The sequence below is a fragment of the Melospiza melodia genome, chromosome 2, assembly GCF_035770615.1.
Source record: "Melospiza melodia melodia isolate bMelMel2 chromosome 2, bMelMel2.pri, whole genome shotgun sequence".
NCBI classification, from domain to species: domain Eukaryota; kingdom Metazoa; phylum Chordata; class Aves; order Passeriformes; family Passerellidae; genus Melospiza; species Melospiza melodia.
In genome coordinates, this window is record NC_086195.1 from 18,057,474 (window position 1) to 18,128,634 (window position 71,161).

At 41.5% G+C, this 71,161-nt stretch overlaps 3 protein-coding genes across 6 annotated transcripts in view; all 3 read left to right on the forward strand.

Annotated features, from left to right (window-relative positions):
• The first annotated feature begins 3,446 nt into the window (after window positions 1-3,446).
• Window positions 3,447-34,228, forward strand: VEGFD (vascular endothelial growth factor D). Its single transcript, XM_063183073.1, has 7 exons — window positions 3,447-4,078; window positions 21,031-21,241; window positions 25,235-25,425; window positions 27,804-27,952; window positions 29,228-29,325; window positions 31,753-31,948; window positions 33,558-34,228. Exons 1-7 carry the CDS (start codon window positions 3,989-3,991, stop codon window positions 33,682-33,684), a joined length of 1,062 nt encoding a protein of 353 aa, XP_063039143.1. The 5' UTR covers window positions 3,447-3,988; the 3' UTR covers window positions 33,685-34,228.
• Window positions 34,229-45,992: 11,764 nt separating this feature from the next.
• PIGA (phosphatidylinositol glycan anchor biosynthesis class A) lies at window positions 45,993-53,574 on the forward strand. 2 transcript variants are annotated; one of them, XM_063183092.1, is made up of 6 exons: window positions 45,993-46,126; window positions 46,214-46,646; window positions 47,200-47,332; window positions 48,283-48,415; window positions 49,575-49,781; window positions 51,398-53,574. In XM_063183092.1, exons 1-6 carry the CDS (start codon window positions 46,001-46,003, stop codon window positions 51,659-51,661), a joined length of 1,296 nt encoding a protein of 431 aa, XP_063039162.1. In that variant the 5' UTR covers window positions 45,993-46,000; the 3' UTR covers window positions 51,662-53,574. The 2 variants fall into 2 exon arrangements, with proteins under 2 accessions (XP_063039162.1, XP_063039154.1); XM_063183084.1 differs by having other exon boundaries at window positions 45,993-46,646.
• Window positions 53,575-58,266: 4,692 nt separating this feature from the next.
• ASB11 (ankyrin repeat and SOCS box containing 11) overlaps window positions 58,267-71,161 on the forward strand; it is an 18,884-nt gene continuing 5,989 nt past the window's right edge. The window contains exons 1-7 of one of the 3 annotated variants that reach the window (XM_063183139.1): window positions 59,607-59,819; window positions 61,438-61,517; window positions 65,123-65,230; window positions 66,777-66,927; window positions 67,143-67,277; window positions 68,174-68,365; window positions 70,066-70,080. In XM_063183139.1, the coding sequence (XP_063039209.1) occupies window positions 59,750-59,819; window positions 61,438-61,517; window positions 65,123-65,230; window positions 66,777-66,927; window positions 67,143-67,277; window positions 68,174-68,365; window positions 70,066-70,080 (751 nt within the window). In that variant the 5' untranslated portion in view covers window positions 59,607-59,749. Of the gene's footprint in view, window positions 58,451-59,606; window positions 59,820-61,437; window positions 61,518-65,122; window positions 65,231-66,776; window positions 66,928-67,142; window positions 67,278-68,173; window positions 68,366-70,065; window positions 70,081-71,161 lie in introns of those variants that run through there. The other 2 variants (XM_063183124.1, XM_063183131.1) reach the window with 2 other exon arrangements.

Below are 71,161 nucleotides of genomic sequence, written 5' to 3' on the forward strand. Positions count from 1 at the left end.
CAACTTTGCAAACTGATCAATTTAATTGGAGTTTATTTAGAGCATATCCTCACAAACCTTCCCTGATCTAAGTAGTCCTATTCATTTATGGCTTACTCTTGTATTAAAAACCCGAAGTATCCTCCTTTGGTGTTTTGTTACATTTTTCCAAATGAAGATTTTTTTTGTTTGTTTGAGGTGTTCCCTTTTAATTTTCTCTGGCTAATAATGACACTAGTATGGGCCTTTCTGCAGGTCTGAGTTTTCACATTAATGCAGGATTTTACTGTCTCACCTGAAAAGATTTCAGCTTGAAGAACATGAGTTGTTCAGCACTGTCAGGAAATTCTTCTGTTCCTTGGATGTGCATGTAAGAAATGCATGAGTTAAATATGGTGCTGATTTTTTAGTTTTAGTCATCTGTACTGGCCTTGTTTCTCTTTATGTGCAGTGAAGTCCAAATGTAGAGCCCCCAGTGCACCATGGTGAGGAATTCCAGTAAATACACTGCACTTGGTCTGCCTATCCTATCATAAAAGTACCAAGAAATTATGATTAATCTATTCATTGACCAGGTTCTGGGTCACTTATATTTTCCCTTCCATCACAAAAACAGAGAATAGCAATCAGTGATTCCAGGTTTCTGTGCAATGTGAGACTATTACTTTGGAAGAAAGACTCATAGTTCAAATGATATTGACAAAATCATACATAATGCCTGTAGATAAATAGTTTTAAAGTTTTAATCTGTATTGTTCATCCATTTCAGACATCAGTGTTGATCAACATTAGAAACAGATTTAACTAAACAAATTTTTAGGCTCTTCTTGTGAAGAGCTGACTCATTGCCACAATATTAATGTATTAGCTGCTTACCCAAAGGTGGAATAAATGTTTGAAATTTCAGCTCATTGTGCAGTATTTAGCATTGCTGATTTTTCAGTTACAAAAGTAATTTAAATAGTCACATAAATTTTATTTAAGCCTCTTTTTAGAGAGTGCTAGATTTCAAAAAAAATATAAACCCCAAATCCTGCACAGAACTGAGCAGCTGGTTCCACAACAGCTAACTGAGATAAAAGAAGAAACTAGAGTGTGTGTATTGTTAACTTATGTTCATAAATTAAATGAAAACAGAGATGTCTGTCCACACAACAAGTCTGTTCACTGCTGTTGCAGGCAGTCTGCAATATAATCTCACCATACTTCTGAGATTTGAGCTCCAGCACAAAAGTATTTAAATTGTTCTCAAACACTGGGCAAAAAATCATAAGAAAGCTGTGTAAGGAGCAGAGCTGAGGTGGTGCTGAAGGGAGAACTGATTCTTATCTGGAATTGAGGAGAGAGACAAGAACCATAGGGAATGGGATGAGCACAGTGATACAGATGGTGAAAAAAGTTTCCCAGAAATTCATTATCTGAGTTTCTGTGCTGTCCTATCAGCTGGTTTCTCTTGCTTTGCCTTTGCTTTCTCTAGCAACTTTGAGCCAGCTTTAAAATTCTCTGCAGCTAACAAGAGGGTTTTTCCCTTTATTTGCCAGTCTTTGTGTCTGAGTCCTAAGGGAGAGACTGGGTACTTTTTGTGTTCTGCCTGCAGCATCTAACTTGCTCTGGTATAAACGAGTTTGGTTCAGTGCCTGAGGGTCAGCTCAGTCTTCCTGCCAAAAAGCCCCCTAAAGCCAGAGGTGGGTGACCTTTTCTGATGAATGGTTTGCTTTGAGAAAGATACAGGCCTGGTCTTTCCAAACATTGTAATTTCTAATTCAGAGCTGAATTTGGTCAGTTACATCGATGAACTACAACATACAGAAAATACTACAGAGGTGTTTCCCTCCAACATTTCCAAACCAAACAGGCTTAATTGTCTAATGCTAGATTGCTTAGAGTCCCTTCAGGGCAGTTTGTGGGCATCTGGCACCAGCCCTACCAGGGAAGAGAGCAGCTCATCCCTGAATGCTGCTGGAGACAGGCTGTGTAAGGATCCCACTCACCTCCTCTGCAGGCACATATTGCTTCTTGACTCTCCTGTGGTTCCAGGTCTGTGCTCCCAATGATCCCATAAATGAGAGGTGAGTATGGCCAGACACTCCCTCCAGTTAACTGCAGGATGATATAAAGTTATTTTCCTGTAGTCCTGAGCCCACAGAGGTTATTTTTGGTTTGATCCCTTACTCGGAAGCTGTGCATCCGAGGCTGAGGCATATCCATTCCTTTTAGCAGGCTTTCAGCTCCTGCAAGGGGATGGATATCAGTATCAAAAGCAAGGCAGAGACATTAAATGAGGTCAACGTGACCTTTCATAAGCATTAGATAACACAATAATTTAAAATGATGAATTAAATATTTTAAAGAATGTTAATTATAACCTACAGTGCAGACACAGGATGGCCCTCGTAGCGTGGGCTGTGCAAAACTGTGCAAAAAAAACTCTGGCAGCTGGGGCAGGGGAGGTATGGGGGAAGCAGCAGGTACACTGACAAAGCAGCTTTTTCACTCTCCTTTCAAAGAGATGAAATTCCTGCTGTCCTTGGACTAACCAGTGTGGGGTGGGTGGGGGAGGAAGAAAAAAGAGAGAAATAGATTACTTTCACAAATCAAATGGGAAAAGACAAAGCTAAAAAATAATAGAGTTACATATATTTTTTTTTAAACCTAATGACATTTAACAGACAACAACTGGAAAGGCTGAATTAAAATAATTTTCTTGCTAAGGTCCATTTGTGGTCAGTACTGAAGAAGAAATTATTCAACCTTATGGTAAGTAGAGAAGTGTAACTTGTATTTAAGACAGCACTTGTTTGGACATCAGAGGTAGAAAACCAGGACTCTGAAGTATTATGTACTTGACTGTTTTATGTTAACAACCGTGGTGTCCGATTCTGCAAATACTAAAACCTGTGAGAGTGGAACTATTCTCCTGAACACATTATACATGAGTACAGCAATATGGATTTAACATATATATTTATTGGAGCCTTTGTCCCCACTATAATTTGAAATGATTGAACTGTGTTTTTAAATCTCTCTTTTAAACTGCAGGAATATACAGAGGAAATACATACCAGAAATGCTGGTTGCAATAAAAAGAGATTTTGTCCTTTTATACTGCAGCTTCATGAGCTTTCTTTTAAAAAAATCAAAATCTTGTTTGTTGTCAGAGCTAGTTCTTAACTTTGCTTTTTAAAATTTTATTCAGAAAGTCCTCTGACACATGAGATAGAACACATGAAAGAAAGTCTTTGTCTTTTTTTTCCTGCCCTCTTTTTTTTTTTTTCTTTCAGAGAAGTAACATAAAATATGTATGTGGTGTAAGAACGTGTGCTAAAGTTTCATGTTTCAGGTAATCTCCTTTAAAATAATGGCAGTCTAGATTGCATCAGTTAGTTTAAAAACTACTATGCTATTGGTAGGAAGAAAATGGGATTTGAGCCAAAATTTGCCTGTGTTACTGCCAAAGTCTGTATCAGATTTAAGACACATGCTTCTGCAAGCTTCCATGAAGGTTGTGAAAAAAGTTTTCATACAGAGTTGGATTACAGCTCTCGGCTCCAAGCACTGGCCATTACACTACCATCTTAACAGCCTGCTGTAACACCGAGCACAGAATCGAGCAGATTTCTTACACTTTCTGGACCACAGATGGATTTTGAATGTCTCCTTGTGTCCTGATGGAAGATATATTACCTTCATTAACTGGAATCCATACCTGATCGCTCGTGAGTGTGTATGTGTACACATACAGATAGATATCTATTTAAAACCTTATCATGATTTTATTTCAAGCGTATCTAAGATCTGCTCTGAGAAATTACTTTCTCTAGAGGAACTTACAATTGTTTTGAGCAGCAAAGAGACAGATATTTACTCTCAGATGTTGGAATCCTTTGTGAGTTTATGAGAGAAATTCTGGAAGCTTTTCTGTGTTGGTGGTAGAGAAATGCCTTTGGAAAGAGACACTTCCAGCTGTACAACAACGACTGCGCAGTAACCTGTGGATTTAAACATCAGAATGTACAAACCGTGGGCAACTGTGAATATTTTCATAATTTCTTTTCTACATCTGCTGCAAGGATCTGACTATGAGAATGCTTCTGTGAGGGTAAGTGAACTTTATTTACTGTGATTCTTATTAATACAAATTTCCAGAATTAGCTGCATTTAATGTGCAAGGTAGTAGGTTTCTTGGTGTTTTGGTAATGGATTGTTAGTTTTTTTGTTTGGTGATGGTTTAGTTGCAGAGATGTTTAGCAGCCATAGAGGAAAATGAATCTACAAAGAATTTAAATCCATATTCTCTGTTTAACATTTTATTACTTTTTTTTACTAGTTATTAAGTACTTGTTGTATACTTTGTTCTTGAGTTAAAATTTTAGTTTCAATCATGGAAAATAAAAGAAAATTCTGAAAAAGCAGCATGAGTCAGAGTATTTAGAATATTTGGTAAATACACTTTTTTATTTCAAGTATTTATAACTGCAGGAATAAGTATGCTGGCATTGAAATTTTCCCTCTAAGAACACGTGTTCATCTGTTGTTCACTTATCTGTTTGGCAGATATCAGAAAAACATTTTTCTTCATTAGAAAAAGTTATATAGGATTTTAAAATAAATAGCAACTAGTAATAATAGAGCATATTGCCTGGAAATTAACTTTTCTTTTGAATATAGTACATGAAAAAAAATTTAAGCTGAACCCTCACCATGAGAGCAGGATTTTTCAGATCTGGCTTTGAGACAATGTGAGAACATCCATGACAATCATTTAGAAAAATCAGAACAAAAACTGGAACAAGTTTCTACACGTGCAGTCTGTCCAAAAATGATTAATTGTGTGTGGTCCAGAGCAAATTCTTTGTTTTTCACTAGCAGAGCAAAACAAGCTAATATTTTTTTTTTTTTTACTTCAGAAAACCTCCTGCTTGCAAGCAATGACCACACACTATTCTGTGAGCCTGCTGCATGCTGACCTGTGCTTTAGGAAAGAAATGCTAAGTTGTGTGCCTAATTGCAGACTGCTGCTGCCAGCCCAGTAAGTCGGCAGTGCTGAGCAGTGTGTGCCTCGGGATGACTGATGCCTGCTGACTGCTCACAAGCTTTTAATTTACAACCTCAGCAATCAATGCTTTGAAGGCATTAGGACCAGAGTAACAAGCCTTGTTTAATACATTAACTGTGTGCACTGCATGACAAATCACTGGTTTTGTACCTGCAGGAATCACTTCATTTAAAGCAGAACGTGCTTCCTAACACAGAACAGTAACCATTTCATAATTGGCAGGGGTGATAATTCTAGCCACATGTGGGATGCAAGTTTGCTCAGCACAATAGTAAAACCACTAGAAAGCCCTTTCATTGTAAACTTTGAATCCATATCCACTTTGCCTAGACTAAATGCAAGAGCTCTTCTTGCTACCTTATACTGGCTTACAGTTCATTGTCTGTGACAAGATTGTCCATCCAACATAGGTGCAATTGTGATTATTTTCACTGAAATTTGGTGACCACTGTCAAGCTGCCTGCTTAGCCACAGACTACTGTTCTTGAAGCAACTCACAGAGAGTTTCCAAGACTATCTTAAAGCAATCTTACAGGTCACACTCAAAAAGGTATCACACTCAAATCCTGTATTTCACTTGCATTGGCTGCTGATTGCCAAAAAGAAAAGACTGCTTGTTCTGGCTCCTTTGGTATAGACAGAGGCTTTTGGCTAAACCATTTGTTTTTCTTTTAATGTTCTACACAGAGTGTTGGCTTTCTGGGCTGTTTTCTCCTGTATGACCTGTGGGCTTCTGTGTGTGGAAATACACCACAAAATGTGCTTCATTTTACAGTGTTGGATGGCACATGGGGTTATGATTATTTTTACCATTTACACCTCAAATTGAATCTGCAGTACACAGAAATGATGTATTGCATTCCCTTACTTACCCTACCTTGTTTTTTCAAAGCTCTTTAAGATAACAGCAACATTGCCTGGATAAAACCCACAAGGTCAGGATGCAGCTAATACACAACTGATGGGACCTAGGAAAGGTTAAGCACCACCAACCTGCCCTGCTCCCTCTTACATGAATCCAAGTTAGGTGAGCTCTGCCCAGGACACCTGACATTTTAAAGCTCTTTATGCTTCAAACCATCAGGGAGTGTCAGTGTGGTATCATGCAAGAGTTTCAGGGGGCTAAGGGTTTAAATGCTTTCTTTTCTCCTTCAAATATCCTGATTAAAGGTATGAATGTTAAAAAGCTTATGTACAAGTTGCTGTGATCCAGCATCTCCATGGCAGTTGGCTTTTCCTAACCCTTCAAAAACTCCATCCTCTTCTGAGCACATGAATTTCTTTTCCCCACCATGTACATGTATTCCTCGCCTGCCAGAGATCTTCCTTCCCCTCTCCATCCCCAACCTGTTCTGCTCCCAGTACTTGGCCTGTGTTCCCTCACCTCCAGGACTCAGGGACTGTTTTCCAATCGGTCTCTTTTTTGTGCTATCCAAGTGTCAACCTCCTTCCCACTTGCTTCCTCCTGGATGGGGACATCTTTCTTCTGCCACAGACCCTCAGGAGTTTTGTCCAAGTTCCTCAGCAACAGCCCTAATGGACACTTTTGTTTTCCAGTCATATCTGACCATGGTTCCCCCTTCCCTTCTCCATCCATAGCTTCCTTCTTTGTCTCTGCGGTTTTAACTGCCCCAGCTTTCCTTTTCCTGACCCATTTCTTGTCCTGATCTCCAAAGATGATCTCAGCCTCCTTGGCCAGGCCTTGCCCTCCTCCATGGGTATTCATTTCCCTCCCTCCCACAGGCAAATCCAGCAGCTCCCTGTCCCTGGATGCCAGATCCCTGTGGCCTGAGGAGGAAGAAGGGAGGTCCTGTGCTCCCAGCCCCATAGGCTGGACCTGCACCCATGGGTGGCCTGCACCCAGGTCCTGCTGTGCTCCTGAATGGAACCAGCACAGGACCCGACTGCTGCAAAGCGCTGGGAGGGCTATGTGGACTTTTTTCAAAGATAGCAGTGTACACATCTAAGCAAAAAAAAGGCTCCTCAGGTGTCAAAAAAAATTCACATCTGTGATTCACAGAAGGGAAACAGAATTTTTTTTTCACAGATAAAGGAGGAGCTTCATCCTCCACTGCGGTCACCATTTTGACAGAGAAAGCAAAAAAATATTAAAATAATTTTGAGGCAGACATCTGGTATGGAAAGTTTCAGCCTGAACATCAAATGTATGCCAGTCAGAAGCACAAGTGGAGCACAGGCTTATGGTGGGAAGCAGTGGGCAGCATCAGACAGGGGCAGCACATCCTAATCCACACAGGTGTCCAACAGGACTTGGCTCCAGAGCTGAACTGATGTCAAGGGTGGCCCTTGCCTTCCAGTGGCTTGGTTCAGGATGCCAACCTAATATATAAAGTCCTCATGGAAGAATTAGATTTCCACGTGGGTTTTCTGAAGACTGAGAATTATTTTTATAAGGTTTTTTTTCATCAGGAAATGCTTTGAAAATTCCTACTGAAGTTCTTGTCCCGCCAGTCTCTTACGTTTTGGAACCTCTCAGCTAGCGAACCGCAAATTTCACTGTCTCTCTTTCTGTCTCTCCCCCCCAAATTTTTCCTCTCCTAGAGCAGAAACAGACATAAAGTACTTTTTCCAAAATTTTAAAATTAGATGTGAAGAGCTATGTCCTATATTCATCAGAGCTGAGGCAAATTTTTTGCCAAGCAAAGCCAAGGATCCATCAGAGCTGCTTCTGCCTTCCAACACTAAAACTGCCTCTCTAATGGGGCAGCAAGTTTTGATCTCAGAGAATTAAAATCTCATTGCTTTCCTCCTCAATTCTGCTGCTTCACATTATATTAATAAAGCATTGGGGGACAGGCAAGAGAAAGGAAGAACTGTTCCAAGTTAAACAGACTCAGAGCCTTTTCCTTTTGCAGAGGTATTCTCTCCATGTTGAACCCTCCTTTGGTTTTGTTAGAGAGAAACCCACAGTAGCCTGAGGACTGTCTCTGAGCTACAAAGCGGCTTTCTGATCAAAAGACCAAGGGTGGGCTTAGCTGGGAGGTAAACACGGCTGCCCTCTGCTACTTGCACTCCTTTTCCACAGCTAAATCTTTTCTACTTCTGCACTAAACATTGTTCAAGCCTCCTGTGGTCGCTCTTGCTCAAACAGATCTTCTTCATCTCCTACTGTCCCTGTGAGCTGCACTCTCCAAACACAGCTGGTGCAGAGTCCTTGTCCACTGGGGAGAGGGAAGCAGCGCTTCCCCACGCTCCTGAGGCCTGGACCACCTCAGTGGAGAATGCCTTGCCCTTGGGAAGGCATGGAAATACTGGAGAGCCATCATACCATGCAGAAGAGATCAGGAAGCTCTTTACATCTCCTTTCCTAGAGCCAGCTGCAGTCTGTCTGTCTGTACAGCTGAAACAGAGCTCTGTGAGGAAACCTGAGCAGCAGAGCTGGCTGTAAGCTTTTGTCTCTGTAATTATAACTGACACTGGTTATCAGACAGATCTTCACAGCTTTCTACAATCTGCTAGCAAATGTTGCTCAGTTTCTAGAACAGTTAGCTTCTAACAATAGTCTGTGTCATGGGATCTCTTCCTCAAAGGCAACTCCTGAAATTCCAGCGAAGTGCTCAACTGCTAGAAAACGGAACTTGAAATGTCATTGGGAACAATTTCTCTGTTTAAACTGGGCTTTTCATCCTCAAATCCAGCTTCCTTTCAAAGTTAGGAAACACTTCTAAACAAATATTATGAGATTGTGGTTTTCAGAAGTATTTAATTCTCCCAGTTTTTTCTGCTGCTTTTGATTCTCTGTGATTATCATCTCTGATAGGCACAATGAGCCAAAAATGTGCGAAAATTTACTTACAGCATTCCTTCAGAAATGATTGTGCTTTTTCTTCAGAAGGGAGAAGCTATCAGGGAAGTTGTGAGGAAAGCCAATTTGTTCTGCCTTATCTGCTACTGTCTTGACAAGGTGCACTGAAGGCAAACAGAACAATCCTGTATTGTTTTCATGCCACAGAGCATCCGTCCTTGGCTCTTATCAATTTGGAAAGGCAACAACTAACACACTGCTACTTTATCAAGAACAGCTCTTGCTCATGAGAAAGAACAAAAAAAATCCCTCCCAGCTGCTGATCCAATCCAGTCCATCTCAGCTAGGATTTTAATGTCTGAGGACAGAGCAGAGCTTGGAAAAGTACACCAGGCTGTGTAGATTATTCAGATGCAGCATTTGAGAGACCAAATTATCCGCTGTTTGAAATTAAGCACTAATTAAACTTTGCCATCAGTTGCAGCTCACATCTTAAAGTCTGTGGGACCAAGGGGAGGCAAGAAGGCAGGTTCAGAGGGCAGTGGGCCATAATTTTGGTAGTTAGTGATCTGAAAGCAACCAAAACAAGCCATCAGCTCAGGCTCAGCAAGTGTTGCTTGTTTCTGTTTCTGCAGTGTACTGGTGCTTTCTCCCCACAGGCATTTTTGTTGTTTATAACCAATGGTGTGGTGGGATCAATGTAGGCTCCCACAGGGGGCAAGCAGAGAAAAGATCTGCCTGAAAACAGGAAAGAAAAACTGGTGCAAACTCTGGCTGGTGAGAGCTCTGCCATGGTGTCTGCAGTTTTCATTCTGATCAACACTGCTGCTATTCCAGACAAGGTTTAATTGGGTCTTATCTCCTGGGGACACCATACTGGCATTTGAGAAAAATAAATGACGTACAGTTTTTGTAGGTGATAACTTCTTTATTCTAATTCCTGCTCAAAAAAAATTATATATTTTATAGTTTTCACACAGTGGGATCTGTGACTCTTTTAGGCTTTTCTCTCAGAGCACCTAAGTCCAGTTCCAAAACTGGCCTTTGCCCTTTCTTGGACTTGGCTTTGAGACCATCCTGCTGAGAGGGGAAAATGACCTGAGCTATGCTGCTGCAGGGAAGTAAATCTGATATGGTAACTTTCCTACAGAAACACTTATTCCTGAGAAATTTCTCATTCCTCTCACTATGTGCCATTCCCTTATCTATTTCTCCACCTGCTTCCTACCTCCCCAGCATGCTTTGCAAATCATCATACATCTTGCTGGGATTTGAGGAATGCAAACAAAATGCTGAGTGCCCCCACTATAGCTGCACAGAACCCCTTTGCCTATGGGAAGACCAAACAGAATTTTTTTTAACGTACTGGTGAAAGAGTGATACACGGGCTTCTGCACCAATGTACAGCAGAAGAACAGCACAGGCTATTTTGGCTTTCTTGCATTAAGAAAAATTCAGCTTCCTTGCTTTGTGAAGGACAGCTGAGTATTTTTGTGTTTTTTGCCCAAATGTGAGTTAAGGTGTGCAAGCACTCAGCTGGTGGTAGGACGCCATCTAGGGTCCCTGTGCTTCCACAAAATCCTACTGAGCACAAACAGCGTGGAGCTGGACTCCTGGGATGTGGCAATGGGTTTGGAAAGGGGTGAGCACCCTGCTCGCCGTCGGGATGGGTTTTCCTGAGCCGTGCTGTCATGGGAATCGGGCTGTGCTGGGTCTGACAGCGCACGGTCACCGGCTGCGCTGGGCAGGGAATTCTATCTGAGTCACCGTGAATTGCAAAAAAGTTGCATCATGTTACTATATCATATGTCACTTTGCACACAGGGAATGTGCCACAAAGACAGGCAAAACTTCTCACTTTAATTAGCAGCATGACTCAGAAACCATGTTAGGATACTTTTCTGAATTGCTAGGGAAATATTACTCAAGAAAAACTACAATTCCAGGAAAATGTGTGCGTGTGATTGGGGTAACATAAGTTCATCCAGTGTTGGCAATGGCTTTGCTTTGTGAATGACATTTTGAAACCCAGCTGTCCAATTGGCTAGCCATACCTCCAAAACATTTATTAAAGTGTCTTGGGGAAAGCCCAAAAAACAATGAAAGCACTAACTGAAGGACCTTTCGTCACATTAAATAATATTTTCAAATATTAAAAGAACACATAGTCATCTATTTCATGCAGGTCTCTGTTACTGAGCCATTCCAAACTCACTCTCCAAACCCCAGTGACTTCCAAAGAATGGGCAAATATCAAGAGACAGTGACTACAGCCGGGACACGCTCTTTGTAAACACATTTAAGATGCTATTTTTGATGTGTGCACCCTGTCATAGTGTTGGGCCAGCACCTAACCTGGTGTACAGTGAAGTGATAATGTTCTAGCTGAGCTCTCTCTTGAGCAGCACATCTGCCTCAACACATTGCAGCAATGCAAGACATCTGAACAAGCTTACAAGCAGAAGCTCAGAAAATGTACTTTTAGACTCCCAAAGCTGTCAGCAGAACTTAGGATATATCAGTGAGTTACCACACTGGACATTTATGACAGATCATCTGTGTTTTTTCAGTTACCAAATGAATGTACTTTGCCTGATCACTGTAGGAAGGACCTGAAGGTAAACTCTCAATGTAGTTGACTAGGCTTGAACAGGAAGAAAATCCATAACTTAGCAGACCAAATATTTTCTTTCAAATACTGTCGGAAACAAGGTGACCCCTGTGGCAGGGAGAAATTATGCATCTGACTCCACTGATATTAGAAGGCCAATTCATTACTTTATTATACTATATTATTCTATATTATATTACACTGAATCTCAACTGAATCTGCACAAGCACCCAACTCAACTCCACTGCACAGAATCTCATGACTGTCAGCCAACAGTCTCAATACACACAGGATTCAATTGGTCACCGAATCACAACACTCACACCAGAATCCAGTTACCAATTCCCTTCAGGTAAACAATCTTCCACAATGCATTCCACTTGTGAACAACAAGAGGAGCAGAAATTGAGATAAGAATTGTTTTTTCTTTCTCTGAGGTTCAGAGAATGTGAATCCCAGAAATATCCTTGGGAAGTTGTGTCTTTCTTTTCTCTGTGAAGAGAAATGTAGCCACAATACACCACTGCAGCTTTTCCATTACTGCCAGCAAGCTGATGCACAGTGGATGCTGTTACCTTCAAAATCACAATTGGAGGATGTTTCCTATGAGAGCCAAAAGACCTGTCTGTGGAAAGAAGCATCTGTTTAATGAGAGTGACAAAGCTGATACTCAAAATGTTTATTGGCTGAAAGAAAAGTGCCTCAATTTGGTGTAAAGACCTAACTGGCTAAAAGTATATAGTTCTGAGAGGTATTTTGATAAAATACTATCAGTCTCTGCTGATAGTATATGTGTGTATATATATATATAAAATTATATGAATATTCTGAGATTCGTGCTTCCAGAAAAACATGACCAGTTCTGATGTTTTAAGTTATTTTCTTTCAATATTTTGGTTTATTCAAGAGAGAATACAGCAACCAAAATATCTCATCTCCAAGGATTTTTATAATGTAAGCATGCTACTAAAGTGCAAGAAGTCTGATTTGTTTGCTGTAACACTACAAAAGATGTGTTCTAGTTAAAAGGCCATTCAAAATATAAAACAGCTGTTCTCTTGAAGCCCCAGAGAAGTTAATATGATTTACTTGTGAAAACATATCATCTTCAGCTAAAGTAGAAGCTGTTTCATCATCACCTTGACCACCAAGTTTAGAAAATGGGTAATTAGGTCTCCTTCTTCAGTGGAAGTTAAACTGGAGACCAAGAAGACAGACTCTCAAGAAGAAATATCTGGAGGGAGCTTTTTACCGCACTGAACATGAGGTGGAGCAGTCTCGAGCTTCCTCCTCCTCTGGTGTTGTGTCTGTCAGACGATGTGCTGGCAGGGTTTTAGCAGAAGAGGCCCTCAAACATCCCAAATGGATCAGTGAGAAATGGGACAGCCTCAGGTCAATGTCCCCCTGTCAGCCCTCTGCCCCCTCAGACAACACCTGGCCAGACTGTAAGTTGGACCATTTTTTGTTCCTCCCCAACCCACAAGTGACATGTCTGTCAGTCCTTCTTTGTGTGCTCTGGCACAGTAGAACTCTACACTGCTCCTCTTACAGGCCAGGGCTCTCTGCAGCTTCTCTTGCAGCAGCCGTGGCACACAGGAGCTCAGGATGGAGTGCTGTGGTCACAGTCACCCTCTCCTGAGAGGATGCACTGCCCAGGCAACCCTCTCTAACTCTCAAGGCAGACTGCAGAGAGGTTTTGCACAGATTGTGGGTGAGGGAAGCAAAACTTTCCTGCTCCTGTTCTTCAGTCCTTGAGCTTTTTCAGGGAAGAAGTTCCATCCCTTTGTGTATTTTTTTGCTATATACTTGGACAATACAGCTGCATGCTTTCAATATAGCTCTCACTGGAGAAAAAACTCTCTTTAAAAAGTGACAGCTGGAAATTTGTCTCGCAGGGCCCAAACTTGTCCCCACTATAAACAGAACGCCCTTTCGGGTTATTAATGTTGTAACAGTGATGATCAAATGAATGTTCAGCCTGGACAAGGCAGTGCACTGAGAGAGATGAAACATTTTTAGAAGATATTTGAGTATTTGTTTACAATATTTTGAAGTACTGCATGCTCCTGAAATTTCATCCATGCTTTTGAGATAACAAAGACTGTAATAGTCACTTAAAAATCCCATGACAAGCCCACCATGTTCCAGAGAATAATTTTAGTAGGAAGTCAAAATATCTAATTGTTTTGTCTCTCTATGGTCATGTTCACTATAATTAAAAATAGCTTATTTATGCACTAATAATGTACACTGATGCTTCCAGAGGGAATATAGCCAGGGACGCAAGTTCATATATCAGAAGTTCATAGCTGACAGAGAATCAAAAGTATGATTTTACTCGAGCTGTTGAAAAGTAAACGCTCTTTCTCTCCTTGGAAATGAAATACAAAGTGATGATAAAATTACTGCATGCTAATATTTGTCAGATACGTGGCAAGGTTAGATGCCTCATGATGGATATTTATGGGGTGCTGCAGTTGCTTGTTGATAGGGCAGTAAGTCACTCCTCCAAGCCTCATGTTTTCAAACTGCAGAAGATTCTCTCACTGTTTTATTTCCTGTTATGCAACACCCCAAGGGTACAAGATGCTGTATTATAGACAATATTTGTTATGATAAAATTTGGCAGTGGTTGAGCCCCTGCTACCTAAAAATCATGGCTCTTCACGCTGAATGATATCTTCTGTGTTTCGCTGGTACTCCCTTTGGATGAGTGCCTTCCTCTCTTTTCTCATATATTTTGCTTTGGCTATAGACACCAGGTTAGCTATCATCTCTTCATTCTGTGTTTTTACCTGACTCCAAACTGATAGGAGACACAATAATGCTAAAAATACTACTAATAATGATGAAAACCCTCAAAAAAGTTCTTACTGCACAATCTCCAAACAAGCTTGTCATTCTTACCAGGAAAATGTAGTTCTTTGCGTTGGCATCATAATGGCAGGAGCTGCTTGGCATTTTCCTGCCAAGAGAGAACCAAACTTTTCCATGGGAACTCCCCTGCAGTTCCTTGGCCGCATCAGCTCAGTCTGTGTGCTGGGAGCCACAGCATGGCTGGGCAGCTGCACCATGGCTTTGGGGCAGGGAATGGAGTGCTTTTTCCTGCCAGCCCCAGGCCCTTCTGACCCTGCTGCAGCTGCACTTCCTGGATGGTTATATCTGTGTACCTCATAAATTGCTTGTGCTTTTGATTAGGAGAGGTTATTTAATCTCATTTGACTACTCTCAGCTGAGTGGAATTCAGTCTCCCCACTACAGCTAAGCTGGTGATCTGCCAATTCCTCCTTCAGCATCAGTGAAGAGGCATTTTGGAGGCACAGATAATTCAACAGGCTTTAGAATGGGATGAATGTTCACCTAGTGGCCCTATTTTTCTCCATTATCTATGAGAGGAGTCTCAGATAAATAGTTCATATTCATTCAGGTGAATAGAACCATAGAATCAGATTATTTTTTATTTTTGAAAATTGTGGGGTGGCAGGGAACTGTAGGCACTCTATCTCCACAAGATGAGCCTGCAGCTATAATCAGTTTATACACTGTAAAATCACCTTGGGGAATGCATCATGGAAGAGAAAAGGTGGTTGTTTTCAGGTGTAGCATGCATAGAAGCAAAATTCCTTGGTATTTTCTTGTGGTGATGAATCATCTACCTAGTATTTAAACTGGTTTGAATCTAGTTCTGAGATTAGCCTTCAGGCAGCACTGGAACAGGGAGAATTCACTTTCTGGTTAGGTGAATTCTGGCATCAAGTCTTTGTCTTCTACATAACTTCTCTTGACCTGAATGCAGTTGCTGCAGCTGCATAAAGCACACAATGCTGGCATAAGGGTTCAAATGTGCTCACATGCTGCCAGCACTCTTTGTGTTCAGGTGCCCTCATTTTGAGACAAAACTTCCACCCCCCAGACTGGTTAATTTTGAAAGCTTTAGTCTGACCTTATCTAAAGCCTGTTTGACCAAGTTTTGATACAATGGCATTAAGAGAATCATCACTGTGCTATGCAGCTACAATCTGCTTTTACTGGCAAGATAAATCTGTTACCTTCTTTCTATTGCTTAGCTGCTGAGGGGATGGATCATAAAACAATGCAAGGTTATCAAGAGGTTCCTTAATCATTTGTCCTGGCCCCAGACACAGTGGTAATGCTGAAAATTTCCATTGGTATTTACGCAGAACTTGCCATGACAGTGTCTGTGACCCTAACTCAGAAAAACATTCCTTATCAGAAGAATTCTTACATGTGTTTAGCTTTAAGCAGAGGTTTATGTCCTATTGTAGAGAAAGACTGTGAGGCTGGGGCTTAAGGAAAGTAATCATGTGTAAAGCTTTCAGGATGTATTTCTTGGGTCTGTGAGCATGCTTGAGTACAGAGTGAAATGCAGGCAGATTGAGCAAAATATAAATTTCTATCAATTTTTATTTTTGCCTTCCCATGCACACTAAGTATTATTCATCTACATCAATGCAGATCATTCATGCATGTGTTTTCTTAAATACAACCTCATTTGTTTTTATGCTATAGGTCCTCAAATAAATTTAGGACCTTAGCAGGCCTTTTTTTGACTGTTGTACTCCACATCTTTCATCTGTTGTTGAAAATACCTCCAGGAGCTCTTGAAACACATTGTTAATGCTGCTGAAAAGAGCAGCACATGTCAAGGAAAAAACAAAAAGAGTTCTTCAAAGATAGGTTCTGCTGGCTTTCTTAGACATGATTTTGATTTATTTTTCCTAAGCAGGAAATTAGGAATTTGTCAAGGACGGAGAAGAGATGCAAACTGCAGAGCTGCAGCCCCTGATAGGGTATGGTCAATACTAATAGTCAAGAAAGAGCCCAGTTTGAGCAGGGCAGGCTGTCTGTGGGACTGTGCATTTGTATGACATGATGCATAAGCCAAACATTGGACTAGCATAAATCGGTGGGGAAATGAACTCAGTGGCTGATTTTAGTCAGTGTCCAAGGTGGGAAAGGCCACTGAATGTCTCACTGCTTTTTCTCTTGTTCCTTTCCAGTGCTGACTACTTTTAGGGTTTTTCTGGCCTCTGAGATTACTGGGAAAAAGATAGATAGCCCATTATGGTTTCTTTTGGAAGGACAAGAGTTGTAATTATCCAAAAATCACAATGGTAACTCGCGTTATCATTTCCTGATGATTGTTCATTGCCAAAATAGAGGAAAACAGATATTCCTCTTTGAATTGAAGAATAATTTTGGAACATATGAGAGGTCAGTGTTTTGAAAAACATGTGATTTCAGTAAATTAGGAATCTGGTTTTATTTTGGGGTATGGGATCTGTTTTTTGATAAGACACTTAGAAAAATTACACTAATAGCTGCAGAAAGCTGAGGAGATGAGAATGAACTACTTAAACCTGCTACTTTGATATTTGTTATTGATAAATTCTGCTCAACTATTTCTCACAGGGAATAGCATTATGTCTCTGGTGGACTATGGGCTGTACATTGATGGGTACTGAAAGTTTAGGACATCTGGAGCTTTCCAGTAATATGGCTCCAGAGGTAATTTTTTCATTTGGGAGCATGGAAATGGCATTGCCATGGTCCTTTCCCAAAGAACCCTTGTCTAATTTGTTTTTCTCCCAACTCTTAATGAATATTTTAAGGGACCAGAGTTCATGGCTTTGCTCCATATGTGTACATGCCAAGTGCAGTGAAGTTCTGCTCCACATCTTTGTTGCAACCATTACAACCAACAACTTCCACAATGGTGACAGCTCACCTCAGCTGACTACTAAAATCTGTGTCAATGTGAAGGAAAGTTGGATGGGGGCATGGAAGGGAAAAAAAGTGATGTTCCTCTAGACTAGGAGGATGAGCAGCTCAGCCTGAGATAGGTTTCACTAGACTCCCTCCTAGCAGAATATGGGGAAAGCAGTGAAAATAAACAATATCAAAGCACAGTGGGATCCAAGCAGTTCAAGATGTTGAGAGCAGAGTGGAGAATGGGAAGGGAACCTGGAAGGAAGGAATGTAGTCATCAGGGAAAGACTGAAAAAGGGAGGTAGGGATATCTGAAAAGTGGGAAACAGCATGTGCAGATGGCTACAGTCAGGGGAAGCTATCAATGGTTCTGTTCCTCTTTTGCTTTTTGTGAGGAGCTGGATCTCCCAGAAATGTCAGTGAAATGCCAGTCTGTCATCTTTGTATCTTTCCTCTGCTCTGTGGTTGAGTGAAGAGCTCCCCTCTGTTCAAATGCTGGTTTTAACTGCTTTCCACTTGCTATCAAAGTGAGAGGGCATAAAGTCCTAAATCAAATGGCAGGAAAGTTTGGGATTCTGTTGAATCTAACACCCTCCTCCATTTTCATATTTTGAAAGATTTATTCACTTTTCTGTCCAAAGCTGCACTCTTCTAAGTAGGTCTTTTCAGTCAGCCACAGTATGTCTGTATCTAAACAGAACTTGAATTTAAATAGCAGTAAATGAAAGAAGTCTCCAGACCTGCGTGGTGCCCTATGGCACTTCATCCATGGTATAATCTGAGACTGTAATAAGTTCTGTGTTTTTATTTGGTGCTGTCCTTTTCAAAATAGTATGACCAGAATTGAACACTTTGGAAAGATTTGATGACAATGATCCACTTGGTGCAGCTGTTCTGTAGGAAGAGCATGGCCAGCAGAAGCAGTTCAGGCTGTAGGGCTTTGTCCTGCTGATGGAGCTGATGCACCTTCTACACTTTTCATTTTTTAAGCTTTTACTTTTCAATGCTTTAAAGTTGTGGGCAGCCACCTCTGCGGTCAATATGTATTACAATGAGGATGTCCTCCTAGTGGCTTATCTAGCAAGCTTTTAGAACAAGGTTTTAGATAAGAGCATTGTAGTAGTCTCAAATAAATCAAAAGAAACACATAAGGGGCTTTTCGCTGTTCCTGTTTTGACACTTAGCAAGATTGGAACAAAATTTGGTGCTTCTCTTCAGATGTTTTATATCCCAGATAGCTGTGTTGAGATATGCTTGACCAAAGATCTACCAGACTGATACCTCTTGTGACCTGGTGAGCCTGGCCCTCCTGGTCACCCAAAAAAAAGACTTTCAGTCTAATTTCAAATGAATCATGCTCTAAAAGTGTCTATATTTCTCTGTCTTTGCTACAGAAGGAACTCAGGAGGGCAACCAGCTCATTAACAAAATAGGTGTCCCCGCTGTAAAATCCTATAACTGCTTGAGATCCAGACCTCCCTTAGACACCAGCAGTGCTTTCAGCTCACCATCTTGCCTAGTGTCAGCAATGCCCAGAGACAAAGACCATCCTTATCTCTGTAGTGCTATTGTTATGGGAAGGGGTGCCAGGAAATTCTGTACTGGATAGGGAAGAAGTTAAAAAGTCAGCTGTGCAATGTGTTCCCTCTGGGAAGAATATAAAAAATAGAAGAAGCAGGAATACAATTATTCTTGTGTTATCATGGTAGGCAACAGGCAATCCCATCAAGCTGCAGAGCTCGGATAGGTGTTGGGAAACATGGTGAGAAAAGGGGCAATAGGGCTGAATAGCTTAGGCAAGCTCATATTTTGCTCATCTAATAGTCAGGGCTTGGTTTAGTGGTGAACACAGGGGTGGTGTTGGGTTGATGGTTGGACTTGATGATCTCAGAGGTCTTTTCCAACCTTAATAATTCTATGATTAATAAAACCTCTTGATATAGGAGTAAGAGAAATTGAGAAGCTAGTCATCCCAAACTGCTGACTTTTACAAGAAGTGCAGGGGTATATCTTCCAAGTTCCAGAATGCTATCATCTCATTTTACAGGTTCTCTGTAAATTAAGTCTAGTTTAGAAGTGTTGGATGCTGATTCAGCTACAATATTCTTTTGTACCGCAAAGAGAGATGAAAAAAGTTAATGCTTAATAGAGTTCAGTTTTGATGTCTTTGGTCCCATTACCATGCCAGTTCTGGTCCTACACTTGCATGTTTTGCAAGACCAAGGAGACAGTTTGTGAATGGGAGAGAATGGGAACATAAGCTGTGGTTCTTAAAACAAATAAGTCTTGACGCATTGACCTCAAGCTGAATTTCAGCTTTCCTGGATCAGCAAAATTCTGGGTATCTTGTTTGTAAAACTGTCTAGAAATTCAGTTACTGGTGCTAAGTATTCACATTCCTTCTGAGCTGTTTGTTCATAAGTATTGAGATGGGGTTTCTAGTTTTTACCACATCTGAAATGCATGAGAAATCATTCACCTATGAAGCAGCCATCTCTATTATGAAATATGGCAACTTGCTAAAGCACAATATAATGTTCTGTACGGCATAAAAGGAGAGCAAACAACTTTTTCTGAGTTAACTACTTAAGGAATTTTAGGTCAGTGAAAGGTAATTACCCAAAAATTAACTTGGCCCATGTGTACAGGCTAACATCGGTACTGTTGCAAACTAAATGCCACAGATGTCTTTATAACAAGTAACAGATGCACTCAGTGCTTGGATTTCAGACCTCATCTAAAAATCTTCCTGTTAGAGGTGGCCCTTTCCCTCACTCCTTCCCCAGCCCTACACAGAGCACTCACTACTGGCTCAGGCTGCTGTCTGCTGCACACCTCATGGACAGCCTCTTGTACTACAGCTTTGCTTTAAAGAGATGGAATTTTATTTGTGACAGCTGGCACTGCAGCCCTTTGTTTGCCAGTCAAAAAATACAGTTCACTGTATGACCAGAGAGTACAGCTAAGAGAGCACCAGCTCAGTGCAACACAGACATTTACAAAGATAACCTCTTACTTGTGTTGGAGACTGCTTTCAGCAGATCTGGTGAGTCAGTGGAAATAAATACTCAGTGCCTTGATAAAGGCACAAACACAGATGTCAGAAAGCAGCAGCCAAAGAAAGCACTATTGTTACAGGATGCTGAGCAATATGAAGTGTTAAACACTTATTTTTAAAGTGAATATTAACTTCAAACTGATGATACATGTCTTTGTAGGGCACTTTCTCCAATGGAAGCAGAATGGTCAGGAGCATCACACAGGTGGAAAATGCAATGACTGTGCTAATGCTGCTACACAGGCACAGCTCTGAGGCTGGACATGGGCAGGGCCCAAGTGGAGTCACAATGGGAGATGGCAGATGCATCCTGCACCTTGCAGCATGTTGGATGATGTGCTTGCCTGCCACATGGATGGGCCCTTATACTTTGTGCAGCTTCCAGCTGCCCCTGCAGTGGTGTCTCTTGGCTGGAAGCAGAGTTTTGGTACCCAAGGCAGCTTGTTGCAGAGGCACATGGGCTGGGCTGATCAGCTGAACTGATCCAGGTTCCCTGTAGGATGACCTGGGATTCCCTCTGGCACTGCAGTGATGTGACCAGTGTCTGCCAGGGACACAGTACAGTCTGCATTTGTCAAATAGTTCTGAGGGCTGTGATGAAGAGGGTGAAGGAGTGGGAATCTCACCTTCCCAATCTCTGTGGGCACAAATCCTGCAGATAAGTCTGGCGCTGGGCACTCTCAAGGCCTGGGGCAGCTCTGTGTGCTGCTGTTTTCCCAGGCACACTCAGATGTCCTCAGTAATGTGCTGCCCTTTGGTGCAAGTGCTCCACGTGCTGTGCTGGGCACAGGCTGTCAGTGCTGCCTTTCTGACCTCCCCTTTCCTTCCAGAGGACATCTCTGTCAGCCCTGGAGCGCTCAGAACAGCAGATCAGGAGAGCATCCAGCCTGGAAGAGCTGCTCCACATCACTCACTCTGAGGACTGGAAGCTGTGGAAATGCAGGCTAAAGCTGAAGAGCCTGGCCAACCTGGACTCCCGCTCTGCTTCCCATCGCTCCACCAGATTTGCTGCTGCTTTCTATGATATTGACACACTGAAAGGTAGGTGCAGGTTTGTGGCCAAGTCTGAGCTCAGCTTCAAGGCCCCTCCCTGATTCTGGTGCAGTAAACTGTGAAGGAGGTAAGGGTTTTCCTAGAATATACCCATACTAGAAACAACAGGGCATTTCTTTTTCATTTCAAAACTACTTTGTATAAAAAATTTTCAGACAACAGCCTGAGTACACCTCCCTGTCATGTGGCCAAATCAGGCTTATTTTCTCTGCATGCTCTCCAAAGGGAAGATGTAGTGTTCAGGGATTTGTCAGTGCACAAAAGAAAGAGAAGTCAATGTACAAAAACCAGGTCAGAATGACTGGATGAGGGGCTGGAGAGCAGCACTGTGCTACATCTCAGAACCTGCTTGCAGGCAGAAATGAATAAACTTTACTGCAGGCATAGAAATCCCTTTTTTATGAAGTGTGCTCTGATACAAGGCACTGCACCAGCAGCAGAGTCTGGGTGGGAACTGAGAGAAAGAAGGCATTGCCCTAACCTTGATCTGTTTGGGGAAGTTTCTCCAGAGAAAAGACCTCGAGGCAACCAACCAGAAACTAAAAGCGGAGAATCACAACCTACTCCTTCCATCTGGAGCAAGTCTGAATATTGCTCCTTGTAGCTGTGATGCTCAAGAGGAATTACATATTCATGGATGAAAAACAAAGGATCTGTTACTATATTTTGGTCCAGCAAATGGACATCCTACAGCAGAGCTAAACTGTATCCTAATGAAGGACAGGCTGAGATAATCTTTGTTGTCTTTATCCTGCTGTGATATTATCATATCACTTTCCTTTTGGGAAATCAGATATTACTGATCCTGTTCCAATACCACTTTTACAACAACCCCAGCCACATTCACACACCATTACTCAGCTAAATTATGTCTGAACAAAGGCCTTAAATTGCTTCTCTGAGCCACAACACAGAAATGTGTATACAAGTGGCTGTCTGAAGAGGATTTTCATATCACAGGCATGGCTTTTCACAGAAATTTTGTACAGAAAAAAAGTTAAAACAAATTCACACATGAAGAACAATTAAGACAGCTTTTAATAGTGATAAACATTTTTCTTACATACCCTTGTAATTCTACTCAAAACCATTAAAAATCCATAGTTATTAGTAGTAACCAGAGTCAAGTGGTGTAATGCTCTACTCACTGTTGCTCATTTAGTGAACACCAAAACACCAACATTTCTGCAAAACTAAAACATCTCTTTTGTCAAAACAGCATGACAAAAGGAGATGTTATTAAATGTTACTGAGGCAGGGAACATTGAAATGGGCATTTTTCAATGGCAGAATAGTGTGACTCAATATTTATAGCGTAAATATTGTTCAGATAATAAGGTCACTGTGACATTTAGTGTGCTGTGAATTATTTGAGATGGTCACAGGGCTTGAGCACCTCTCCCGTGAAGTCAGGCTAAGAGAGTTGGGGCTGTTCAGCCTGGAGAAGAGAAGGCTCCATGGAGATCTAATTGCAGCCTTCCAGTATCTAAGAGGGAATCTAAGCTAGTATCTCCAGCTGCAAGACAACTGGAGAGGGGCTTTTCCCAAGGGCATGTAGTGAACCTAAAAGAGGGTAAGTTTAAATTAGATATTAGGTTGCCCAGAGAAGCTGTGGATGACACATCCCTGGAGGTGTTCAGGGCCTGGATGGATTGAATACTGAGCATCCTGGTCTGGAGGAAGATGTTCCTGCCCACAGCAGAGGGGTTGGAATTTGATGATCTTTAAGGTCCCTTCCCAACCAAAATGTTCTATGGTTCTATTTTACTATGGTCATATTGATAAAGTTTTCTTAATAGCTGTTCCAAGTTTTCTGCTTGGAACTGCTATTAAGTTGCTTGCTATTTTCCCTTTGAAAGTCTAAATTCAGACACAGAGATGTCAGCTTTCTCATTAAAAGTCAAGGTGCTGAAATTCAAGTTAAAAAAAGCCCATTGGGGCTGGCCATTCTTCCGTTCAAAGTGGAATTACTCCAGGACAGCAAGTACTTTTGTTCTAATATATTAATATGTTCAAGGTACTAAAGCTCCTTTTAAAAACCACAGGCCCATAAACATGTATTTCTTTCCCACACCCTTTCCAGTCATTAAGCAGTGACCTTTCTGCCAAGTGCATCTGTTTTGTTTTAATAAAATGTTTTGATGAGAAGGCTGGGTCAAGATTTATCATTGTTTCACTAGAGTGTCTTCCACAGCACTCCAGATTCCATCAGGGAAAATTCAGGACTTTGTTCCTCCTTTCTAAAACTTTAACAATGAATTCACTGAAAGTTTGTGTCACTTCACCAAACCACAGTCTCCCCTGAGCTGCTCAGTCTCTAAGGACTGCAGCACTTTCAAGCTGGAGACTGTATCACGGACAAATTTCTCAGAAACTGCTCTGTGCCTGGTCTCAGAAATGACCAGGGTGACAAGATGAACAAGCTGTGACACTCGGTTGCTTGGCAGCCATTTCCTGTAGCAGCCCTTCTGCTAAAGAAGTGGTTAATTAAGTGAGGATGTGTGCAGCTGAAAGGTCATCACTGCGTGTGCTCATTGAAGTGACATCTGAGGTGATTACATGCACATATATTAATGAGCTTGGCAAACACTTTATTTTCTATTTTAATGTTAGGATTAGATTGGTGTTTTGATAGAACTAACATTACTCTAGAAAATTCTATTAATTTTAATGATTATTCTTCTCTTAATTTATGCCTCTTTTTCACAATTCAGACATCAAACTCTTATTTCTTGTACTCTCTGCATGACTGAAAAATTGAGCAAATCAACCATGTTGAAGGACTTTTCAGGAATAAACAAACTTATTTAAATATACAAAGTCAGTTGAAGAAAAAGTTAAAAATAACAAAAGGACAGTCAGGAATGAGAAAAACAGATCTTCACCTGAAGGTGAGGAATAGCTTGTAAGTTAAAAGTATTCCAAGATTTCTTTTTTCTTTTTTCTCAGAACTTCTCTGTAAATGTAGGAACTTCTTTTACAATAGTAGGGAGGTGGACTGTGCTGGAAGAGAGACCTTTTTTTTAATAGTTTAAAAGTTGCTTTTCATCTTTCATAAGCCTGATGTAAAGGGTAAAGAAGAAAAATGTTTTTCATCATTTTAAGAAGAACTTAAAACATAAGCATTGATGACTCATGAGCAATTCCATAACTTGAATCAAGTAAGCAAAAGGCAGAAAAAGGAGAGACACCTCTTGAGAAAAGTCAAGACTGTATTATGTTTATTAGGTAAATGTCACTTTTTTCTCTGTCTGGCTCAGGCAGTTAATGCATTATTCCTTCTCACAGTCAGAATTTGACAAATCAGTCAAGCCCAGTCTATAGCAATTCACAACTTGAAAGATGCCACAGTGTTCTGAACAGACGACTCACGCTCGAATTCATATTGCTGTTATTCAGCCTGAACCCCCTGGTGGTGCTGAGGTGTGAGACTGTTTGTCTTGGATTTCACTGGGCATTTTGGAAACTGTGCTCTCTGGCTGACATCCACCAGGAGCACTCAAACCCTCTGACCAGAATCTGCTAGTCATTAATGTGCTTTTGCACCAAGGCCCAGGCCCTGCTGAGTCCGTGCTGGGGTGCGCTCAGAGACAGGATAAAGTGAAAATAAGGAAGGCTACCCAGGAGCAAGGGGGAACAGGGTGTGGGGCAGCCTGGCCAGACAGACACTGTGGAGCTGGGGAAATCAGTGCAGCTCTGCCTGATCTGCTGGAATTAACAGAGATTTTGCTCATTTGCATTGAAAGCTAAAGGCAGATAAATGCAACAACCTCTCTGCCGGTGCAGCTGGTGTAAGTTACTGGGATAATTTTGCACTCAGAGTCCCTCTGGTCCTTAGATTGATCCAAATAAGTGCAAATTGATCCAAGTAAGTGCAAATGGCCTGCCAGCACTTCCTTTTTATTTATATAATGCTTCTGCTTCACTAATCAAGAGGTTTAGATTTGCTATGATTGCTCATAAAAATGCTGTTTTCTCTAGTCATAGATGAAGAATGGCAAAAGACTCAGTGTGTGCCAAGGGAAACCTGCGTGGAAGTTGCCAAAGAACTGGGTACAACAACCAACAAATTTTTCAAGCCTCCCTGTGTGAATGTGTTCAGATGTGGAGGCTGCTGCAATGAGGAGAGTCTCAGCTGCATGAATACAAGTACAACTTACGTGTCGAAAACGGTAAATGAGGCTATTCATCTGTTTTCTTTTTACCCTGGCTCACCAAAAAGGGAGGGGAAGGAGGATGTTTGGTTTCTGAGATCCTGTTATGAAAGATCTGTCTGTGCTATCATAACAAACAGAAGAATTAATTCTTTATCCATGTGGAGTGAATGCAGGAGTGTACAATAGCATTTTACATCCATGTTGCATTATTAAAAATTGTTTATATAGGTGTAGAGATGGCAAATCAGGTCCTGAGAAAGTGACTGCAGGCTCATGATGATCAGAGGTTAGATTCTTCTTTAAAATATTGTCACTTGGACTGGGGACCCCTTGAGATCATTGTCTCCTGGGAATCCTCTGTATCCAAGATTTAAGCCCAGGAAATTTTGTTGTGTTGGGCCTCTGCACTTCAACATTCTCATCTGTGCCAAGAAGGCTGGCTAATAATTTTGGATGTGAAATTTTGCAAGCCAAAAAAGGAGACATATTCATGAGGAGAGACCAGATGCTCTTAATTAGCATGCCTCAGGATCTGAATGTCCCAGTTCACACACCTCTTAGGGAAAGAGAGGCACAAACCAGAAGTCAATTCTTAAATGGGTGCAACAGGCAATACCCAAGTTTTAATGAGCAGTCCCAAAAACTGAGCATAGAGCAGCCAGACAGCTTCTTTCTGCAGACTCCCACTAGAGGCTATGTACAGAGATATCTTGCTCCAATGGGTGACTGAGCAGAGCTCCAACTTTAGTACTTTCAATCCACCCTGTGGATGAAACCATCCATCATTCATCAGCAATCTGGTCTAGTGGGTGGCCCCCCTGCCCATGGGAGGGGGTAAGGGGTTGGAACTGATCTTTAAGGTCCCTTCCAACCAAGCCTTTCTATGATTCTATGATTCATACCCACAGATGGAGCTCATGGCACTAGTCCTCTTTGATAAACCTTCATCTTGTGCATTCCTATTTCACTTGGCGTAATAAATGAAATTGTACTTAGGAAAAAGCCTTTTCTTTAAATCGTAATAGAGATCAAGGGCAATTGTTTCAAAAAGAAAATTGAAGCCCTTATGGGGAACAGGTCCAATTCACTTCTGTATTTATTTTGTGTTTGTTGGAATGTAATTCCACTGTGTCTGGTTGTACTGGAATATAGCTGGAGTAAAATAAATCAGGGCCTGTCCTTCTTGCGTCAATGCTCATTAGTTGCTTTCATTCCACACCAGAAGGGGAAAGCTGTTATGAGCCGTTGGCCACACACAAAAGACATCTGATCAGCTCAGGGAGCTAGGTCAGGCTAAGAAGTATTTATTTATTTATGTGTCTTTTGAGCAGCAGTTCATAAGTGTGTTGAAAAACTGCAATTTTGCAGAGTGTAACATTCCTTTAGCATCCTTGAAAATAAGCATTCGCTCCAAAGTCCCCAGCTAAGTTCCATTTCTGGATACACCACCATGAGTCCAGATTTATTCATCTAATGGAATTATTTCCATATTCCCATATTAGTGAGAGGATTTTTTTCCTTGGTATAAAATATCAACTGGACGCTATTGGTGCCACCTAGTTAGACACTGCAACATGTAAGTTTTAATGCCTGAGCAGTCTGCTCAGGAATACTTAGTCCCTGCAGGTGGATGCAGCTTCAAGCCAGGACAGGCTGGCACACCAAGATGTGCCCAACGCTTTGGTTTCCATGGGAAGGAAGCTGGTTTGAGGGGCAGAGGGAGTGTGGATCCCTTCAACAGCTCCTACACAGAGCTGCCCAAGGAACCAGAGCCTCCTCAAGCCCACTCAGAGATCACTCAATAATCTGGATGCACTGAAAGCAGGCTGCTCTGCTCCTTCAGCTCCTGCTGTAGTCAACAGAGAGACAGTTCCAGGATGATTCCCTGCAGAAACCCAGTTGCAGCAGAATGAACTTTCCTCTATTTACTCCTGTTTCTTCCCTCTCTGAGGAGGGTGTGGAGGTTAAGTTAGGTCCCTAAAGATGCATACTGTGATTATACCCAAGGACAGTTAAATAGGTCTCTGTAAGTAGTAGAGACTCAACTGATGGTACAACCAAAACCAAAGTTCTCAATACCTACCTCTTTCCCATTTTGCCCTAGCATCCAAAAGAGGTTTTTGTGTTTGCTTGCAAATAATTTTGAGTAGTCTTGGGGGTTTAATAGCTGTAATACAGCACTAGGATGCCCATTTTGGCAAGTTCCTACCTTGATGGGCATTGCTTACTCTTCAAAACCCTCAGTGCACTTCTGTATGGTAACTATCTCCAGATAAGAGCCGGGTGGGAAATGATGGAAAGGAATACAAGATTTTTCTTTAAAATTGTAATTATTAATTAACTATTAACTGTAGAATGGAAGCTGAAAAATAAATGTTATTTGTGCCATCTAGCTCTTTGAGATCTCGGTTCCCTTGACAAGTGTTCCTGAGCCTGTGCCCATCAAAATTGCCAATCACACGGCCTGTAAGTGCACATCAACCACCCAGCGCCAGCAGTACACCATCATACGAAGGTCTGTCCAGTACCCAGAGGAAGATGGGTAAGTTCCCTCATTTGCAAACTTCTACACACACTGAAATTGTTTTGTCCCGATTTGCATGTTATAATGGTCCCTTCCCGTTCTGTTTTCCCAACAGGTTTTCTGAATAACTTGCTTATCACTCAGGGTTAGAAAATTCACACAAACCATGTCAATTTTAAGTGAATGATCATCAGAATCCAACAAACTGATGGCCAGTTCAGCAGCATCTGGAGTCACTAAGATTTTTAGGTTCTTTAGCAGGGACTCAAAGTGCTCATATTGGCACTGTGCTCCACTGGAGCTATTTGTGAATGTGTGCACAAATGTTTTCAGCCTGACACAGCAGCTCTGCTCGTGCATTATTTAGCCAGGGCACACTGAGTGCTCAAGCTAAAGCCCTCTGTCACACTTTATGGCACGTTGGGTCAGAATCAATGTGAATCTTGGCTTTTCACTTTTTGATCCAGTCTTGGTCTGCATCTCTTGGGCTCGTGGGCGGGAGAAAAGTGACCTCACATCTCACTCCAAAATGTGGCATAAAATACAATTACTCCTGGTGAGAAAAGGCTACATAAATAAACAAAAACTCTAGAAACTGAAATAGCTTGAGTGACTCACTGGAAGTCAGCTCGAAAATCTCTGTCAAGCCCTGCATTTGGCATTTGGTCCCCATCACTGCCCTTGAGCTGCACATTGGGGTAGTGAGAGGTGTCATTTCAGCAAAGCCACTCCAGCTCTCCCTCAGCCTGCTGGCCACTTTGAATCCTCTTTCTTGACAAATACAGAAGAACCTCAGTCTTTTTTCAGTTTGTGAGTTTCCCCCCCAGAGCAAAGGGTCTGAAAGTCAATCTGTTCCTCTGACACTGAAACAGTCTCCTGTGCATCCATGAGCATGGGCAAATTAAACTGGAACTGAACCTCCTGGCAGCATAGCAAAATTCAGTAAAGCTACACAACATGAATACTGCAGGACAAAGACCACCCTGCCTGGGGTAAAGCTGTTTTATGGAAAAGTGGGGCTGCAAAACTGTAGCTTTTTCCTAAGGCTGTAATCTGAAATAGGTGCTAAACTTCCTTCCTGTGTCACTGGGAGCCAGAGAGCTCCCCCCTGTCATCAGAGGCACCCAGACCCCGTTCCTTCTGTTTGCAGCAGCAATGCACACTGTAATGCCAGGCCTTCAGTGGGACAGGTGGCAGACCCAGCACACCAGCAGCTCATTTTGCCAAATGGCTACTCTGATGCCCCTAATTATCTTTTTTTAAAATTCCTATCTCAATTTCTTTTTCTTCTAGATGCCCCTTTACCAACAAATTTTGCCATAATGGATGGATCTGGGATAGTGACAAATGTGAATGTGTTATAGACACACAGCACTCCAACAGACGAGAAGGTAAAGATGGAATGACAAAGAGACACTTTTGCATACTCTCTCCAAGCTCTTTGTCTCTCATTCTGGTCTTCTCACTTTTTTTACATTGAGAGAGTTAAAGTTTTTATTCCACATCCCTAGATAGACTTGGATTATGGTGTGGAAACTCGCCTGAAAATAAACACACATATGTGCTTCCCCTCATCTCATGTTTTTGGTTTTTTTTTTTGCTTGAATGTTTTACTCTCTCTGTATCAGCAACCTGAGTAGGACCTAGGAAAGTATTTATAAGATTTTGTGAAGTAGGCACCCTGTGCAAATTTTTATTTCACATGCGCCTTAAATTCTATGACGAGCATTAGGAAATCTTCTCAACTATAGAAAAAAATGCACTGGAATACATTTCATGGGGCAGGTACTTTTTTTTAATTATTATTTTATCTTTAGTTTTTAAGAAAGTAATTAATAAGCAATAAGATAAAAAAAAAAAACCAGTCCTGCACATTACCTGTTGTCAGTGCAAAAAATTATATAACTTTTCAAAATACTTGAGTACTTTTAATGATAATCTTAAGTTATTCAGGAATCCTTCAAACAGATATACCCTACATACTCAGGAGCATGTGTGTATACTTCTTCAGCTCTGTGGAAGGAAATGGAAAAGGATAAAATTTATGGAAGAATAGTAACTGCCTTTCTTCCTCTGCTTCTCCTGTAAAATTTTAATTTGTCAAAGAAAATTGCAGGAAATATTCTGGGTGATAATTGTGTACGTCTAAACATACTTGTTTGCAACAAATATTAAGAGAAATAAATTTTTCTCCAAGTCCTGTGTAAAGTTTTTAAAAATTGTTTTTCTCAGTAAATTGTATTGGTTAAAATAACACAATCATAGCACTAGAGGAAACAGAGAAGGAAACCTTGCCTTTGTGCTTTAAGCTATATACAGCAAGAGAAAGAATAAACCACTCAATCTGGTGAGCAATTCCTAGACTAGCAAACTAAAATAAAGCTAAATAACCTCATAAGCTGGTCTACCGATTGCAGTCTCCTAATGTTAATAAGCAAGAAATAATTTGCATAGTGGTTTCTGTTGGATCTTTTCTCACTCTGGATAAGATCCTCTGCCCATCAGGTTAGGCAATCAAACACAAGTTAGACTTTTCAGTCCAGAAAAGATTAGTACTCTACTTTAGCCTGAGTCTGAAGGACTGAGAATAGCCAGAGCCCTCTAAACTCAGAGTCTTTTGTATAGTCAGCTTGGAGCATTAAAATCTGTGGCTTGCAACAAAGGCAATTATGGCTTTTGTTGACATACACTCAATACTTCCTCACTAAAATACCATTCTCTGAAGTACATTGTGTTTGGCAAGTGGCTGGGACAAAATAACTTAAAATCTGTCTTTGATGTTGAAACAAAGTGAGATTGAAACACTCAACACCACTTCACACATGCCAGGTTTTATCACCCAAAGGGAAGGGTTTGTCTTCCAAGAATTTTGGGCAGACTCCCTCCTTGCTTTCAATAGGCCTTAGGTTTTACTCTGTTGAGATACTGGTTTTTCATCACTGAGAAAATAATAATGAAAGTTTCTTTCAAGTAAGGTGCAAGCCTTTGCTGGCCACTGAGCTCAGGGATCAGATGGCAGAGGTGCAGGTTACATTTCACATTCCATAGGTTATATCCAAGAGCTAATTGTAAAGCTACAGGAAATTACCTTCCCAATGACACCTTATATGCCATGACCTTTAACCAGGGATGTGCTGCTTGCATTTTAATAAAGCTTTCACAAAATGTGTTCCCTTTTTGCTAGGATTAGCTTCATATTGTGCTCCAGATGTGCATTTTCAGGGAAGATATTAGACAGTGAGTTCCCTTGGCTGTTCTGGCTTTTTTTCTGAAACGAGGTATTTTCTTTCAACTTTGACAAATATGAATGTGCTCCTAGTTGAAGTGCTAGGCTAGCTTGCCCCATAGTAGACATAGCATTACTGCTAAAAAAATTCTGCAGGGACTGTGTAGTGAAGTACACATGTGATGGGTGTGATAGTTTGCATGGATGTGCCTTTTTGTCACGGGTACAAATCCTAAATCCTAAAACTAAAGACTAAATCCTTTTGAGATTATCTTTTTAAAATTTCCTGTCCAGTAAATATTTGTGCATTCCAAAGCATAACACTAGGCTCTTGCAATATACATCACCCAAAATTTTTTTTTGTGCTAAGTTCAACCCACAAGAAATAGCAAAATTAGAATAAAGTGAAATAATCAGCGCAATCCTCTTGAGTCCTTTTCTGCACAGGAAGTTGCAACAGAAATCGTGAAGTCTAGAATCTATCAGAAAGTACATGTGTGAGTCCTAATGAATATAGAACATACAGAGTCTCTTCAAAAGCAGGATTTATCCATGTAAAGCTTACTGCTAAAAGATGTATGTGCTTTTGCAGGACTCCCTTCTCTTGCTGAGCTGGCTATGTGTGGACAACATATGGAATTTGATGAAGAAAATTGTGAATGCATCTGTAGACATAAGTGTCCCACAGATTTCTTTCAAAGTAAAGAGAACTGCAGCTGCTATTTGTGTAGGGAGAGCCAGGAGAGCTGTGCTCTAAAACACAAGATATTTCATGCTGAAACCTGCAGGTAAGTGATCCTTGCCATTCAGGGTCTACACTGCAAGAGCTGAATTAGAGATGCAAGTGTTTAATTGGCTGGGAGGTACACTTGGGATAAAAAGCCTTGCTGAAGTTAGGGAGATAATAATAATAATAATAATAATAATAATAATAATAATAATAATAATAATAATAATAATAATAATAATAATAATAATAATAATAATAATAATAATAATAATAATAATACTTCTAGTATAAAAGGACTCCAAAGATTGTTTGTATTTTAAAGAAATCTGGACAAGGCTGTTATTCAAGTGTCAATACTTACTACCTTTTTTTTTTTGCTAATTTTTAGGGAATGATGATTAAAACTGTACTACAACTGGTATTAGTTTTTGCAATGAGATACAGTTTTGTAGGTAGGCAGGACCCATCCTGTGCCAGCTGTTCTCTGTGCCAGCTGAAGGCAATCTCATGGATGGTTAGGGACAAAGGCTCCCTAAATTTGCACACAGAGCACACAGCACATTCCTTATCCAGTTTGTCCTCAGAGCAAGTAATTTTCTAAACCTAACGCAATTTTGTACACATATAAATCTACTCAACCAGCTCTGACTCCACTGAGAAGCAGGAAAATGGTTCTGGGGCTACTATGCTCCATGAATTTCCCTAATCTGTTTGTATTATTAGTTTTGAGATATCTACTCAACCAGCTCTGACTCCACTGAGGAGCAGGAAAATGGTTCTGGGGCTACTATGCTCCATGAATTTCTCTAATCTGTTTGTATTATTGGTTTTGAGGTTTCTGTGTCAAATCTCAGATAGAAAATGCCCTTATGGATTAGTTAAATTTTAAATTTTTCAGAAAGCTTTGGTCCCATGTAGAGGCCCAGGAGCATGCAGCAGCTTAGTCTCAAAGTTTATATAAGGATAGTCAGCATCCAGTTTCCCTGGGTACCTTGGCAGAGCTGTAGCTCACTGAGTGATCCCCAGAGGGTTCATTCCCAGTGATTTCATAGGTTCATTCACAGGGAAGATGCTGTGGAAGAATTAACATTTGCATCTTCAGGTTCAACTTTGACAACAAGGACAAACACAAAATAGAAAGTATAAAAATAGCTAAAACAATTAGCAGAGCTAAAACTGAGCATGAAAAAATTGGTTATTTATATGTTTCAGACAGGTGGGAGGGGAGCAATGTAATCACTTGTTTACATGAATTTGGCTTCTAGAAATTCCTGTAACCTGGATGCAGGATACCTTAATGCCAGACTTCCATGCAGTATTTCTGGAGGAGCAAAGCTGAACCATGAAGTGAGATCAGCTGCTTTTCAGAGTCCAAGGGCAGCACTTTCCAGTGCTAACCCTCAGGACTTCACTGGTCTCAAGAAAGGAAAGCATCACTTAAGTTGTGAATCTGGACAAATGGACCACTGCGAGACATGTTGCTGTAGACAGAAATTGCGAGGCAGCAAATTCTTGTCTCCCTCTGTTGTAGGATGTCAACACCTTTCCAAACAGTGTGTAGGGAGCATTGCAGTGTTCAATGATGAAAAATTTGAGGAATTTGACAGCGAAGAATTTTGATATTAAAATGCTTTTGTCTTTTGTGTTCTTTCTCCTTAATCAAACAGTTGTGAAGACAGATGTCCATCCCAACCCAGAACATGCCCAACTGCCAAACCAGTCTGTTCGAGGCATTGTCGCTGTCCAAAGGAGAAGAGAGGTTCTCATGGGTCCCAAAGCAGAGAAACTCCTTGACTGAGCTTCCCCTATTCTTTGAAAATCCACTGCTTGCAAAGTAGCTGTCACTGACTTTCAAACAATACTAAACATGAACATCTTCCACATTAATAGCAGAAGAATTAATCCAGTCTGCATTTATTTATTAGAGTAATCACTAACGGCAAGTGAATCCTCTGGGACACTGGTAATTGCTCTCTAAGAGGTAACAACAGCTGATGAATTTCTGGCTACATGGAAGAAAGATTGGAAAGTAGCAGTTTAATGTTACATTATGGAAGATGAAACTGTGTATTGGAAATAGAGTCACAGTCTCCAGCCAGTCGTTCAGAAATTGAGACTTGATAATCTTAGCCTCTGAATCCTTAGCTAATGCAGCTCCTGGGTAAAACTTTCTTCAGAAATTCAGTGTACAGGATTTGGCTTCTAATAGGTTCAGCACTGAGTTATTTGATCTACTGTTCAGCTTTGATTATCATTTTGTGTTTATTGTACAACTACTGTCAGATGTGCCATATTTAAGTGTATATAAGAAAATAAATACATCAGTTATTCGAGTGGATTTGATTTTTCTCTGTTATTTTAAAACTCTGCCCAACAAAAAGGAAATAAGAAAAACCCCATAGCCATTTCAAGTACAATTTTCTTACATTTGTTCTACAGGGACTGGCTCCTGCCCAAACCCAGGTCTAAACAAGGTCACTTGACCCAATAGTTTCAGTAAAAAAAAGCATTTTTCCCATGTCTGCTTGACAGCATGTGTGATTTATTTATTTGCTCCTGGTGTAGTGTGTTAATCTTCCTAAGGGGATAGCAGCCCACTAGTACTGAATCTTCAGTGATTTTTTGGAAAAGCACTGTTGACTAGAAGAAGGTTTTCCTTTTAGCCTACCATGCAACGTAAATATCTCCTTTGCACTGAAATTCCTCTCCCCAGTGTGAGGCCTGAGTAACAGTGCTTTAACCAGATCAGAAAAGGGCAGTACTGTTTTCTGAGCCACTGAAGTCTGCTGTGAGCTAGTCCAGAGAAAATATTATGAGCAATAATCCTGAACTTGAAGTGTAGTCTTGACATTGGTATGATTTTTTCCTAGTTGCTGAATTCTCCAATTCTACACTGCACTGTGAACAAAGGGAATAGAGTATATGAAACAAAAGCTACAGAGATGAAATGTTTGACACAACACAGGGAACAGGAAATGGATTTCTGATGTGCAACTAAGATTTTTTTTTATTATTCATATAGGAAAACCATATTTCTTTATAGTAAAATTAGAGGCAAATCCTGTAAGACTGATTGAATGGCTGGACAAAGCACCAAACAATTTAACATGCCTTTAGTTTCAGTAAGGCATTTAGGCTTTGATCCTGAGTGTTGAGAGTGTTTCCTAAGCCAGCTGGGACCTAGGTCTCTGCAAACACACCTGCAGGCTGTTTGTGCTGCCTGTCCTGTGAGCTGGCCTGAGATCTGTGACCCGTGAGCATCCTGGGGGAGCAGGGATACCCTGGGCTGCACTGGGCTCCTGCTTGTGGGTGCCCCTCCAGAGAAGGACATGTGCCACCAGCATGGACTCTGCATGGACAGGAAGGGGAAGGCAATCCCAGTGCAGCACCAGGTGAAGCAGCCTGGCACCACAAGCACACCCTTACATCTCTCCTGCTCCTCCAAGAAGCTCTAAATACAAACACCTGTGTGGTGGTGCGGTCCCTGAGCTCCACAGGGGAGTGAAAGGAGTGAGTGAACTTCCCCATCGCTTCTCCTCTATCTCATCTGGGGGCACTCTGACCAAGTGGCTGTGCTGCCAATAAGTTACACCTGCAGCACACTCCTCAGAAAGCCAGGGAGCTGCAGAGGCAAACCTGACACAGCTGGTAGCACCAGAGGTATATGCAGTAAAAATGCACCTTTATGCAAAACCAAACAAAGGTATTTGTAAAGCTAAATTCTGTGGAAAGAAATCAAGCTTTTACATTTCCTAGCTTATCCTAGAATTTAGCAACTGGAATGCTGTATTAATTACATCTGTGTCTTGTCAGTGTTGATCTGTAGAGGCTTCCTTAGTTTTATGTCCTGACCAGTGAATAAATTCACTTCATTTTTCAAAACGGAATGCTCTTGCCAGAGAGACAAGTCTGCTTCAACCCCAGAAGACTCTCAGATAAAGCAGTCACTGAGGGGATGAAAACCAAGTCCCAAAGATCTTACAGAGCTAGAGAGGGATTTCAACATGAACCACCTAACCTCCAGGAGATTACAATGGCCATTAGAATACCCAGGCTGAAAAGGTACCATCACTGGCCACCACTGTGAATCCTGCTCTGGGCTTTTCACATTTCCCCATTCCACTGGAAAAGAGACCAGTGCAATGCAGGACTGAAGATCCCAGTGGGATGGAGTGAGATGAGATCTTGCTATATTCATATGCTGCTTTCAGTCTAAGCCTCTGGGTGAATTTAACCTTTAACCTCAAAATTTTGCTCTTAAATCTTGTGGATCACTTTGTTCAACACTTAGACAAATATTTTTGATAATGTTGTGGTTTAACTCCAGCTGGTAACTAAGTGCCCCACAACTCACTTGCCCTACCACCACACTAGTGGGGAGATTTGGAAAGAAAAAGTTGGGTTGAAGTAGGAACAATTTGACAATTGAAACAAAATTAAATATAACAGCTACAACAGCAATAAAAATAATAATGCTACCACTTGTAGTAGTTGCAATGGAGAGGGGAGAGAGAGGAATAAACCCCAAGAAACACAAATGATGTACAACAGAATTGCTCACCACCCACTGACCAGTGCCCAGTGCATCCCAGTGGTGATGGGACTCCTCCTCCCTGACTCCCCCAGTTTATATATTGGGCATGGTCTGTGAAATGGGATATCACTTTGGCCCAGTGGGGTCAGTCATCCTGGCTTTGCTTCCTCACAGCTTCTTGTGCATCTGCTCTCTGTCAGAGCATGGGAAATTGGAAAGCTCTTGATTTAGAGTAAGCACTGCTTAGCAATAGCCAAAACATCAGTGTGTTATCAATATTATTCTCACACTAAAAACAAGACACAGCACTGTACCAGTTACTCAGAAGAAAGTTTATCCCAGCCCAAACCAGGACAGATACAAACATGCTCAAGCAACAGAGGATTTGTGATCATCAAAAATATATCTGGAGGTCAATGTAAAATTCAGCATTATTTTCACTGAATTTAACCCCCTACAGGTTCTCCTACCGGTGAGGGATTTCTGTTTTGCAGGAGCAATGTGTCTGAAAGCTTGTAGATTAAGAATGGTTCTTAGGCTTACTGTGAAGATGGAAAAGGAAACTGCTTGTGGTGGCATTCACTAGCAAGCATGACCTATGCAGCCAACACACAGGTTTATCTAATTTATAGCTTGGATTCTCCATAGAGGTTCTCAGCCCTAGTTTCTAGAAGCCTTATGAGTGTACTTCTGCAGGGTTGTCGGCTCTGGTGCAACCTACAGGCATCTTGCAGCCTATTTCTTTTACAATAAATACAATAAATTCTTTTACAATAAATTTCTTTTACAATAAATTCCTACCCCAGCAGATCATCTGCCCCTAAGGCCCTGTGCCAGTCTCTTGTAGGGTGCTGCTCTTTGCTACCCTGCTGTCCTAACCATTAGAAAATTACCAAAGCCAGAGCATGCAGTGCAAATCTGTAACATTCACTGAAACACCATGTGGAAAAGCTCAAGAATTGAAGCACATTGCTGTGAGTGACAGCGCTGTGTGATGGTCTTCACTGCCACAGCCCCAAGTATCTCTAACTCTAACTAACTAACTACCTCTATGTCACTGACTCTATGGCATAGCCACAAATCCTCTATGTGGAAGACCAGGACTAAGAGGAGGGTCTGGGTGAAGATGCAAACACATGCAGATAATTAGATTTTGGTGAGAATCTATAAAAATTCAATGCTATTTAGCTGGTGAAATTCGGGATTTTTCATTTAAGAATATTCAACAAACTTTAAAATAGAAATGCTTTATGTTATTTTTCATATTGATTTAACATATTTACTTTTAATTAGGATATTTAATATAACAATTCAAAGAATTAAATGAGGTATGTAAAATTCATAGCAGATCTGTTTTTTGACTGATGTCATTAACTCTTAACCTATGACTAAATGACCCTCAGAGAGAGAAGGTTATTGAGCAGGGGAATGTTCTCTTTGAAGTCTGAAAGGCCTTTTATTACTGTGTTCAGCATGACTTGCTTTTTAGGCATATGGACATGATTTACAGATTTCATAGGCAGAAAAACAGTGCTAAAAATTCCTGTTGTGGTGTGTCTTAATCTTTATATAGTGAGGGATGTCTTTAAAGTGATATTTGTGTTATGTATGTAATAGGAATGACAGTACTTAAATATAAATTTTTAATTCTAAATAAACACACATGAAGTTTCTCAAGCCATCAGTTTTTATGAGTAGCTAGCTTCTTCTTATATGTGCTTTCTTCAGGAAGGGGACAAGCAAGAATATGAATCAGAAAAATAGCTAAATATGCGCACTGCTTGAAAGAGTCAGGAAATATTTATTTACTTGCAAAAACTGTTCTTGACTTGCAGAAGGACAGAGGTACCTGTGGCCTTACAAAATGATGGTGACATGGAAGAAATTGAAGCACCTCCTGAAAGCACTGCTCTCATTTACTTCAAAAGCTGTCACAGGTCATATGCTGTGACATTGCTTATGGCAAGAATTATTCATTGCAGGGTTGGCAGAGCACACATAAATCCTGCCGTACTCATATACACTGCAAACATATAAATCTGCAGGAATCCTCTGGGCAGTCACTCCAGCTGACTTGCAAGGTCCTTTCCTGTATTCCAGCAAAAACAAATGTGAATCTGCTTAAGTTTATTTTTTGTTTTCTTGTACCACTGCAAGCCAGGATTTATGTGATTAAAGTTATTTTGATTTACAGTAGTGTAAAAAAAAAAGGAAAGAAAAATCTTGAGAACCCAGAACTGAATCTGAGGAGGCTCCTTCAGCTTCCTGTTTCCTTTGTATTTTCTAAATAACTGGTAAATGCATTTCAACATTAAAATACCAAAGAGGTTGTCATCTTCTAATTCTGGACTTGTGGAGTGAATTGTTCTTTCTGCAAAGAAGTACAAGGTGGATACCAGGCCAAGTAAATCTGTGTTCTCATTTATTAAAGTCTCCATTAATAAAACAAACAAGCAGGGGTTACAAGTGATGTACTGCCATTCATTTTATTTATCAGACTCCTACATCAGCAATTACTTAAAAACCTCAGAAAAAACGTTTAACTCAGGGGTAAAAAATCTGTTTTAAATTAAGATAAAAGGAAAGTGCTCCTTAGGCCAATAAAACAAAATGAGTACACAAAATAATGTGTCAGGGCTTGGTCTGCATTTTGACTTCAAGGCTATTAACACTCCTCTTTGTTTCCACTTTTATCATACTTTACCATACTACTCAATGTGAAAGGTCATTCCAGGCTGAGAGCAGTCAGTGGGGGATCCATAATTTAGCGTGAACTGTTTCCTCTCCTAAATATCTAAAGGTACTTTTAAAATGTTTATGGTTGAATAATCAATGATTTAATTCTATTCTACATTGGTATATGCTATAGATTTAAAAATACAACAGTAATTACACAAAAAATATCTTGCTATGGAGTGTGATTACAAATTAAGTGCCAAAAAAATAAGGTAACAAAGTAGGAAGCATTTCACTTAGCCTTTTGTTCCACTTTCTTATGTGAAGTGGTGTTTTTAATTGGTGAAGACTACCTCTGATGTGTGGCTTAGGATCACAGGTCCAGCTGAAAAGGTGATGCAAGATACCCAGACAAATGAATTTCTGTTAGGGGACTCTTTGGCAAGGCATTTATCCAAAACTTTCCCCTGATCCCAGATCCCACTATGCACACACATGTGCATCCTTTGATCTTTTTTCTTGGGAAAGTGTATCCTGATTCCTATTAATGGACAAACTTTTCAGAATTGTGTTTAAACATTGAAATACAGTTGCATAGTGGCTATTTTGATTCAGTCCTCTGAATAAAATCACCAACACAAGTGATGAAACACAAGAAAGAGCTTAACACATCCACAATGTGGATGTGTTGTGCTTCTTATCAATATTGTCTTTGCAATTAACATCAATATTTTCCTGTAGTTGAGTTATGAAGGCATGTAATGAAAATCCCTTGAAAGTCATTAAATCTCTCTGTTCCTCCATTTCCCTGTGCATCCCATCTTAAATCTACTCACAGCTCACTCCTAAAAGTTTTCAGAGCTTTTCTGAAAAGCTTTCTGACAGCTCCTCTACCTGTGCCCTGGAGTACAGTCACCTTTCACTTTGCCCTGCTCCACATCAATTAAATTAACCTCAGAGCAGCACCTCCCAGCCCCACAGAGCTTGCAATCTGTGGTTTGTGTTTCACACCTCGAGGATGGTTTGCATGCCTCTCTGAGTCTTCTCAATTCTAACAATCAAATAAAAATTACTTCTTCCTCCACAGACCTTACCTTAGTTTTCTCTTTAGATATCCAAAGCTACAATAAGGGTATCAGTTTAAAGAAACCCTTGTCTCATTGAATGGATTTTAAAGTATAATTAAAGTTAATTACTTTTGCCTTACAGTGTAAATCTGGATTCAAGCTATAAATATAAATGTTAATTATAGTATCAATATATAGGACTATGGATAGTTCATGCTTATTTTTTATAAGAAATTCAATTTCCTTTAAATTCAAACTGTAGAATGCAGACAGGTACTACTCTATTTGGTAAAATGACTACAGAGAACAGTGCCAAAAATGTTCTGAAGCATTTGTGGGTAGGGGCATTAGTAGTAGGAAATAAAACATACCAGGTAAAGGTTCCTCAGCTTTGCACAGAGATATTTTGCAGCACCACAAGGACGAACACATTTTAAGTTTCCAATAGCTCCATCTACTGTTGTCACTGCACCTTTTTTTCTCCTCCAACAACAAGTCCTCACACTTACTCAACTTTCAGTTAAACCCATTTTAAAGCTGAAACCCACCCAACAGTTCTGCCACTCCCGTTTGTGCCAACTCTACATAAATTGCCAGAAGCTTTCAAGAGTTTGTCAAGTACAGTTTTAAAGATACAAACCAAAGACCTCTAGGACAGGCCTTCTCTTCTAGCACAGCTGATACATCAGTATTAAAGTCCTCTGATGTGGCCCCAAGGCTGCAAAAGCAGAAACAGACCTGCAACTAAATAGACAGTAAAATCTAGTAAAAACCAAACAAAACAACAACAACAAGAACAAGAAACCAAATTAAAAAAAAAAAAAAGGCAAAAAAAAAAAATAAAAGTAGAATCAAGTCTAGTATGGTCAAATGGTGTGGCTTCATAACTGACACCAGACCTGTGTGTTACTGTAAATCATTTCATCAAAATCAGACACAGATTTCTGCCAAATTAGTCAGATGGCTTGTTAGAGCTGATAGTAGTGTTATGCTGGCTGAAGGACAGATATCCCCTGGGTCTGCCAGTACAAAACCAACTTCTGGCAGGCTTAAAATGTGAGGATAAGCACAGACACCACTCTGCATTGTGTGCTCAGGAAACTTTTTCAGCCCTATTTGATGAGTATTTAAGCTGGAACATCTGGGAAGGCAGAAGACAGGCACCATCCAGGCTTTGTTTGGCATCACTGCCCCTGCTGGGGACCAGGAAGGACCAGAGACCAAGTGTCAGGTACTGGGATGGATCCTGCATGGCAGTGGTGAGTGACTCACTGGCAGGGCGTGTGAAAGAGGATTCTTCTCAGTCACACCCAATGCACTGGGAGCAGCTGTCCTGTCCTGTCTCCTGCTAAGAGGTGTAACTTGTTTGTAAGCCCAGAGGACTGGAAGCTGCTCCTGCTGTACATCCTTTGACTGCTCCCAAACCCCCATGCTCTTCTCCACCTTCACTGACCTGATGTGACAGAGAAGGGAATGCTCTGGGGTGCCAGAGCACTGTAACACACAGAGGTGACCAGGTGACTGAGACCTCAGGGCATGAGAGGCACAGATCACACATGTGAGAGCAAACAGGCACACCCTTCAGCCTTGCCAATCACCTTCTCCCTTCTGTTAGCAATTCACATCCCACAGATGAATTCCAAACTGCTTGGAAGGGAGAAGTGTCTGTAAAATGGAAAACCAACTAATTTTCTGGCATTTAAGAGAGAAATCTGGCTTCAAGAAAATAAGCCCATTCTCCAGTTTGCATTTAATGGTAATTTCCTTCACAGACAGCACTGCGGTTTGTTAAGCCTTCAACTTGAAACCTGTGTTTCAGAAGTACATTAACATGCAATTTCAGCCAGCTTCTGTGGGATTCCATGAATAGGAAAACCCAAGTGCTTGAATGAGAAAACCATGATTTTTTCCTGGCTGCTTTATGGGAGGTATTCCAGCCAGGTAATAAGATTGGCTGTATGCAGTAGAAACCAGGCAAAACCAACCTTTCCATGGAATTATAGAAATCTATTAGATCCTGTTGCCATTTACTAGCAGCAAAAAACAACTGCTGAGGTAGAGAGTTGGATACTCACTCCCCCTGTGCAGCAATCTTACAAGTGACAAAATCAAGTAAAAGTAAACTAAATGGAAAGACAATTAGTCATCTTTCTTCAGAGGAAAAATTCCAAATACTACTTTCCTTTTTGTTTTGGAGCCTATTTAATACCAGCAGGATCAAAAACTGCAAACACTGTAATTTTTCACACAAGTTGTTGGGCTGTCTCTGGCTGTCCTGCCTGGTTTCATTACCCAGTCTCTGTTTATGATACATCTCTAGGCCACAATTCTCCATTCAGCAGTACTATTTTTCACTGATGTACTTCTTCTGAGGCTTCCAACAGTTTCTGCTTTCCTGGACCATGAAAAGGAAATGTCCTTCACTTCAAGCCACTTGTGCAGTCTCACACCACTATTCCACAAAACAAGATTTCTTTTCCAGGAGCACTGTGTCTCCCTTGTCACTGCATCAGGCTCTAGAGCAGCACTGCTTCAAAACTCTTTAGTGAAGTACTCTCTGATTGACTGATAGCTTTTTTTTGTCAATTACTATTATTTTTTATAATAAATGTGCATGTTTTAGGCTTGTATGGAGTGTAAATAAATGCATTAATTTAATACACCCACTTACAACATGCAGCAAAGCCACTTCACCAAACAGTGATAGTCTTTGCTCCATACAGACATGGAATAAGAGCAGTGTCACCCAAGAGGCTGGGGGATAGAGTGGCAAATTCAGCCTGAGAGGAGCCTGAGTGGGAGTGGAAAGCACGGAGTACTTGGCAGAAAGTTTTCCTATATTTTCATGAACACTGAAGAGGTCTCCTTGAGGCATGATGGCCTCTGCTACCTGAACAAAGACACAGGAGTCTCTTGGAGTGTCCTCCATCTTCTCCCTCCATTAACTCAATTTATGAGATGTTTTAGAGAGCATTCAAGGACCAGGCTTGGAAGTGGCAATTACTCTGCTGTCACAGGTTTTACATCTTTGCTCTCTACTCAATCTATCCTCCAGTCTCACTCTGACCTTGTATGTGCTCTAAGTGAGGGAGTGAATACACTGAGTGCAGGATTTCCAAAGTAAGAAAATTTGATTCTTTCTTCAGCTGTTGGTACCTTCAGTATAGGCTTCACCCCAGATCAGGCCAGGACAGACTCTGGATATGACCAGGATCTGTGACAATTTTATGAATACACAACACAACACCACAGCCAGTGAAAAGTGAATGTTATCCCATCCTTGTGAACCAGCTGTGGAGACAAAATTTAGCAGCACCTTTTTCAGCTTGGCAGTGGCAAAGATTCCTCTCCTTTCCATTAAGGTTTGTCCTAGGCTCCTTGGCAGACAAATTTTTCAAGTTCCCTTGAACATGACAACAGGAGAAGGCTGCTGATACAGGGGGATTTACTGATCACTGACAGGAATGACATCAAGCCCAACCAGACAAATCTAATGAAGAACACAGATGTCAGACCACCAAAGCCAACATGCCAGGCCAAAGGCATGAAGGTTGGCCACAATCCCTGATTTCCTTCAGAAGGACATCCAGAGCCTGTGACCATCTGCCAGGAAAGTAAAGGAAAAGAAAAAGGGGGCTGCTATGTCACGTACCAGCTACAATTTCTCTTCAGACTTTTAAAGTTTGCATACCAAGAATCACAACTTCTCTAGAGGACGCACATGAAGAACTAATGTACAAAAAAATTTTCAAAATAGTTAAAATTATAAGCATTTTTTCCCAGCAGCTACAATTGGAGTGACTTGACAGCTTGATTCTGCAGGGCAGTGTGACAGCCAGGGAGGGAGGTCATCACTGCCATTTACCAGAGCTCACATGGGGTGCTGCACTGGAGAGCCCCCAGGTGCATTCCTCCTTCTCCTGGCACCGTTTTGGGGGCTTTTTCCTAGATGTAATTGAAGGCCACAGCTTTACACTCAGGCTGCAGTTTCTTCTGAGATAGGATCCCTACAAACCCTTGCTTCTCACTCTTCTTCTTTCACACCCTGCTGTTGCTGGTGAGAAGCTTCTCCTCTTCTGGCCTCACACTCACCTTCTCCCCCTAGAATTCAGGTTCTTGACCCACCTGATGATGAAACCAGATTTGCCAGTGCTGGTCCCATCCTTCTGAACACATGAGAAAAATTCCATCAGTGAGCAATGCTTTTCTTATTCAATACAGCTGAGGTTTTCACATCTTTCAGTCCCCAGAATGAAGTACCTGATTTCCTCCTCAGTCCTTCCTGGGATCAGTGCCTCCAAATCACATCTGTCCAAGCTTCAACCAACAGGAACCCAGCCAGCACTCCAGCCTAGGTCAGCTTGTACTGTCACTCACAACAAGCACATTTGCATGGGAGTCATGACAGACAAATCTGACAAAATTCTTATCAGAAATCTTGGCAAGAAGGAGCTGCCAAATGTAATTTTGGGAACATACAGGAAAGGCATGAACCACCTTCTTGGCAGCCAGCAGCAGTCAGGAGAGTGTTGGAGCGGCAAAAAAGGCTGATGGTAAGGCTCCTTGAGAAGAGCAGGAATACACAGCCAAATGATGCCAACCCAGCTCCTTTCCCAGTGTTCAAGCTCCCGGGCCGCCTATAAAAACCATGGTTTAAAAATTTATTTTCATTTAGAGACAGCAAGCTTTCAGGAGTTGTGGCAGAAGAGTCTAGAACATTTCGGGAGCTCCAGCTGTAACTGTAACACACCAGGAGAGCTTCTCCTTTGGGGCAGAGCAAAGCCTTTGGAATTGTGAGGCAATCCCATCCCTATACGGCATTTATGCCACTTTTTCAGCAGCTCCGTGCTACACTTTTTTGTCAACAGCCGTCCGGGACGAGCTTCCCACTCCTGCAAGGACATCGCCGCTGCCTTTGCGCCGTGCCCGCGGTGCCTGGTGCCGGGAACGGGGCGGGACACCGGGATGGGATCTGGGGCGGGATCCCGGGATGGGAGCTCGGGCGGGGCGGGGAGTGGAGCGGGGCGGGATCCCGGGCTGGGGGCTGAGGCGGAGCTGGGGCGGGGCCGGGAGCTGGGGCGGGGCCGGGAGCGGGGCGGGATCCCGGAATGGGACCTGGGGCGGGGCCGGGAGCGGGGCTGGATCCTGAGGTGGGACCTGGGGCGGGGCCGGGATGGGAGTTAGGGCGGGGCCGGGAGCTGGGGTGGATCCCGGGATGGGAGCGGGGCGGGGCCTGGTACTGGGGCGGGGCCGGGATGGGAGCGGGGCCGGGGCCGGGATGGGAACTGGGGAGGAGCCGGGAGCTGGGGTGTATCCCGGGATGGGAGCTGGGGTGTATCCCGGGATGGGAGCTGGGGTGTATCCCGGGATGGGGGCTGGGGTGTATCCCGGGATGGGAGCTGGGGCGGGGCCGGGGGCGGGGCGGATCCCGGGCGCGAGGCCGGGGCAGTCCGGCGCAGCGATTGGCGCTGTTTTTCCCGCGTGACGCCGCGCCGGGCGGTGATTGGCTGCGGCTCCGCGCCGCGCGGGCGTGGCCGCGGCGGTGACGGGCGATGGGGCCATGGCGCCGGGCAGCGCGCAGGGAGCGCCGGCCGCCGGCAGGTACGTGCACGGTCCCCCCGCCCTCACGCCGCCCGCGCTCCCCGGGGCCGCCGCCGCGGGGACCGGGCTCTGCGGGGGCCCAGCGCCGCCCCTCCCCGCGTGCGGCCTGCGCGGGAAAGCGCCGTGGGCCCGGCGGCGCCGCCGACACTGAGGGGGCCGGGGGTCGTCGCGGGCGGCCGCCGGCGAGTGATGGCGCCTTGTGGTTCCTTCCCCCGTTAGGAGCGGGCCCGGCATGGACGGCGGAGGCCCGGCGGCGCACAGCGTGTGCATGGTGTCGGACTTCTTCTACCCCAACATGGGGGGCGTGGAGAGCCACGTGTACCAGCTGTCACAGTGCCTCATCGAGCGCGGCCACAAGGTGCTGGTGGTCACCCACGCCTACGGCCACCGCAAGGGCGTCCGCTACCTCACCAGCGGGCTGAAAGTCTACTACTTGCCCCTGAAGGTGATGTACAACCAGTCCACGGCCACGACGCTCTTCCACAGCCTGCCCTTGCTCAGGTACATCTTCGTGCGGGAGCGGGTGACCATCGTGCACGCCCACAGCTCCTTCTCGGCCATGGCCCACGACGCCCTGTTCCACGCCAAGACCATGGGGCTGCGCACCGTCTTCACCGACCACTCCCTGTTCGGCTTCGCCGATGTCAGCTCGGTGCTGACCAACAAGCTGCTGACGGTGTCCCTGTGTGACACCAACCACATCATCTGCGTCTCCTACACCAGCAAGGAGAACACGGTGTTGCGGGCAGCCCTGGACCCTCGGATTGTCTCTGTCATCCCCAACGCTGTGGATCCCACCGACTTCACCCCAGACCCCTCCAGGAGGGATGACAGTACAATAACAATTGTGGTTGTCAGCAGACTCGTTTACAGAAAAGGTAATGGGGGGTCAAATGTAAGCTTGTTTTGGTTTCCTTTCCTTGGAAAGGTCTTGGTCAGGTACAGCTTAGGCTGTCTGTGGTATGGATGGAATTTGCACTGGGAGTGGTGAGGTGGCTGTTCCAAGCTTTTGTGTTTGTGAACTCAAGAAGAAGAAATGTACATTGTTTTTGTACGTGGTGGGTTCAGAGGTGTGTTTCCTTTGTAATACTGAAGAGACCAGAAGCTTTGGTCAGTTTGTGAAATGGAACATTTGGCTCGTATTGGACATAAGATTTAGGGCCTAATCTCTATATTCTGTTAGAAATGTTTTAATTGTTTTTTATTTAATCAAATGACAGCAACTTAAGTGGGTTTTTTTCCATTTTTGTCTCCTATGAGGTCCCAAGTTGTGTTTTTTTTCATATTTTTGTGGACAGCAGTTTAACTGTCTTCAGGAGACCTTTTTTTCATTTCTTCAGCTCCTGAATATAGTTGTAGTTGTGGGCTACAATCATGAGAAGTTCTGAAATCAAAGAAAGTAATGGCTTGCCCTAAATTTTCTCCTCTTAGGTATTGATTTGCTTAGTGGTATAATTCCTGAGCTGTGTCAGAAATATCCAGAGTTACATTTCTTAGTTGGAGGAGAAGGACCAAAGCGAATCGTACTGGAAGAAGTCCGGGAGAGATACCAGCTACATGACAGGTTGGTTCTGTGGGTGTCTATGACCCTTCAAGGTTCTTCAGGGGTGGGGACCTGCCTGCCTCCCTCCCCCAGATAAGCCCCAAAGCCTGAGGCTAAAGGCAAGGCAGATAAACAAGACACTGAAGACTTTGAGAGCTGGACTGTGGTCCAGCAAATTAATTAATATTTCTATGATTAGGCCCTGAATGAGCCTCCATTGAGACATAGAAAGGTGACTTAGATATAAATTTATCATGCCCCTCTCTGCAACCATGATGCTTGGATCTTATGTGGCATCAGGTGTTAACAGCTCATTTGTGCTATTGCATGTCATGATGACTGCTAGGAGTTTATTATTTTCACTATGAAACTCTTCAGCATGGTGCTTGTCTCCTATGTGTTCTTGTGGTGCTACAAACGTGTTCCCTGGTGCTACCATGTTACCAGAATGTTGCCATGATACAGATACATTTATGTGTTTCTATTGGGTTTTCTTGATCAAGAACAAGTTTCATAGTCTTGAGTGTTCATTTTATTTTCTAGGTTGTTTGTTGCCTGTTTTGTGCTTTAGTCAGTGATTTCCCCAATTAAAATTGTCAGTATCATTCTCATTTTGCCCTTTATTGTTTTCCAATGTCTCTTCAAGCTGATAGGTCCTGATCATTGTATCTTAAAAACTTTTTCCCTTGTCAGACTCAGATTGAGGCAAATGTCATGAAAACAGCAACTTCTCCCACCAACTTTATTTTCAGAAGTTTCTTTCAGTGTGACAGTAAAAAAGCAGGATTTTCCGTTTCTCCATTGCCTGAGAAATTTAGAGAAAACTAAACCGAGGTGCCCATCTTTGTTCTCTCACTACATAAGTGTGAACCATTGGTACCTTTTTCTGAATATGTGGCATTATTATGATCCAAATCTAGTATTTAGCTCTGAGGGTTTTTTGTTTGTTTTTTTTTCCCTCTTGTATGCAGGGTGCGTCTTCTAGGAGGCCTGGAACACCAGGATGTCAGAAATGTCCTGGTCCAGGGGCACATTTTTCTCAACACTTCCCTCACTGAGGCCTTTTGTATGGCTATTGTGGAGGCAGCAAGCTGTGGTTTACAGGTAAAAAAAAAAAATCTCAGTATCTAGAAAGCATGTATCCATTTTAAACAGATTTCACAATGAAATAACCCGTGCTTATCACATTGATTTCATCTGAGGCTCTGTTTTGACAGAGGTAAGCAAATGTTATTCCCATTTACAGATCACCTGGAAGCTGAGAGAGAAGGGTCAACTACAAGAGGAATTTTGTGTAGAATTTGTAGTAACATGTAGATCTGCTCTCAGTTCTCTGAAATAGCCAAATACTGTTTTGTTTGTACTCCTTTACAGAGTTTTGGGGTAGTTGATGTTCACAAAGGTTAACTTTGAAGGGAGCTGCAGAAAAATTGCCCTCCTGTGTAGGGATTCAAGATAAGTTGGAGAAAGAGAGAACAGTAAAAGCCATGACTAATTTACAACTCAGACTGACAACTCAAAAAAGAAGTTGAGTCAGTAACAATAAAGAATTAGAGTTTCACAATAAAAGATAAAGGAACCTTATTAAGAAGACAGACTGATAAGAGTACCTAATTTACAGTAAGTATAGAAAATGGGAGTGACTTCAATTTTTTTTTTTTTTACTTCAGTATCCTTTGACAGCAGTTACTACCTAGTTGTAGTTATTCTCTTGCCATCTCTTCTCTAGAAGTGAGGAAGTTCTGCAGTTTCTTATTGCCCAATGTTTAGAGATGATTGCACAATGTGAGTCTTTGTAATTTCTGATTTTCCTTTAAAAATAATAATTCAGAGTAATGTAAATAAATTTTTGCAAGTGTTCAGTAACCCAGGAAACTGAAATTTCAAGTATGTGGTAAAATTATCCTCTGCAAGTAGAGGTAAGAGGTTTCTTGAGATACTGTGGAAGAAATGTCCAAAATCTGATTACACAGGTTCAGTTGTGTATTGTGGCAAACACCTTCAGGAAAGGTGTCTCATAACCACTCCTTAGACCTGTCTAGTTAGTCATCTCTTTTATCACCAAAGAATCATTCTGGACAATGGTGAAGGTAATCTGCTGTGTTTGTCTTCTCTGGGGTTTACATTTTTAGTGCACACACAGGTCAAGTTCCCAAACCATGATGTTTTCCTTCTTTTAAATAGCTGCATCTGAACAATGTAATAGCATTGCTGTCACACAGTTTCATTTTTTATGTCACCATTTCTTTTGTTTATTTCAAAGGTGGTGAGCACAAGAGTTGGTGGGATTCCAGAGGTACTTCCAGAAAATCTCATCATTTTGTGTGAGCCCTCTGTGAAATCTTTGTGTGATGGACTAGAAAAAGCAATTGCCCAGCTCAGATCAGGAACTCTGCCATCTCCAGAAACTGTTCATAACAAAGTAAAGACTTTTTATACGTGGAGGAACGTAGCAGAGAGAACTGAGAAAGTATGTATAATCACTTCTTTTAAATTCTCTGAAATTACATTTCTGAAACAATTCTTGCTTTGAAATATTACTAGGCACATTCACCATGCAATATTCCAGTGTAATTTTTCAGCATGTTTCCTCTCAAACATACATGGTTTTAAAAGGTCGAGAAAATGCTTTTTTTTCCCCACAAATAACTCCTGGATATATTTTCTATTTGTATTTATATTTTCTAACATGCCATGATTGCTGGTAAATATTTTGAAGAAAAGCCTAGATCATTAGTTAGATTTCTACTCTATTTGTTCAAGTCTTGACATGAAGTAACTTTTGTGGCATAACTGGAAAATGTGCTGCTCAGGTGTATGACAAGGTAAGAGCAGTTCATGACAAAGCTTTGCCATGTGCTAACAAGTAGTTTAAAATTATGTGAAGTAGTTTAGTGCTGGAAGGTTGAACACAGCTGAGTTTACATAAGCTGTGGTTGTAATGAAAATTTATTTTCATAGTTTTGGAATCATATTTCAGAACTAGAGCTGCACTTCAGTAGAAAAACTCTGCCTCCAGTGAAGAATGTTTGCTGCAGTAATGTTACAAACACCTGTGGAGCTGTGTCACTTTTGCCTTCACCTCCTGTGTTTTAGGAAGGAGAGAGTAGCTGAACCCCATGCCTCTTACTTAGATTGTACTGCATGCAAATATATATATCTTACAAGCCTCCTTGAAGTGATATGTACAACAGTTTATTTTAATATTTTTAAATGCCATCAGTATAATTCATTTTACGATTTTGTAACTGCAGGCGACATTTGAATTGCGAAGTTTTTACAGACGTTAGCCTAGATTTGAGTTTGCTTTATATAACATTTTCTTAAAAAAACCCACCAATACTTCATGAAGGAAAATGGTCATAGAATTGGTAGAAGTATGCATAGATCTTCAATTTTACAGAAGGTAGTTGTTTGTTACCAAATAAGGTTACCTGTAGAATGGAGCCTGTAACATTCTTAAGGAAATAACAGTGTCCTTCAAGCCTTTTTGGAGTGGTTTGTAGTGGGTTTGTTGTTGGCTGTGATTGACATGTATAATAAGTCACTAGTGGCAAATATTTGCTTTGTGCAGTAATTGAACTACTGTTTCTTTAAACAAAAATCAGGAGCCTATTAGGATTTGGTTCATTGTTCAAATACAGAGATTTGGAATAGTGCCAAACTCACCTATGAGTTCATCCATCATTGTGTTTAAAATCTAGTAATTGCATGTTCAAGCTCTTCCTGGGACTGATGTGAATATGAGATTAGAACCCATTCAATCCATTAAAACCCCCAGCCCTTCCTGTATAATATTACATGAGAGAAAAATTATGCAGCCGTGCTAGTTAATGAAATACTTCTGAAGTGTGTAAAAGAAGAGAATGTTTCATATTTCTCCTTAAATGAATGAATGAAATGTCTAGAACAAGACTCATAAATCAGCACTTAGGATCTGCAAACTTTTTGGGGGGCAATATTTGTCCCGTCTGGTAGCTAAGACTAGATCATTTATTTTGTGCAGTGATAATAAAGCACTGCCTGATTTTTGAGGTAGAATCAATGCATTTTTAAGATGTTACTTTCTGTCTCCTCTCTGTTTAGGTGTATGACAGAGTTGCAGATGAAGTGGTTTTACCAATGAAGGAGCGACTTGACAGACTAATGACTCACTGTGGTCCCGTGACCGGGTGTATTTTTGCTTTTTTTGCTGTTCTGAACTTCCTTCTCTTGGCATTTCTGAGGTGGATGACTCCAGATTCCATTATTGATGTTGCAATAGATGCTACAGGACCTAAGGGTGCATGGACTAAACGGTATTTTTTTGGGAAAAAAAGAAGAATTAAAGAGGAACTTGTAAACTCCTAAATTGCGCAAGTGGAGAGAGAAGAACGTGTCAGTCATTAAAGGTCTTAATGCTTGCTGACAGAGACATTACTCTTAAAACTCTTCAGTTTCTTTCTGAAGTTCTTGGAAAGAAACTTAGTTCAATGTGCTACCTCAATTTAGGATGATGTTCTTAGTTCAGTTTTGGATTAATGCAAATCTATGGGCATCTCTTTTGCACTGAAAGCTGGGAGGAGAAAATGTGTTTTTATATATGTCAGAAGCCTTGGAAACAAAAGTAGAAGATTTTCCTTGATAACTTGAACATTACAGAAAGGGGCTTAAGTGTTTGGGAAAGCAAAACACAACAATTATTAGCTTAATGTAATCCCCGCTAATCCCTGATATTTACTGTGATTTTTATTTAAAGACCTCTTTCAAAATAATTAAAATCTCAACAAAATACACCTTTTTTTCTCCTAAGATGAAAATGGCACTTGAAATTAGTCATTAAGTCCATTACCATGTAAATTTCAGTGACTTAGTTCTAGCAGTTGTGTTCAGTGACAGTGTTTTGCCTGCCTAGCATTATTATTTTGAAGTTCTTCCCTAGTCAGAGTTGCACATTTTGTTGCTAAATCAACATTCCATAATGATTTTCTGATATTTTCAGAGGTGCTAATTTTTTCCTGTTCCCTTACACGTGTGAAAGTGATGTAAAGCTTATAGTGATTTTGGGTTTTGCTTTTGCTTTTCAGTACATAGGGGAAGAAATAGTATTATTTAGAGATAATACAGCCTCTAGAAACATCTCAGGCCTGAAAACTTCCAGCAGTCTGTGCCAAAGTGTGAAGTAACACGTGTGTGAGAGAGCAAAAACTGTGAAGGGCTTAATGGGCACACTTGTGCTTACCTGCTCTCTCCACCTCCCACCCACCCATCCCTTCTCCTTTCTTATGACCAAAGTGGCATTTCAGTCCATCTCTGGGAGGGACGGCGTTCAGGGTGAGTGATTTCACCTCACCCACATCAGAGACACTGGCTGGCAGGTGCTGCATGTGCAATCTCCCGAGGAATACCTTGGGAAGGTATTCCTTAAGTGGAAATGACAATGGCTGTGCTTTTCATGGAGAGACAGAAGGAGCAGCTCTGAGGAGTCTTGAGTGATTTGTACTGGGGCAGGAGGCAGCACAGCATTGTGCCAATGGCTGTGAGAAGAGGTGTTTGTTTCATTTGTGTCAGCCACCTCTAAAATTGCCCCTTGTCTGAGGCACTGGGTTAGTTTCTTTTTCAAGCATCACTAATCATGACAAGCTTCCTATTTTATAACTCTGGAGTATTGTGTGCTGTTGGACACTGTATTAATATTAAAACTGTGCAATATGAAAACACTGTTTCCAAACCCTTGAAGAGTAGTATTTAACACACTCCTTCTGCCAAATTCATCTTGTTTATGTAGAGATGTAATTACACAAGCATTTTATAATTTCATTGAACATATTTTCATGAAACACAAAGATAATGTAAATAATTGCCATATATGAAGTCTATTTTCTTTTACTAGAATTTTTAGCCTTTGATATGTAACATACAGCTGCTTTAAAAGCAGAAATCATCTAAAGTGGTGCCACAAGGTTTAAGAATAAATGGGTAGAATTAAGCTAATATTCTACTTTAAGTTATTCTTTTTTTTTTTTATATTGTTCAAGCATTCATATTTCTAACAACCTTTTGAAAATACTGATTGCCACTCCAGGGAAATGTTATATATATATATATATGTGTGTGTAATTTTAGTAATACTTTGTTTTCTTTTAGTTCTGTTTGGTTTCCTGCAACATCTGCAAACACAAATCAAAAGGATTGTGTGTATCTATTCAAAATAAATTTTCTTTTGTGGAACATTGTGTACTTACAAATAACATAATAAAACCTTGTTATAGTCTTGTTTACAAGCCCAATGTGAAGTTTATCTAGGGGTTTATTTACCTTTCCATAAAAAATGGATACATTTCGTTAATGTGTGGGAGGATGTAATTAGAAAATACAGAGCTACAAACCATAATGCTGCTTTTCACCACTGGTTGTTGGAGTTCCTACGAGAATGTTTTTTAATAATCATCTTTCTGTACAAGCTGCCATACAAACTTAACCATAACTGGTTTCTCAAATATCACCACTTGTATTATGCAGAACTTTGTGGGAGTGATTTGCTCACTGGCTTTGTGCAGTGGAGTAAAGGATGATGCCACAGAAACATTTACAGTTTTACAAAATATCAGGCTAAATAAAATAAGCAGGATACTAAAAAAAAATTACTGAGATAATGAATATGGTTAGAAATTAATAAAATAACTTGTTTAAAAAAATTAAAATGTTTCAGTTGTGCTTGCAGGTAACATTCAATTGTTGTGAAATACCAGGGAAATGTTAGGAAAGGGAGAGTGACACTAATTAAGCAAGGTCTTGCACAGAGCAGAGCCTCTGGTGTGTAGGAGGAGCAGGAAGACCTGTATAGAATGTCCCCCTCCCAAACTGCAATGGAATTCCATCCCCTGGCACAAGGAGGAATGTTGTTTCCAATACATGATGTGCAGACATTGTGAATCAAGGTATTGAAAATTGTAGGTTAAACCATGCAATACACCATGCAAGCATCAAGTAAAGTATAGATATAAGATTAGTCTTTCAGACTGTGTTTTAGTGGGTGTGGGTGTATCTGTAAGAAGGTAACTACTGTAATTTACTTGGTTTGTGGTCAAGTTTTTCTGCATCTGTTTATATTTTTTCCCTGTTTTATATTTGGTCCCTTTTTCATATATGCCTAGGCTTTTGAAAATTAATTGTAAAAGTCTTTCTGGTGCTTTCTGCTTCAGTAAAATACAGATTTTAGGTAAATACATAAGAGAATAATCAGTCTCAAAATGGCTTAATACTTTGATTTTTAAAAAAATTAAAAGGATTTCAATATTTTTAGTGTTTAATTGCTGTCATTAAACTACTCTCATGATGTTTGCTGTGCATCATGACATTTGGTAGTATGTTGACTTCCACAGTTTTCCCTAATGACTTGAACGTTGGCAGAGATAAAAAGTGGATATTTTTTAAGGGAATAAAATTAGTAACAGGATGTGGCTATGTGTCTGAATTTATTATTTTACCAAAATTAACATTTTTCTTGTAAACCTGGCAGGTAGATCAGGTTGCTTTCAGATCATGACATGATTCAACTCTCACAACTCTAGAGATGCTACTTGTGCAGGGTTCATTGAACTTCAGCTGTGCATGGCTGCTTGTCTTGTGCATGCAGGTTCTTCAAGCTGCTTGTTTAAGCAGGAGGGGCTGGTGCATTCCCTGGGAACACAGGGAATGCTGCTGGAGTTTGCTGTCCTCCTGCCCAGGCAGCAGCAGGAGTTTCAATAACCAGGTGTGATGGGTGGCAGATAGGTGAGATCACTCCCACATTGGCTTGAGAGCAGCCCGTGAGTCACTCTCACATCTCTTTTCAAAAGGAGTGTTGTAAGTGTGCTGACCCAAGGATGCAAATAGGGCAAGGCTTGGGTGGGAAGTAATGTCATTTATTAGATCAAACTGATAGACAAGAAGTAGCCAGGCTCTGTATGGACTCCTTTGTTCTCATCTCTTCTGTTTGAGTGTTTCTGACTCCTTTTTTTCCCCAGTTGCCTTACTTTGATTGAATACATTGGATACTCTAATCCCAACTAAATATATTAGAAATACACTGCTGTAATTCAGAGTGTGTGTAGCATAAGAATAGACCAATACCTCTTTGAAGTTCTTTGAGATCAGCATTTCTCATCCTTTATTTCCTTGCCAAATTCTTTAGGTCATATCTGATATTTCTCCCTAGAAGTTGGGTAAAGTTAAGGTGAACCTTAGTGAAAATGAGTTGTTTTCTAAGCTGGATTGCCCTTTTTTTTCTGCTTATTTCTTGCATGTGTGTAAACTAGCATATATAAACATTACTTTTCATGTTTTTTGGAGGATGTAGCTAAACTACATCTATTTACCTCCTCATGACAATTTTTTTGATGGATTAATATATTTTTTTGAAGGATTAATATATTTTTTGATATTTTGATTTAACAATTTAACAATTATCCTAGAGTTAAGGAAGAGTGATTCACGGAATGGTTAGGGCATCTTGCATAAATCAGTGAGGTGTGTTTTTTCTACAGGGGGCTGACTTGTTCACTCAAGTCTGTTAATGGAGTTGCATAATGCAGCTCGCTCAGCTCACAGCAGTGATGCTCAAAAGAGCAAGGGAGAGCGATGACAATCCTGTGTCTGCACTGTCATTGCTCTTGTGTTCCTCCTGTTCTCACGCCTACACAATGTTGCTCATCTCTCTAGTTTCAAAAATACCAGAGATTTCTGAGTGATCACACCCAAGCTTGCTGTTGTCTGCCTGACTGCCACCCTCACCAGTATTCATACTTTCCACCATGCTGTTCAGCTGCCTTCCCAATGATAATTTTCTTTTACATCCACTGCATTAATTTCCCCAGTGCTCTTGTACGCTAAGAGCAGATTAGGAGATTACACAAGTTTTTCTCAAATGACTCACTGAATAATTTAACTGAAAATCTTTATTTGTCTTGTTCTGAAGGCAGGAGGGTGATTTTGCTGCTACACAAATAGAATTAGTCCTTCTGGGAGAGTCATGTTCCAGTGACTGCTTCCAAGCAGTCAAACTCTCCTGTGGTTTTCTAGAGCACTTGGAGGGCTCTTTGGTATTATTCCATTAGGGATAAAAGAATTTCAGTGGCAATCACCTGATTTTCAGTTTCTTGTATTTTTCTGAGTTTTATGGACATGTACAATTCTACATACCATCTAGCAGGCTGATTGTGAAAGAAATCAATGATTTTCCTTTGCAACCAAAAGCCTGGTTTTCTAGTTGTTTTCTCTTAAAAGGTGTTCTTCCTTTTTGCTTGTCTCCTGTTGAGAGACAGTTTTGTAAATCCTACATGAGAAATATCTCTCCATTATTCAGGCTGACTTTACTTTGTAATGGTCTTAATATTTTTTATGTGTTCTTTTTCTCTGCATCCAACATTTTGTTCTTTACAGATTTTACTATTCCTCTGGCTCCAGGAGGAATGTTTTCATTATCTCAGATTTTTCTGGGCTGACCATTCTGGTTTTTGGTCCACCTTTTTTTGCTAATTTCTCCTGTTTCTCAGCTGAGCAGAATTAACTGCCAATAAACCAATGTTTTGGTTTTTCTATGATTCTTTAACTGAACTTTTCTTGTCCTGTAATCTGTATCTTCAGCTGTCTGTGGTAAACTGTATTAAAGTGATTCAAATTATTCATAAGTATTAAGGTTTCTACAGGTATTTACAATTACTGTGTATGGAAAGGTAGATGTAATACTTTTGCAAGGGGTTAAGTTATGTAAGAATGTAATAACTTGGTTTAATTCAGAATTTTAGTAAAATTGTTTCACTTGAGAAAATTGCTTGGAGTGTTTTATCTCTGCACATATTTTATACAGCATTTTAGTGCACCTGGGAGGGCTGAACACCAAAGACAACAAGGTACTAAACCAACTGTACTGCTATAAACCAAAAGAAATTGCATCTAAAATGCCCAGAGAAATAATTTGCTGTATAATTTCCGTGTGCATATCCACCATCTCTTTGAGATCTCTAAGAGAGGAATTATCCTGCTCTTTTACTTGACAGATGTTGGAATTGAAGGCTAAGAGAACCCGGGCAAAGAGGGGAATCAAGTAAGAATTAAATCCTCCTCTTGTGGTACATAAAGGAAAACAGGAATAAATAAAAGTTTAAAATAAAAAGAGATGGCGTGTTCTACATAGATTCAAATAAATACATGCAGAAAAACCCCTTTGTTCTCTATAGAAAGCCATGTGCCTTCAAAAAGAAAAAAAAGGGCAGTTAAAGAAAGGGTGCATCTTGTTCTATTTCAAATATTGCACCTTTCAATCAATGGAGGATAATGTAAAAATATTTCCAAAACAGACAATGCTGTTTGCAAGAGATATCAGTGGACACCACTATTTATCCCTGAGTAATGGAAAAAAATGATATGTTTTTCTTTTTGTGCAATTTCAATGCATTTTTCTCCTCCTAGAATAACTTTGACTTCCTAGCCCTGGCTTTGGCCACATGAATTTATTTCAAATTCTTTCATGATAATGCTTTTCTTTGATATGTTTGCCTTTGTTCTGTATCTGAGTACCAGCAAGGCCTGTTCTCTAGATGGAAAAGACAGAAGTGTATTCTTTTTGCAGCATCTGAACAATTTCTGCAACTTTCTCTAGATAGTCTTTGTAAATTAACTGCTACCTTTAAGAATAAATCTAATGTGCATGTATAGCCTTTCAGATGGTATGGAGAGCATCTGTTTGAAAACTTACTCTCATTTATGTAGGTTTGGAAAGGATTTTCTCATTTGTTTGCTGTACGCAGAGATGTTCAAAATATCTTATCCTTGATATTGTTATTTAGCATCAAACACCTCATCCCAAGTAAAACCAGGATGTATTTTTGGTAACTGAGGAACAGCAGGTCCTGAAGGGTTTAAAATAGATGACATATGATACCAAGAATAACCCAGTGCAACTTAGCCAACCTGAGAAACTATTCAAAGAGCAAACCAAAATGGAGGGCACTTCTATACTCCATTCTTTCCCTAACATTTATTTTGCCATTTTTGCTTTGTTTTGCTTCAAGCTTTTAATTAAGATTTCCTTGGCTTTGCTGACCCATTTCTATATTGTTAAAGGCAACAGAAAAGAAGCTGCCAGGATAGCAGAAGAGATCTATGGAATAGTCCCAGGTAAAGTAAAAATATGGACTCTATCATTTAAATGTTTATTTGCCACATTTTTGTAACTCAAGGATTTAAATCGGTGAGTTGCCATGAAATGAGGGATTTTTTGCTAAATGTAGGGGTAAATGTTTGAACCTGAAGTGCCTCCCATTTCTGGGGTCTTTGCAGTACCAGTATGTGTTGGCTTGGTTTAGGTGTGCAAAATATGAGACTCCAACAATTACCCAGCTAGAATGAGGATGACATTTGGTCAATGCACTATATATGATAAATAAAAATACTGCTCTCAGTACAAGGTGTTCTTTATCAGTGGTTACAGATTGTTTTACTAAACATCCAGTTTTACTGCCAGAGAATATTTAGGGAAAAATTTTAGCACATTGATTTTCTGAAAGGAGATGCTAGGAGGATATAACTAATAACTTTATGAATCCAAGCAAAGAAGCCTTGTTTTGTTAAATCATATGATAAAAATGACTGCAGCTAAAATTGTTCTGAAAAATACTCAGCACAAGAATATGTTGTATTTTATATGTTACTTAGCAGCTCATGGTTTTGTTTTTTTCAAGTGATTTTATTCCTTCAGATCACTGCCATAATAATGAATAGGCATATGATTGCATTCCTGTTAATTCCACTAATTAAAATGACACGGTATTTTCAATTTACTGCTAATGAGGGCTTATTTTCCTAGCTGCAGATTCTGATCAGCATTGTGACATCACACATTTCTGTGTGACTCATTTGCTGGGCACTTGCTTTGTGATAGTGCCATCATGAACAGGCACAGGAATGGCATCAGAACACAGATGGTGTTCTTTGGGATGGGCACCCAAAGCAGGGAGATTAACATCTGGCCAAGAGAAATACTGCAGCCAAGCATTTTTGACAAAGCCTTTATGAAGCCTGTATATATACAGGCATGTTTTGGTTATTAATTTATTTTTTATTCTCTAGAATATAATTCCAGTCATTTGTTACTGTCATTTTTTCCCAAGCACCTTTATGCAATCACAGTCTGACACGTGGTGAGCAGCAGTTTTTCCTTCAAGCTTTTCCTTCAGGTTCTTATTGAGGTGCCTTGAAATTCAGCAGGCTGTAACATATTTTTATCTGCAAGTTGCCATTTGCAGAAAGTCATTAAGGATTATCTTACAAAATGTAAGATCATGTGATGTTGTTGCTGGGGCACTATATCATATTACAGCCAGAGCTTCACAACCTTTTCTCTTTGCAGTGAAGTAGCACAGCAGCAGCAGGGCTGCATAATTTATCTGTAGGCATTTGAAAAGAGCACTTTCAGTCATGTCACTCCCAGCTGAGCAGGGGAGAAGTGCTCCATATGGGAACTATATTTGCCACACATTTCAGGGAGGTAGGTTGTGGTGGGAGTGTGCAGAGTGAGTGTTGTCCTGAGGCTGTGTGTGCACACACATGCATTGGAAATGCATGTGAGAACATGCACTGCACGAGCTATACTCTGCATTAAAGGTTAAATAAGGCCCTGGAGCTCTGCTTGAGTAACTCCTGAATCCTCCTGCTGTATGAGGGCTCTGGGCTTTGCCACTTGCAGTGTCTTCTGGCTTTCTGAGCCGAGCTTGCCTGTTTTAGTCACCAGCATGATGAGAGGTGTGGGGTATTTGGGGGGGTTTCAGGAAGGCGTTTCTTGGTTCCTGTTTCCATCATTTTGACTGATGTGCCATTCAGAGCCTTGCCATATATTGTGCCAGTTGTTCTTTCCATGCCAGTTTCCTGCCTTAGGAGCCCAGGAAGTGATCCAGGAAGTGCTCTGTAAATAAATGGAAACAATAGTAATTACTACAGTTAAAACTGTAACTCCATTAGCTGAAGTGCATCCTGGTCCTTGGGTAACAAAAGGAGACTCCTTTGGCCAAGAGTAAAACCTCTGCTGTGTCCTTGGCCTCAAGTCCCCATGGATGTGTCCATGCCTCTCATTGATTTCTCCCTGCCTGGGTAGCATGTGAAATGGAGATAAATCACCCTTCCCATTCTCTCTGGTGTGCTGCATAGCTGAAAAAATTAAACAGGACAAGGGTTTCAGATACAGTGCCCATGGGCTTGCTGTACAACAGAGCATGAATGCAAACACTGGTTTTGCTTCTGTCCTGTGGCACTGGAAATGCAGCTGGCCTTTGGAGAAACACTTACTACACACTGTGTCGCAGGATGGTTATGAATTTTAATATAGGACAAGTAAATTTGCTCTCTATTTGAGCGGCAGGGATTTAACCTGAGCTGAATGTCTATGCCTGTAGGTAGTAGCTAGGCTAAAGAATTATTTTTCTTGGCATAAATAGATTAGGATAAGAAAAAGGGCAAGCAAACCTACGTGAAGGAGTCTGAACAGTTCAGCATCTCAAAATGATTAAAGAAGAAAAGTAAAGCCCTCAGGCAGAATTTGTTTTTCCATGTATTTTCTGAAATATTTCAGTGAAGAGAATGATTAAACCTGTTACATGGTAGTCTGAGAGGGAGGATGTTATTTATGAAATTGTCAGTTCAGGAAATAAAACTGCCAAGGACATGCCAGAATTCGTTTGATGGACAAGTCAACCCTGCTATGAGGCTCTTAACAAAGTGTCAGAGAAGCTGGGATGCAATTTGTGACAAGAGCTCCCAAGGAAAGGTGGAGGCTGATATGGTTTTGAGTAGCAGAATTGCAGGGTTCTGAAGACTACACATGAGACCCAGCAGCACTAAATTCGTGATCTTTGCTGAAACATGTTTTTAGCCGTTCTTTTAAAAGTTCTGCCAAGAAGCTTTTGTTTAGGTCCCATAGTGAGCAGCCAGCTTTCTCAGGATTGCTGATCCCTCAGCTGCTCTGCTGAAATTAACTCATCAAACAGTTTCACCCCTAAGCCCACACTGATTTCAGTCCTGACCTGCATTTACACGTGGCTGTGCTTCCCCTGTGCTCCCAAGATGTGCTTTTGCTGCATCCCTGAATTAGCTCCGTGCATTTGCTGTTTCAGGCAGCTGGGCAGACCGGTCCCCTCTCCACGATGCTGCCTTCCAGGGACGCCTCCTCTCTCTGAAAACCTTGATTGCACAGGTAAAGGCCCACAGGGAAAGGAAAGGCTGGGAAGCAAGGTGGTTTCACATGAATTGCATTTATGGGCTGGTGAGCTGGTAATAGACTGCAACAGGGCATAAGAAATATGGCTGTATGAATAATATATCAGCACAAACACCTCTGGGCATGTTTTAGTTTGCTCAGTTAAGAAGCTGGGGACAAACCTGGGACAAAGACTATTACAGCTTGCAGCTTGCTATATAATGAACAATGGTCCTTGTGCTCATTCTCAATGATGAACCATGCAACTAGGCTTGAGAATTAGGACAACAAATATTTAAATGTAGGCTATTAGAAAAAACCCAAAAAGTAACAGACATGCCTTATAAAAGGCATCTTGCCTTTCAAAGTCAGCCTGAAACCCTCTGCTCCAAAAGGAACTGAGTTCAGGCAAAAGGAAGAGAGGAGGAGAGAATACATGAGAGGGAAAAGAAGCTGGATATGAAAAGAAATTATGGTTCTTTGTGCTCTGCCCATCATCTTCCTTCCCACCTTTGCTTAAACTCAGTGTCCCCATCTAGCACAAATAGGTTGCTGTCCCACTCTCCTTCTTGCCCCCAAGGCAATTGCAGGGAAATTAATTCCCTGAATGTAAAGCATTTGACTTGGCTATCAGTCTTTTTATAGGCAAGGTAAATAATTATTACCAGAAGCCAGATCTCTAATGGACAACATCCTCAAGGAGTGGAGCTGCCAGTGGGAAAGCATCCTCTTCAGACACCTCTTGAGGCATTTAGCTGCAGCTAAATAAAATATGCTGTTTACAGACAGCATTTTCCCTCCCATTGTCTGATCCCTCTTTCCTTCACCTGCTGACACAAAGTGATTTTTATGGAAAAGGAAGTGATGGAAGTTAGAGATAAAAAGAAAGAGGCTTTATTCATTTAGGGATTTGATGGTTTTCTGACCCCTCTATCTCCATTTATGCTGCCCTTACACCACTTGCTTTGTGGAGCACCCAGTGCTGTGGTTGCTCACCAGATGCCCTGGTTATGCACTGTTCATGGTTGTACAATGAGGAAGCACCCACTGGTGTCTTATAGCATTTAGTTAATCCACTGTTTCTCCCTTTCCTAAAGACATTTAATTTTGGGAGTAAAAAATGAAGGTCTTTGCTGATGGAAAGAGATCAAGGCAGCAATGTCTGTAGAGCCTGAATTGGAGCTGAGTCACCACAGACTGATAAATGCAGGGATGAAATTGTTCATGGAGCAGCATAATCATTGCTCATTGCTTCTAATATACCAGCCTGAAATGAAGTATGGGACTGTGCTTGAGTGTCTGTGGGACACTCAGAAGTCTCTACTGCAGCACCACAGCTTTCAAGAAAGCCACTGAGGCTCTGGGAATGCCTGGACACAGGGAGGTGATGTAGTGCTGCAGTTTTCAAATGGCTCAAGAACTCACCAACACCTGTTTCAATGCCTGAAAAAAGATTCTGATTTTTCACGTACATTGAAAACAAGGTTTATCATGAGTGATGGTTGGCAAACAGCCATGGTAAGATCTACAACTTATTCTTCATTTTGTAATAGAAGGAATTGTTGTTTTTCCCAAGATATCAATGCTTATTCTGTCACTTGATATGACTGAGATTTATTTGTTAAAAATATATATACATGTATATATGAATAATGATTGAGAATAAGTCTCCTTATTAGGAGTCTCTAGAAGAAATTAATCTTGAAGGAATATGCTGATCACAAAGTATGAAACCACCACACAATTAGAAAATGGAATAATCTCTATTTTTTCAAGGTTTTGTCTATTCCCCTAGCACCATTGTAATGCACGAGAAATTTTACCAACAACTTTTACATTAATAATATTTTCACATGACTGAAAAAGATTGTTTTTCTATCATGTAATGCGTAGCCTGAAGTGTTTACAGTGCTGTTAATGCTCACGGTGTCAGGACTGCTGCCTTTTTTGCTGAGTGAGGTTGCTCCCAGGTACTCCTTTCTGCCCATTGCATTGGTGGCTGTGTCCCAAAAAGTGCATTGCTGCCATCTCGTGAGCTGCCCTGACTATAGCACGTCAGGCAGGCACCAGCTGTGCTTCAAAATATGACATCAAGCAGAAAATGGAGCTGCTGCCAGGCCTGTTCTCACACATGGCTGTAACATTCTAATTACCAGGAGATTTAGTTGCAGTCAGAGGAAAGCACGTGTTACAACTGCTTTTCCCTTTGTGAATATGTCCGGTTTGTCTTTCTGCCGGAATAGATATGGTAACTGCTAATTAGGGAAACACCTGAAATAAGGCATTCAACAGAGACCAACAGGAAATCAACAGTGATTTGTAAACCATTGTTCTTTCTTCCAGTGTAAAACATTTCCTGGATGGTCAGATAAGGGGAACTGATTTGTGGGTGGGATTTGACTCATCTCTCTTGTAGGTTTACCAAGTACTCATTACCTCTGAGTGAAACACCCTTGGGTACCCCATGTAGTGAATGAAAGAACTTTCAGGATACAATTTGTCTGCCCTACTGGAAACAGCTGCTTTAGCACGGGATGAATCATAGCATAGGGAATCCTGTTCCTCCCCACTGAAGGAGGTGCCAGCTCCAGCTGAGCTGCAGATACCTCTGCCAGAAGTGTGAAAAATGCCAATCACTTGTTTTTAAAATTTTAAAAAGTTTAATGATAATAAAATGGTTATAAAAATATAAAAATATGTAAAAATATAATATATAATATTATTATTATTAGAGTAATAATAATTTGGACAATTTGGATTAGAACAATATGAGACAATAGAAACAAAGAGTTATGGATGTCCAGGTACCTTTTTCTGGGCAGCATAAGCCCAAAAAGGACACAGGTTAACAGAGGATTAACCCTTAAAAACAATAACCTGTTGCATATTCATACATGATGCATAAATTCCATTCAAATACAGGATTCTAGCTGGTCATTGTCAACTTCTTCCTCTTAATCCTAATGGCATCATCCTGACTGTGTGAGGCAGGAAGAAGTTCGTTTCTTCTGATAATGGAGCAATAAATTCTTTCTCTGAAAGATTTAGGCGTCCCGTGGCTGCTGCCTCAGTGCCAGTCTTTTCTTTAGAAAAAAAGTATCCTACATAGCGTAGTTCCTATTTTAAGATTTTGTTATAACCTAAAACTATATTTAGCACAGTACTTAAGAGAATTAATACAGCATAACTTTCTAGCACAACACATATAATATTCATTTTATTATTTGCGAGAAGCCAATCATAAAATACACCTTTTTCAAAAGAAGCATCCTCATTCAGGGAGGTGAATCCCTCCAGCTGTAGCTCCTGGTGCAGGACAAATAGGGAAGGAAATGACACCCATATAAATTAAAGAAATGTGAAGCATTTCCTGCAATTGACAGCGCGTCATAAAGAGCTAGAAACAGAAGGCACAGCTTGTGATTGCTCCCTCTTTAACCCCATCACCAGCTGTGGTGTGTGGGGACACCAGAAAGAAGTCAGTGAACAGCACCAATGTGACCTGAGCCCTTTCCCTGGCACTCAGCTCTCCCTGCCATGGCCCCCAGCAGCCCTGCAGGAGCTGGGCAGGGCTGGCCCCTCACTCCCTGCTCCTCCTGCAGGGTTTCAACGTGAACCTGCTCACCACAGACCGAGTGTCAGCTCTCCACGAGGCCTGCCTGGGTGGGCACGTGGCCTGTGCCAAGGTGCTGCTGGAAAATGGTGCCCAGGTAAGTCCTGGGGATGACTTTGGGACAAGGACACTTGGGAATGGATGCTCCCCGCATCAGTGGGAATGTTGGATGTGCTGTCCAGGCGGCAGGGCCAAGATACAGGTGGACAGCTCAAACAGAAATGTGGAAAAACATAACAGTGTTCTGTTTCCCTGGGTGATCTGTCCATAACAGTGTTCTGTTTCCCTGGGTGATCTGTCCATAACAGTGTTCTGTTTCCCTGGGTGATAGATTTGTCTCCCCCTTGTGTCATCCCTTTATTCTCTTTTGTTTTCCCTTTGCGTGTGAAACATGGTCACGGTTGATGGAAAACGAATGAAAGATGCTAAGTGAAATAACCTTGAAGAAAGTAACTCACACCTTCGCCCTCCCCCTCCCCCCTCAGCAGTGATCACTGGAATTACACCTGGTTTTCTATGGGAAGGTTTGGGAGTCTCATGTAAATAAAAATGGATGTGCTTGAAGCAATGAAACATTTTATCCGCTAATAAAATAACAATTCCTACAGCTGGACCTAAGGTAGAGTACATGTTCCCAACAGAGATTAAGGAATGGGTGAAATATATAAGGATATTTTTATGTCAGCTGGGTTTTCAAGTAAAATTTATATGGCAAGAAACCAAGCAGTGCCAAAATAGTCAAGAGATCTCCAGTGCCTCCAGCACTTCAGCCACACCTGCCTGATGACACTGGGAGGAGTGAGGGTATGACATGTGCTTGCATAATCCATTGCTCCTCTCCAGTGTGCCACAGAGTTAAAGATGTCCAGATATGCTTCATAAATTGGCCCTGAGGGCTTGCTACACGGTTAAACACAGCATAAACAGGGTGTGGTGTGATTCCTTGGCTGTCTTCTGCAATGCCAGGAGTTGGACTCCATGATCCAATGGGTCCCTTCCAAATCAGCATATTCTGTGATTCTGTGATCTACAGACAGCTCTGCTCCCCCAATGGAGAATGGCAATAGTGGTTCTTGCTAGGTCATTAGATCAGAAGTTGGGGAAGAAAATTTCTGTCTTGCATGGACATATATGCATGTCAACTCCTTCAAGCTCCTTTTCTGTTTGGGATTATGTTTCTATGAAAATTTCTTGCGCTGGAAATGTGTTTTCAGATGAAAATATTAAACAGAAAGTGAATGTTTTAATTTAAAAAGCAAAGCCATTTTCATTTGAGGGTGCTCCACCTTGAGGCTGGTGCGAACAAAAAAATCTTGAAGATACTCAGCTGCTTCACATTAAAAAAAAAAAAAAAAAAAGAAAGAATAAAAAATTGCATTTTTTAGCAGCTCCAGCAGGAGCATGCAGAGCAGGCAGAGTTTCTGCCTTATGGCACTAACTATCTGGGAAAGAGGGCAGACATGAAAGGAGAATGCTCTGTATGTTATGCCACAACATATAACTCAGAAAGCTGTAAATAAATTAATTCCTGCAATTAAACAAGGCAAGTCTCACTCTGGTGCAGGTCTGGTGTGCACAGGAGGCATGTTGCACGGGCATTCCTGTTAGACAGGATGATCCTGAGGGTGTGCTGTCCCACACAGGTGAACGCAGCCACCATCGACGGGGTGACTCCGCTGTTCAACGCCTGCTGCAGCGGCAGCGCGGCCTGTGTCAGCATGCTGCTGGAATTCGGGGCCAAGGCACAGCTGGGGAGCCACCTGCCCTCACCCATCCACGAAGCAGCCAAGAGAGGTGAGAGAGGTGATGTTCTGGGTGTGAGGGGTGTGAGCAAGCCAACAATAACTACGTGACAAATGCGCCTTTTGTCGTTCACTAAGCGCTTAAAAAAACTCATTCCATATCAGTAGAGACAAACAGGTTTGGCTTTTTCAAGCTCTTGTGCCTCACAGTTGTACCTGGGTGTGCTCTGCTCTGCAGCAATTCAGTGACAGCTCTTCCCTCCACAGGTCACAGGGAGTGCATGGAGACCCTCCTGGCCCATGGGGTTGACATTGACCAAGAAGACCCACAGCATGGGAGCCCTCTCTACATGGCCTGCACCTACCAGAGAACAGAATGTGTCAAGAAGCTGCTGGAGCTAGGTACACCTGGAAAAGGGGCTGGGGGAGAGCTATGGTGGTGTGAGACAATGCTGCTGGCCTCTCTGAGCTGCCTCTCTACTTAAAGCATCATGGGTCACTTCCACAAGAGTTGTTTGGGACCCTGACTCTGTCAGACTCATTTGAGGCCATTAAAAATTTCCTGTGTTGTGATAAAGAAATTATGATTTCCTAAGTGAAAAGCCTTCTTAATTACAGACACCTCCCTGAGACTATCTGAATGTGAAAACAGAATTCTTTTCATTTTCTAGAATGATAACAGGAAGCACAGAAAATGCTGGCTGATATTACTGACCAAAATCAACTCCTGCTTAACACAGCAGTTTATCAGAACCATTAACTTCACCTCCTCCTCAGTGGACGATGAGAGCAGCAGTAAAGCTGCTTGGAAGAATAATCACTGCAGGTCCAGGCACAGGCCATGAACTAGCACAAATTTTTGCTGTCAGTGTGCATTAGCTGATTTACACCTGCTCAAAGTGTGGCCCTGCTGTGCCCAGCCAGCCTGGGACAAGCATTTTGCTTGCTGTGCTCCCAGACCTATTACAATGAGATACCTAAAGGTTTCGGGGGCAATTCAATTAACAGAATCCATATTAGATTTTATGCCATTAAAGAACACATGGTAGGCTTTGAACACGTTTTGGGTTGAAGGTCAGGCAGCTCAATCCTGAGCATTGCAGGCAGGGTTTGGTGGCCCAGAGCACTCTGCAGAGCAGGTATGGCCTGCTGAGCTTTGCACAGATGCTGTTGAGAGATCCTGTGTGCCATCCATCCCTTCATCTGTTGAGGCTCCTGGTGGAAACCAGCCCATGTGATGCAGGTTCAGACAGTCCCTGCTGCCCACCAGCTCTCACCAGGAGCTTTGTTCACCCCAGGAGCCAACGTGAACGTGGGGAAGCGCCTGGACACCCCCCTGCACGCGGCAGCGAGGAAATCCAGCGTGGAGATAGTTGTCTTGTTGATAGACTATGGTGCTGACCCAAAATGCAGAAATGCTGACCTCAAATGTGCCCTGGATCTTGCCACACCCCACAGCAAAGTGGAGCAGGCGCTTCTGCTTCGGGAAGGTAAAGGTTTCCTTTCTTCTCCTTTTTCTTAAGTAAAGCATTTTGTATCCTTTACCTAAGTATATTTTCCTAATTGCTTTTATAAGTGATGCTCTACATACATTCTCTTACCTTCTCTGCTGCCTTCAAACCTCCAACTCATGACACAGAAATCTGTTTTGTTGCTAGGTCTGCCACCTCTGCCACCTGGTGCTATGGTTTTTGCAGGTAAATCAGTCAGTTTTTCTGTGCTTCTTTTCCTATCTACTGAAGGAAAATCATACATATTTATCTAGTGGGACTCCTGGTGTTAAAAACTGCCATGAAAGTTTATTAATAGATAATATTTTGGTACCATCACCCAGTGTTCAGCCTTGCACCATGGCTCAATGGGTGAGTGTGTCCTTGGCTGCCAGGAGAAAGCAGAGCTCTTTGCCAGGTGACTCCTCAGCTTCACAGCTCTTCCATGTGGTTTATGGGGCTGCAATCCCAGCACAGAACAGTGTGGGTATTTTCAGTTTAGTTGAAGAAAGAACAGAGACAATTTTTCTCTGGGAAACTTAGAGAAAAAATTAAAACCATTATTATTTTTCTTTTTGTAACTGTTCTCCAAAGTGCACAATTCATAGTTCACCGATAGCGTGAGAAGTTTTTACTTTGAAACCAATCAAGTCTTACCTTAGGGAGTCACATTATAAAAAGCCCACTACCTTCATTAAATTATTTCCTAATTCAGCTTCTAAAACCCAGAGTCTTTTCTTCCATCCCTAACTCAACAACATCAGACCAGCACTTTGCTGTTTACCTCCAGGCTTCCTGCAATTAATTATCCTTCTAGTTTACTGGAAGAAACCTCTGAGCAGAATTAAATCAGGATCCCCTTGTGCTGTTTTCACCTGCACATTTGGCAGAACTTGATGCATCCAAGAGCAACATCCCTGTGCTCTGGGCTTGCTGAATTAGCTCCCTCCTCCTCTAATCTCTGTTTCCCAGCTCACTGGTGCCCTCTTAGCTGCTCTGTGTCCCCTGAGGCCCTTCTGACTGGAGGGTGAATGGTGCTCCCCCATGCAGGGCCTCCCACCTCCCTGAGCCTGCTCACAGCCCACCAGGGACCAGAGCATGATGTGCACAAAAAGCCCAATTCCAAGCAGCTCTTGCATGGTAAATTAATAAATGTCACTGTTGCACACAGGTTTGTCACTGCACACAGGCTTTGTCCCGACCCTCTGAGCACAGGTGGGCTTTATGGAAGAAACAAAGCGTTGGCTTAATATCCTCCTGTCCTGTTCTGTTTATCTGTGACTTTTCATGCAGAGCTTTAATTTGCCATGTCTAAAACCGTCTAGGAGGAATTTTGTTTGAATACTTCTCACCTTGTGTGACTTCTGTTCCCATGGCTGAGCTGCCCAGAGCTCAGTGGCAGAAAAGGCAGTGCTGCCAAGTGTCCTGCTACCATTGCCCCGAGTGATTCAGAGTTGGTGTACATAAATATCCTAATATTAATAATTTTCTCTTCCTGAACTTTCCTTTTGATTTCCACTCTCTTGTCACCCTCTTCTCCCTTACAGTCAGAAAGGCTCTAACAGCATTTCAGTTCCTGCTAACTCATTGTTTTTCAGGCATGAAGTTTCCTCAGTTTCTTCACCTTTGGTCCCACTTTCAGATATTTTGCTGTGCTTAACATGCAACTACTCTTTTCCTCTACTTCTGTGTTTTCTGAGGTCCTTCTGAAATAAGTACCCCAGACTGAAGAGTTTCTCTACCCCTAACTTAACCACTGAGGTTACTTAGATGGGTCCCTTTAATTTCTCCTCTCAACAGCTATTAAGTGATGTGAAATACAAAATGCGTCTGTTTTCCTAAGTGCTTTAGAAGATGGTAGTTTCTTTCTTCACTTCCTGCAACAGTAGTACAAAAGATCTTTTCTATATATCCCACATTTTTCTATTAATTTCTTCTCAGAAGGGATATTATCAGCCTGTTTAAGCTCCTAATTTTTCCCATGGTAAAAGCACAGATTATGAAGTTTACTGCGAGATATAAGCACAGGCCTTTAAGCCCACATCTCTACCTACCACTTGTCAAACTCTGCAGTGATTGTTACTGTTTGGACAGAAACTGGAGTGGAAGGGCACAAGAGGGTTCAAAGACTGAGCACCTCTGGGCAGGTGTAAAGGCTGCACCTGGAGCAGCTGTGGCAGGAGGAAAGTGAAAGCAGGCAGGGACACATTCACTAGCAGGGGGCATTTTCCTGTGCAAGCTTGTAGCTGCAGAAGCAATGGGGCCTCATATCCACTGGGTTTGTGCCTGGCATGCCCCTCAGCTGATCCGTGGTGGGGACAGCTCCTGGTCACCCTGCAGGGAAAACCCTGGGGCAGCTCCACTGTGGGCAGCACTGTGCCAGCCACTGCTCAGCATGAATCCTCTGACAGCTTTCCAACCACTCAACCTCTGATGTGTAACAGGAGTTCTCACATGCAGCAAGGGAAGGGCAAAAAGACTTCACATCTTCTCATCCTGGTTTTTTGTTGTTCCTTTCCTTTCCTTTCCTTTCCTTTCCTTTCCTTTCCTTTCCTTTCCTTTCCTTTCCTTTCCTTTCCTTTCCTTTCCTTTCCTTTCCTTTCCTTTCCTTTCCTTTCCTTTCCTTTCCTTTCCTTTCCTTTCCTTTCCTTTCCTTTCCTTTCCTTTCCTTTCCTTTCCTTTCCTTTCCTTTCCTTTCCTTTCCTTTCCTTTCCTTTCCTCTCTCTTTCGCTCTCTTTTGCTCCCTCTTTCTCTTTCTTTCTCTCTCCTTCTCTCTTTCTCTCTCCTTCTCTCTTT

Coding starts and splice junctions, on each gene's coding strand:
- VEGFD (XM_063183073.1), top strand. CDS start 3,989: ATGTACAAACCGTGGGCAACTGTGAATATTTTCATAATTTCTTTTCTA. Junction 4,079..21,030: donor ATGAGAATGCTTCTGTGAGG/GTAAGTGAACTT, acceptor CTTTCCTTCCAG/AGGACATCTCTGTCAGCCCT. Junction 21,242..25,234: donor TGATATTGACACACTGAAAG/GTAGGTGCAGGT, acceptor TGTTTTCTCTAG/TCATAGATGAAGAATGGCAA.
- PIGA (XM_063183084.1), top strand. CDS start 46,001: ATGGACGGCGGAGGCCCGGCGGCGCACAGCGTGTGCATGGTGTCGGAC. Junction 48,416..49,574: donor CAGCAAGCTGTGGTTTACAG/GTAAAAAAAAAA, acceptor TTTATTTCAAAG/GTGGTGAGCACAAGAGTTGG. Junction 49,782..51,397: donor TAGCAGAGAGAACTGAGAAA/GTATGTATAATC, acceptor CTCTCTGTTTAG/GTGTATGACAGAGTTGCAGA.